The sequence below is a fragment of the Quercus lobata genome, chromosome 10 (genome assembly GCF_001633185.2).
Source record: "Quercus lobata isolate SW786 chromosome 10, ValleyOak3.0 Primary Assembly, whole genome shotgun sequence".
NCBI lineage: Eukaryota > Viridiplantae > Streptophyta > Magnoliopsida > Fagales > Fagaceae > Quercus > Quercus lobata.
The window spans coordinates 20,842,636-20,914,724 of record NC_044913.1 but is presented as its reverse complement, the minus strand read 5'-3'; the positions used below and the strand labels follow the sequence as shown (position 1 = coordinate 20,914,724).

At 35.5% G+C, this 72,089-nt stretch overlaps 4 protein-coding genes across 6 annotated transcripts; 3 read left to right on the top strand and 1 right to left on the bottom strand.

Moving 5' to 3' along the window:
- Window positions 1-33,086: 33,086 nt before the first annotated feature.
- LOC115963637 (rhamnogalacturonan I rhamnosyltransferase 1-like) lies at window positions 33,087-37,653 on the bottom strand. Of its 3 annotated transcripts, none has more exons than XM_031082726.1 (9): window positions 37,239-37,653; window positions 36,765-37,151; window positions 35,983-36,050; window positions 35,770-35,858; window positions 35,472-35,637; window positions 34,860-35,149; window positions 34,550-34,754; window positions 34,291-34,448; window positions 33,087-33,815 (listed from the first exon to the last, which is right to left on the bottom strand). In XM_031082726.1, the coding sequence occupies exons 2-9, from the start codon at window positions 37,111-37,113 to the stop codon at window positions 33,563-33,565; spliced, it is 1,578 nt and encodes a 525-aa protein (XP_030938586.1). In that variant the 5' UTR covers window positions 37,114-37,151; window positions 37,239-37,653; the 3' UTR covers window positions 33,087-33,562. The 3 variants fall into 3 exon arrangements, with proteins under 3 accessions (XP_030938586.1, XP_030938588.1, XP_030938589.1); XM_031082728.1 differs by having other exon boundaries at window positions 37,249-37,653; XM_031082729.1 differs by having other exon boundaries at window positions 37,347-37,653.
- Window positions 37,654-40,432: 2,779 nt separating this feature from the next.
- LOC115964487 lies at window positions 40,433-41,888 on the top strand. The gene is made up of 3 exons (XM_031083786.1): window positions 40,433-40,778; window positions 40,988-41,218; window positions 41,323-41,888. The coding sequence occupies exons 1-3, from the start codon at window positions 40,433-40,435 to the stop codon at window positions 41,886-41,888; spliced, it is 1,143 nt and encodes a 380-aa protein (XP_030939646.1).
- Window positions 41,889-43,018: 1,130 nt separating this feature from the next.
- LOC115964486 lies at window positions 43,019-43,489 on the top strand. Its single transcript, XM_031083785.1, has one exon. It carries the CDS (start codon window positions 43,019-43,021, stop codon window positions 43,487-43,489), a length of 471 nt encoding a protein of 156 aa, XP_030939645.1.
- Window positions 43,490-59,080: 15,591 nt separating this feature from the next.
- On the top strand, window positions 59,081-60,668 carry LOC115964485. The gene is made up of 2 exons (XM_031083784.1): window positions 59,081-59,366; window positions 60,424-60,668. The coding sequence occupies exons 1-2, from the start codon at window positions 59,081-59,083 to the stop codon at window positions 60,666-60,668; spliced, it is 531 nt and encodes a 176-aa protein (XP_030939644.1).
- The last annotated feature ends 11,421 nt before the right edge of the window (window positions 60,669-72,089 follow it).

Sequence of the window (72,089 nt, the reverse complement as noted above, 5' to 3'; positions counted from 1 at the left end):
GAAATAATAAAAAAAGGAATGGTAAAAGAGATGAAAGAAATGTTTGAACGACAGAATAGGGAAGATGTAGGAAAAGTGATAGACATAGTAAAACAAAGAAACATGACAATGAAAGAAACTATGATGATAGTTTGAAAGAATTGCATGAAAGACAAAATAGGAAAGATGTAGGGAAAGTAAAGGACATGCAAAAACTAAAAATAAATAGTAGTGAAGAATCCCTACGTAGGAAGATAGAAATAGAAGAAAAGATGAGATATGAAAGAGAAAAAGTCAAAGTCCACAAAGGTAGGCAAAATAATTATGGAAATAGTGATAGTGTAGTAAAAGCAAAAGAAGGAATAGTGAAAGAAGTACTCAATAGAAAAGACAGAAAGTGTAATAGTTTTAAAGAAGAAATTAATGAGAGACTTAAAATAATTGATAAAACTGAAAATAACAGTTTAATAGAATTGGCTAAAAAGATAGAAATTTTAAGTGTATCAATGGAGACTGACAGAAAAAGAGACATAATAGTTTTAAATACTACAGAGTTATCAGATAATGAGAAAACTGACAGACATGTTAATAGCACTATTTGTCATAAATGTAAAAAATATGGACATACTAAAAAACAATGTGACAGACATAATAGAATTATTAAACAAATTAGTAAATTAGAATTTGAGAAAGATATAATAAATGAAATGATGGAAATATTTAATGTTAGTCAAAAAGAAATAGATCAAGTTAAAAAAGAGTTAAAATCAACCAACCCACTTAAAATTAATAAGAGAAAAAGAAAACAAAAAGACATAATAATAAAACTGATAGAAAATCTACCAAATCATTATAAAGACAAGAAAGAATATTTATTAAAATTGAAAGACACTATAGAAATACCTATTGCTTGCATTAGGTGCAGGAAATATGGTCACCATGTTACGGATTGTAGAAAGGAAGAAAAAGCCAAGAAAGAAAAAGACAAGAAAGAAAAAGTAAAAATGAAATTAAAACAAGATGGTGTAGAGATAAAACCAATAGCTCTACTGACAGAAGAAGAAGAAATGGTAAAAAAGGAAATTAAAGAAATTAAAGAAATTAAAGAAGAAAATCTAACAGACATAAATGAACATAATATTGTAAAAGAATTTTCTAATTCCATGATAGACCCCTTTGATCCTCCTACAGACAAAGAAGTTATAGATATTAATGCTTCAAACAATAGTAATAAATTTGATAGACAGAATTTCTCAAGTTTAATTGACAGAGTAATTCTCCAAATATGGTATACAGAAATTACTAAACAGTTTTCTTTGACAGAAACTGCTTTGACAGATTCAGGTGTTGATATAAATTATATACAAGAAAGATTAATACCCTTAAAGTATTATGATAAATCATCTGAAAGATTAATTCAGGCCAATAGAGAAAAACTAATAATTAATTATAAAATACCTATTGTTGATATATGTCATGACAAAATATATTTTGAGACAGCTTTTGTTAAAGACTTCCCTTCTAAAATTATTTTAGGAATTTCTTTTATGACTTTAATTTATCCTTTTTTAGTGACAGATGAAGGAATTAAAACTAATATATGGGAAAAAGATATATTCTTTAAATTGATTTTACCACTTGTCTTGACAGAAATACACTCTTCCAAAAAAGTTACTATTTTAACAGACATCAACGATAGAGGAATCTATAGAACTGAAAGAAGTTTGTCACCTTTAGAGACAGAAATGCTACTTCTTAATCAATTGACAGAAAATGACAAAAAGAAAGATAAACGGGACAAAGAGACAGAGATATGTTTTTATTCTCCTTTCTTACGTAAAGTCCAATCTACAGAAGAATTCATAAAAGACAGAGATTTGAATATAGTCTTTTGTAATCAATATGCATGCACTAATAGTATATGGACTGACAGATGGCAACTTGAGACTATTGCCCCTACACCAAATATAGATGGTACAATTATTACTTCTTTTAATAATAATAGACTGATAGAAGTACTAAATGACAAATGTACACTCTTTATAGCATTTTTAAATATTCATATGACAGATATTTTAATAAAAGAATCTTTGACAGACTCTTCTTTATTAATCATTAAAGAAAATATTAATTGTGGTAATTTCTTGAATAATGACAGAATCAATTTCCTAACAGACAAAATTAATTATAATCCCCTGATAGATTTCCTTATTAATGAAAGACTTTACGAAGAAATTTTATTTCACATATTCTCACAAGATGAGATATATAGTAGTACATGTATGGATAGAATGGATAGAATCATATTAGATTTTAACCAATCTCTGAATCCCACTTACTTTGACAGACCCCATCATCACCACTCTAATATTATTGCTACTCAGAAAGAGCACAAAAGTGAACAAAGAAATGTTTGTTTTATAAATATTGTTTATTTTATAAATGCTTTTCTTGTTTTAAAATATTTCAAAAGAATTTCACAGAAAGACATTGACAGAAGAATTTCAAAAGAAGTTTTTATTTATTCCAAATATAATTCTTTTCCAAAAACCCAATTGCAGACTACCATGAGTAAAAGATTCTCTCAGAAAGACAAGGGCAAGGCACCAGCGGTGCAACCCAAAGGTACCCGAAAACCTTCAGTAAAAATTTCGGAAATGCATGAAGGCGTCTCGAAAGAGACAATATCCCTTCAGGATACACTGCTAACAGAGGCAATGTATTCATGTGGTGATAAAAGTGTAATTCTGCAAAAAGTGCCCGACAATGAATTTATGTTTCAAGACGGAGAATTTACAGACCTTCCTTTTCATATTAAACTACTTCTTGATAATTTACAGGCAGCCTTTACCCTCAGACAGAAACCCTTATTCCAAATGACCCTTCAGGCTTTGGAATTACATCTTGTTAACACTGGTGCAGTTATTGAAGCACTTAGTTGTCAACTCCCTGGCAAGGAGGATGGAGATTCAAGCTCCACAATGACAGAATCACAGTCTCTAAAAAGCTATCTTATGGAACAAGCTTTTCAAGGCTCCACCCTAAGATTCAGCAAAATACGAGACTTGCCATCATAGCTTTACTTCCTGAAATTCAACAGAAAATATTGACTCATAAAGCCCTAACAAGTTCTTATGACAGATGGATTCATCTTTTCACAGTATTAGTTTCTACAGCAATTATCAGGACAGAAGATATGACAGACGATACATGGCTATCTCATAAAGCTACATGGTATGAAAGTTTTGGAAACGCAGACAGAGTTTATGAAGGACTAGGAGACAGATACAATCCTTACCCGGGATTACTTATCAATACAGAGACAGAAGATCCAGTAATTTGTGATCCTTTCTGGCTATCTGAAATGCTAGAAGCTGGGTTTATCAGCAAATTAACCATAACTTCTGCAGATCAGATCAGTTTATTTCCTAATGTCATCCGAGAAGCAGCCATACAGATTGGAGGACTTAATTATATGAAATTACTAGTCTGGAGTACTCTTCCAGCCTGGAATAATAGCTATTATATGGAAGTTCAACCAGCTCACATTCTAGTTCTTATCCATGATTGGGGTTGTATCCCTGAACATAATTGGTATACAGGAGATACTTATTTATCACTTGATGATCCAGGTACTCTGGCTCAAGAATGGTCTAATTTTATGAGTAACAAGATTAATGATGTACAGAAAGAATTAGACAGAGAAGGCTTCCACTTATATGGCTACACCAACAGGATAGCTGTATATGGTCCAAGACCTTCAGCAAGAAAGCTTATTGGGCAAAGAAAGATTGTTAAGGATCCTAGACTAATGACAGCAAAGGATCGTGGTCCTATTTACCGTCTTATTTCATATTGTGCCCTATGTAATAGTTATGGAGTGTACCACGAGCATGATGAGGACAACTCTAATCTGCTAGATTATGATAACTACGCAGATACAGATTGATAGACAGAAGGCACAGACAGACAGAATTCTTTTCAGACAGACAACGGCGACAGATCACTATTCACCGACGATAGATCACTATTCACCAACGACAGATCACTATTCATTGGAGACAGATCACTATTCACCGACATCTATGAATAGCTTCCAGACAGATCCATTACAGTCCAGACAGATACAGACAGATCCAGAAAGATATTTTGAAAGATATTTTGACAGAATAGTATTCACATACAGACAAACTATTACTGTTCAAGATTCTACCGACAGATTAACTTGAGTTCACCTCATTTAACTCAGGTTACTTTTGAAGACTTACCATGGTTCACTTTATCTATAAATAGACAGACTCCGAAGGCAGAAGATAGGTCCAAAACTTAGGTCCAAAATTACAGGTCCAGTTCTAAGGTCCAAATTTTAAGTTTCCATTCCAAGGTCCAAGATAGTCCTCTCCCTCAGAAAGACTTTTAGCTTTCCTTTTCCCTTTCCTCGAAAGACTTTTGTATTCTCCCTTAGAAAGACTTTTGTACTTTACTTTCTTTTTGTAATCTTGTAACCTTCCCTCAGACAGACAATCTTGTAACCCTTTACAGACTTTACTTTGTAATCTTGTAACTCTTCAGACAGCTCTTATTTTCAAAGCTTGTAAGAAAGACAGTTTGTTTTCAAGTTTAATCAAAGACAGAAGTATTTTCAAGTAAGATTTTATTTGTTTCAGTTCTATATTCCATACCCTGTTTTAATCTATTTTTGACTATATCTATTTTGCTATTATCTTCTTTATCAACTATTTTATCATTGTTTATACTTCTATATTACTGCTGTGCTCACTCCCCTTTTATACTTTACTTTTTTTGTAATCTTGTAAACTTTCCTCCAGACAAACAATCTTATAACCCTTTACAGATTTTACTTTGTAATCTTGTAACTCTTCAGACAGCTCTTATTTTCAAAGCTTGTAAGAAAGACAGTTTGTTTTCAAGTATAATCAAAGACAGAAGTATTTTCAAGTAAGATTTTATTTGTTTCAGTTTTCATATTCCATACCCTGTTTTAATCTATTTTGACTATATCTATTTTGCTATTCTCTTCTTTATCAACTATTTTATCATTGTTTATGCTTCTATATTACTGCTGTGCTCTCTCCTGGGTAGTCAATGGTAGTCAATGGTATCAGAGCCATGGATGGTAGGTGTATGAGTTTTATTTCTTTGCAATTAAGAAGTTACTAGGAACTCATATTACTACATAGCCACTACTTGCTCCTTGTTAGCGTTGGTCAGCCTAGAGACTCGTTGGCAAACCATAGTTTCGCGTTGGTTAGCCCCTTTGTTGTAGCCGACGGACAGGCGTTGTTTGGATGGTCCCGCAATGGAGTTTCCCGAGGAGGTGGTCCCGATAGCAAGGATACCAGTGGTTAGTAATAGTTCCGCCAGTAATTATTAATTGCTTAGAAAGAGAATAAATACATTTATCAGCTCATCATCTGTTTGCTTGTTCACACTTAGGCTAGGCACACACTAATTTGAAACATGGACTATGATGATATAGTTTATGATGAAGGTTATAGCATGACAGATATAGATGATAATTGGTCAAATAGTGATATAGAATATGAAACAGATTCTGATTCCGACAGTAAAATGGATAATTATAACTATAATGGTAACACAAATAATTGGAGTAATTTCACAAATGATAAAATCAACCGACAGACTAATAACCACAATAATAGTTTTTTGGACAGAATTAATAGAAAATTGGAATCCTTGGAAAATATTGATAGATTTGCTATATATACTAAAGTTGAAAAGAAAAATGATAGCTTTTTGGACCTCTATGAAAGAATGAAAGCTTTAAATTCAAATTTTAAAAAAGAAGTAGAATTTGGACCCCATCAAAGATCATCTTTTACAGAAACTATGACAGATAATTGGTATTTAAATAATAGCTTAAAAGAAGTTGTCGATAAGAATCTACAGACATTAAAAGCAACTGACAGATTAGTTGATGAAAAAACTAAGGAAAGAGTAACACGTGTAGAAGATAAAATAAAAGATCTTACAAAAGATAGAAGTACTATAGAAAATGACAGACTAAAAGAAATTTCTAGTTCGGTACTAGACACAGATAGACAAAAGAGCCTAATAGAGACAGACAAGAAAGAATCTCTACATGAGAAGTTGATAGATAATGAGAAAGAAATAATAAAAAAAGGAATGGTAAAAGAGATGAAAGAAATGTTTGAAAGACAGAATAGTGAAGATGTAGAGAAAGTGATAGACATAGTAAAACAAAGAAACATGACAATGAAAGAGAGAAAAGATGATAGTTTAAAAGATGATAGTTTTAGAAATTATGATGATAGTTTGAAAGAATTACATGAAAGACAAAATAGTAAAGATGTAGAGAAAGACATGCCAAAAGAAAATAGTAGTAAGGAAACACTACGTAGGAAGATAGAAATAGAGGAAAAGATGAGACGTGAAAGACAAAAAGAAAAAGTCAACAATAGTAGGCAAAATAATTATGGTAATAGTGATAGTGTAGGGAAAGTAAAGATGGAAGTAAAAGACAAAAAGAGTAATAGTTTTAAAGAAGAAATTGATGAGAGACTTAAAATAATTGACAGAACTGAAAACCACAGTTTAATAGAATTGGCTAAAAAGATAGAACTTTTAAGTTTACCTTTAGAAACAAACAGATTAAGAGACATAACAGTTTTAAATACTACAGAGTTATCAGATAATGAGAAAACTGACAGACAGGTTAATAATACTATTTGTCATAAATGTAAAAAATATGGACATACTAAAAAACAATGTGACAGACATAATAGAATTATTAAACAAATTAGTAAATTAGAATTTGAGAAAGATATAATAAATGAATTAATGGAAATATTTAATGTTAGTCAAAAAGAAGTAGATCAAGTTAAGAAAGAGTTAAAATCAACCAACCCACTTAAAATTAATAAGAGAAAAAGAAAACAAAAAGACATAATAATAAAACTGATGGAAAATCTACCAAATCATTATAAAGACAAGAAAGAATATTTATTAAAATTGAAAGACACTATAGAAATACCTATTGCTTGCATTAGGTGCAGGAAATATGGTCACCATGCTACGGATTGTAGAAAGGAAGAAAAAGCCAAGAAAGAAAAAGACAAGAAAGAAAAGATAAAAATGAAATTAAAACAAGATGGTGTAGAAATAAAACCAATAGCTCTATTTATAGAAGAAGAAATGGAAATTAAAGAAATCAAAGAAGAAAATCTGACAGGCATAAATGAACATAATATTGTAAAAGAATTTTCTAATTCCATGATAGACCCCTTTGATCCTCCTACAGACAATATTAATGTTTCAAACAATAGTAATAAATTTAATAGACAGAATTTCTTAAGTGTAATTGACAGAGTAGTTCTCCAGAAATGGCATATAGAAATTACTAAACAGTTTTCTTTGACAGAAATTGCTTGGACAGATATAAATTGTATACAAGAAAAATTAATACCCTTAAAGTATTATGATAAATCATCTGAAAGATTAATTCAGGACATTAGAGAAAAACTGATAATTAATTATAAAATAACTAATGATCATATATGCTATGACAGAAAATATTTTGAGACAGCTTTTGTTTTAATTAAAGACTTTCCTTCTAAAATTATTTTAGGAACTCCTTTTATGAATTTAATGACAGATAAAGGAATTAAAACTAATGTGTTAGGAAAAGATATATTCTTTAAATTCATTGTACCACCTGTCCTGAAGGAAATACACTCTTCCAAAGAGGTTACTATTTTAACAGATATCAACGAAAGAGGAATCTATAGAACTGAAAGAAGTTTGTCATCTTTAAAGACAGAAATGCTACTTGTTAGTCAAGTGACAGAAAATGACAAAAAGAAAGATAAGCAAGACAAAGAGACAGAGATATGTTCTTATTCTTCTATTGCTTTCTTACATAAAGTCCAATCTACAGAAGAATTCACGAAAGATGGAAATATGAATATATGGACTAATAGTATATTGACTGACAGATGGCAATTTGAGACTATTGCCCCCACACAAAATATAGATGGTACAATTATTATTTCTTTTAATGACAGACATACTGATAGACTGATAGAAGTACTAAATGACAAATGTACACTCTTTATAGCATTTTTAAATATTCATATAACAGATATTTTAATAAAAGAATCTTTGACAGACTCTTCTTTATTAATCATTAAAGAAAATATTAATTGTGGTAATCTCTTGATTAATGACAAATTTAATCCCCCTATAGACAGAATTAATCCCCTGGTAGATTGTCCTATTAATGAAAGACTTTACGAAGAGGTGTATAGTAGTACATGCATAGAAAGAATCATACTAGATTTTAGAAATATCTTGAATATCATTTATCTTGACAGATCCCATCATATCTATTCTAATACTGTTGCTACTCAGCAAGAGCACAAAGGTGTACAAAGAAATGTTTGTTTTATAAACATTGTTTATTTTATAAATGCTTTTCTTATAAAATATTTCAAAAGAATTTCACAAAAAGACATTGACAGAAGAATTTCAAAAGAAGTTTTATTTTGTTCCAAATATAATCCTTTTCCAAACACCCAATTGCAGACTGCCATGAGTAAAAGATTTTCTCAGAAAGACAAGGGCAAGGCACCAGCGGTGCGACCCAGAGGTTTCCGAAAGCCCTCAGTCAAAATTTCGGATTTGCATGAAGGCGTCTCGATAGAAACAATATCCCTTCAGGATACGTTGCTAACAGAGGCAATGTATTCATGTGGTAATAAAAGTGTAATCTTGCAAAAAGTGCTCGACAGCAATCTTATGTTTCAAGACGGAGAATTTACAGACCTTCCTCTTCATATTAAACTACTTCTTGATAATTTACAGGCAGCATTCACCCTCAGACAGAAACCCTTATTCCAAATGACCCTTCAGGCTTTGGAATTACATCTTGTTAGCACCGGGGCATTTATTGAAGCACTCGGTTGTCAACTCCCTAGTAAGGAGGATGGAGATTAAAGCTCCACAAAGACAGAACTACAATCTCTAAAAAGCTATCTTATGGGAACAAGCTTTTCAAAGCTCCACCCTAAGATTCAGCAAAAAACGAGACTTGCTATTAGAACCTTACCCCCTGAAATCCAACAGAATATATTAACTCATAAAGCTATAACAAGTTCTTGTGACAGATGGATGTATCTTTTTAAATTATTAGTCTCTACAGCATTTATCAGAACAGAAGACATGACAGGTGATATATGGTTATCTCATAAGGCTAAATGGTATGATAGTTTTGGAAATTCAGACAGAGTTTATGAAAGAACAGGAGACAGATTTGATCCCTACCCGGGATTACTTATCAACACAGAGACAGAAGATCCAGTAATCTGTGATCCCTTATGGTTATCTGAAATGCTAGAAGCAGGGTTTATCAGAAAATTAACCATTACTTCGGCAAATCAGATTAGTTTATTTCCCAGAGTCATCCAAGAAGCAGCAGCATAGATTGGCGGACTTAATTATATGAAGATAGAAATCTGGAGTACTCTTCCAGTTTGGGACACTAGCTATTATATGGAAGCTCAGCCAGCACACATTTTAGTCCTTATCCATGATTGGTGTGGTATCCTTGAATATAATTGGTATACAGGTGATACTTACTTATCACTGGATGATCCAGGTGCTTTGACTCAAGAATGGTCTAATTTCATGAGTAATAAGATTTATGAAGAACAGAAAGAATTAGATAGAGGTTTTCATTTATATGGCTACACCGACAGGATAGCTGTGTATGGCCCAAGACCTTCAACAGGAAGGCTCATTGGGAAAAGAAGGATTGTGAAAGATCCCAGATTGATGACAGCCAAAGATCATGTTCCTGTTTTCGTTCCTATTTCATATTGTGCCCTATGTAACGATTATGGAGTGCTCCACGAGCATGAGCAGTATGAGGATAACTCTGATCTGCTAGACTATGATAACTACGCGGATACAGATTGACAGACAGATAGACAGAAGGCACAGACAGACAGAATACTCTTCCGACAGACAGCGGCAACAGATCACTATTCACCAGCGACAGATCACTATTCATCAACATGCATGAATAACTTCCAGACAGATCCATTACAGTTCAGACAGATCCAGAAAGATATTTTCAAAGATATTTTGACAGAATATTATTCACATGTAGACAGACTATTACTGTTCAAGATAGACTTTTACTGTTCAAGATTCTGCCGACAGATTAACTTGAGTTCACTTCACCTAACTCAGGTTACTTTTGAAGATTTACCATGGTTCACTTTATTTATAAATAGACAGACTTCGAAGACAGAAGACAGGTCCAAAACTTAGGTCCAGATTTTAGGTCCAGTTCTAAGGTCCAAATTTTAAGTTTCCATTCCAAGGTCCAAGATAGTCCTCTCCCTCAGAAAGACTTTATAGCTCTCCCTTTCCCCGAAAGACTTTTGTACTCTCCCTTTTATACTTTACTTTTTTTGTAATCTTGTAACTTTTCCTCCAGACAGACAATCTTGTAACCCTTTACAGATTTTACTTTGTAATCTTGTAACTCTTCAGACAGCTCTTATTTTCAAAACTTGTAAGAAAGACAGTTTGTTTTCAAGTATAATCAAAGACAGAAGTATTTTCAAGTAAGATTTTATTTGTTTCAGTTTTCATATTCCATACCCTGTTTTAATCTATTTTGACTATATCTATTTTGCTATTCTCTTCTTTATCAACTATTTTATCATTGTTTATGCTTCTATATTACTACTGTGCTCACTCCAACTTTAGAAACTGCTGCAAAATGAGAACAATCCAGATTTTGTGGTTGAGTTTCTATTTCCTTTGATAATTTTGAGAAGCTCTCAAACAATATAACCAGTGCTGTGAGTATTTGTTATCTATGTTTTGGAAAGAAAAAAAAGTTTGTTTAATGATTTATTTTTGTTTATGGGTAAAATGAAATACTTCACTAATAAGTAAAATGTTTTTTATATACTCTAACTTGATTTATCTTTGTGATTTGGTTGAAGTTTGCATACAAAATGCTATGTATATGCTCTAACTTGATTTCAATATTATAAAACTAGGAATTAGACAATGCTTTGACTTTTATTTGAGAATGGAAATTGATTTGACATAAATAGCTCTAATAATCTAATACAGGACACTTAGCTTTGGACGTAATTATTTGGCTTAGATTGTGAAAGGTAGTTGGATGAGTGGATTTAGATGGGTGTGTTTGGCAGATTGCCACTTGAAAATATAATTTATAAAAATCATAAACCAATTATTCTTTAATTTTATGCAGGCTTTGAGCAGCGGCTATTGCCATCCTAATAGGACCTGATGCTCCTATTACTTTTGAAAGCAGAGTTAGAGGGACTTATATGGCTCATGCCTATGATTTTTACAAGCCAAACCTTGCTAGTGAATATTTGGTAATTCTCTCCGTAATGAAGCTTTTGTTTTAGTTTCAATTGGTGATGTGAAGTCGGTGTTATAGGTCCCAAATTGTTTTGATCAAAAGATATGGCCAAACCAATAATTTGACAAGTTTGTTCTGATGTCCATTAGTTAGCCATATAGGTTGATTAAGTGTATTAAGTACTGTATAATCATAAGATCATCATTAATTAACAAGAAATCAAACAAGTAGACAGTAAACCAAAATGACTGTTAAGTAAGTATGTATTCCAGAAGCAAACACAACTAAAGGTCATGAATTGTCAAAAAATAAAGGTGCCTCGTAACCAAAACAATAATATTAGGATAAAGTTTAGTTACAAAATTGGTTGTAGTCTTAGGTTACAACCTTATTCAATAAAATAAACATTACTATATATTTTGAAAATCTAACCGTTGAATTGCATGTTCTTTACGTTCTTAATACACATATCAAATTTTGTATCAATCGAATATTATTTACAATATAATCTGTAAGTTTATATTTTATGCATAATTTTAAATTACAAAAATTTACAATTTAAACAATTTATTGATGACATAACTATTAATCTTTAATTTTCTAGAAATTTTGCAAGTATGAAGGATATAAAAAGAATATGTAATTCAATGGTTGATTTGTCAAAATTCACTTCCAATGAAAAAATTTTGAGTAAGGTTGTAGTTTTATGCCACAACCAATTTTGTAACTAAATTTTGTCCATAATATTATCTATAAAACCTACATATTTTCAAGTTGTTAGAATAATTTATTCCTAAAAAGTTGGTTTTCTTTCAAATATTCTAAGCTAAGAGCTACCAATCACTTTAATTTTTAGATGAAAGAGTTTTTGGCCTTAAAGTATTGAAATAGTGAACTAAGCTTCATAAGATATGGTCCCCATCCGTTGTGCTACCGCTTGTGGTTAATATCAATCACTTCAGTTTCACGTTGCATAGGTTATTGATTTATCAAACTTATATCTTAGATAACCATACACTTTTTAGTAAACTAATATGTTAGAATCATTGTTTAACATTTTCTACAAGAGATTTTATGAGTCCTTCCAATGGGTACTCACATTGTTTAGCATTGCACTCGTTTTCTCTAAAACAATTTTCTCTAGTAATGTCTCCATCACCCAATGATTCAGGTGTGTTTCTATTTTTTGCTACAGCACATTTAGCATTCTTATCATGGAATTCAAAAGACTTCCTAATTGAAATTAAAATTAATATATGGTATAATTAATTCCCATACAAAGAAACATACTATAGCTATTCAAACTAAAAATGCAAAGTAACCTCATCTGGGGCAACATAGGTGTCACTTCGTTTGGCAAATTTCTGGACATATTTGAGGCCATACATTTTCAAAGTCATATTGTCCTTTAGTGGTGTTAATACATCATCATATTGCTTGTCCAAAGCTTAAAGAATTGCCTTCTCAATATCTGCTATAGCCTAATATACAAATTCCAAAACACATATATGTAACCTCAAGTTTAGAGTTCAACAATTAAGGGGAAAATGCAAACGGATCTTTAGTTCTAAAACTTAAGACCTAGTGATGAAGAACCATATTTGGACATACCTTCTCCAACGGACATTTATATTCTGGCCAACGACAAATGATGACTTCGTAGTCATCCAATTTTTATCATACATATCTTCATCAAAAGGAGTTGTTGAGTGTCGGGTTCTGACACCTAACCTTCTTATCTGGAATCAATTTCTAGTTAATTGTCATGTAAATATCAGAGAATTTCCTTCAAAAATCATGTTTGGTGTTAGTGGCATCTACATGCTCTTCTAACTCGGTCGTGTAGGAAATATATTTTCCATAAATGGTAGTTTTTGAGCCAAAAAAAAAAAAAAAAAAGGTTGTACTTAATGCACAAAACTTCCCTTGAATTATGACAAAAAATAAGGAAACTCTAGTAAACATCAAATATTGTTCTACAAAGCTACCAATATAGACAACAGATTCTATGAACTTGAGTTCATCAAGTTACAAGGCTATGCTACATAAAAATTATACCTTTTCTAATTTGCACGTCTCAAGAAAAGCAAGACACTTATTTTGAATCTAGCACTGGAACATCTCTTTTTCATCAACCCCTTTTTCAGGACTGAACAATAAGATAGTGGTTAGAGATCACAAAGAGAAGCAAACATGGCAGTCAGTATGGAGAAAAAATAAGAGAAAATAATTAATTACTTGATGTTCGAGAGAGCAAAATCCCTTTGGAAGTTTGTTGTAGCAATAACAAGTACTGCAACATGAGCTGAAAGGCTTGGGGAGAGAAAATGCAACAAAGAAGGCACACAATCTCTCGCGGAGATCAACACTATAAACAGGTGAAGAAATACGTGGAAGGTTTATAAAACTCATAAAATTCAATATGGAATACTAATGAGAAGATTATTAATATATCAATTATGTTAGGTTTTAAATATTTAGTCTTAAATGTTTAGGTTCTAAATTTATTGTATATTGGCAAACCGAGAACAAAAACATGTCTAATTTAAGATCTTAGTGTCTTAGAAGTGTTTTAGACATTGTTCAAGATTATATAAGTCAAGATTCAAGAACGTACAAACTGCAAAAAAAAGAATTCAAAAATTGAAGAGCTCAATCGATTGAAGAGAAGTCTTGATGGATCAAACTGCGATTTTGCAGATTTTAAATCAAGCCCAACAGCTTATGAAACATCTAGGGTTTGAGTCCAACACTGCCAAATATGAAAGAGAAACTCTAATACACGTTTTTCAATCTTTAGAGTTACTTTTGTGAGATTTGTGAGGTTCTATAACCTTCTAACTCTACAAGCACCTACTGGAGATCAAATCCATATTGCTAGTGCCAGTGGAGTAAAGTTGCTATCAAGCCTTCAGCTATCAAGCGTACTAAAGATCAAAGCATGAACAGGTGGTTCATGTGAACAAGATCTAGATCAAAGAAGTCTATGGAGTCAGAACCCAATTTGATAACTATGTTGGATTTACTACAAATTGGTCTTGAATTGTAAATCTCAACTTGATATAGTGGATTGTTCTCTTGGGATGGTTTCCTCCAAATTTTCACTTTGAAACAAATTGTTTCATTAGTTTTTCTGGTCATCACATCTTGTGTTATTTACTTTTTCGCTGTATTTATTTCTTGTGATGATTGTTTAACGTAGATCTGCATAATTGACTTAAGTAACAACTTTACTATTAAATTAGGTTAAACAAACTGTGTTTTCCAGGGGTCTAAACATTAACAAATTACTTATCAAAAATACACTTTAAAGAAATAAGGCCTACATAATACACCATGAAAAGAACAAAATGGAAAATAATGCAACTGCTGAATGAAAATTGCACGCACAAGAAAGGATGTGACCATAATCATTTTTCTTTATCTTCTCCTAAATTTAATAAATTTTAGATTGGTGAATTCTACATAATACCCATTTTCATTTTACACACTATGCATCATATATATCAGATCTAGGGAAGAACCTAGGATTTAAAGCTAGGGGGGCCGAAGATAAGCGAAAAAAAAAATCAAAAAAATTCACAACTGCATCCATATATGTTGAATTTAAATCTTTTCTTTTGAAAAAAAAAAATCAAATATTGTAGTAATTTTCTCATGATCTACAAATAAAATAAAAATTATATTTATTATCTCACAAAGGACTAATCAAACATTGATAATTTTATTTTGATAAATTTGTGTCACATATATAAATATATATATATATATATATATTATTTATTTCATTTTGTTTCTTTATCTTTGTTTTTTTTTTTATCTTTGTCATTTTGTCTCTTTATCTTTGTCACCCATTGCCCCAAACACACCTGTACCCCCACTACTAATTTATAATGCATTATATGGTCCTTTATCTCCTTTTTCTTTATCTCTATTGCCTATTCCCAATATTGCCCCACTACCAACAAATAGTCAAAGTGTCAAACAATCAAATGCTTTATATATTATCACTTTATAAATCACAACTCACAGTTAAATACTTTAGCAAAAGCTTTATCTTTGTCACCCATTGCCCCAAACACACCTGTACCCCCACTACTAATTTATAATGCATTATATGGTCCTTTATCTCTATTGCCTATTCCCAATATTGCCCCACTACCAACAAATAGTCAAAGTGTCAAACAATCAAATGCTTTATATACTATCACTTTATAAATCACATCTCACTTTCTCAACTCAGACTCTCCCACTAATCAGTTGCCAAAAAAAAACAACTCTAAGACAGACAGAGACTCCCAAGCCCCAAACACAATCACATATTCAAATTCAATTCACAATCATCCTTTGCACAAAAAAAAAAAAAAAAAAAAAAAAAAAAAAAAACAACAACAACAACAACAACACAATCAGTCAATCACAGATTCACAACACAAACATTATATCAATGCTATGTTGGGTTTTGAAGTTTAAAGAGAAAAACTACTTGAAAGGGCAGATTGGAATTTTGGGATGGAGGTTAGAGGCTGCAGCTGTCGGAGACAGTTGGGTAGATCAAGCTGCTAGAGGCACTAAGGGCGATGGCAACGACGTGGGTCTGTGGCGGCTAAGGCTAGGCAGCGTGATGGTGGCCTGTGGCGACGTCGTGCGAGGCTAACGGTCTGTGTGGCGCCGTGGCTGACTCCAGTCAGTACTCAATACTCTCTCTCAATCTCTCCACTCCAATCACTCTCTCTCGGTCTCTAACTCTCTATCTCTCTTGACTTTCTCTCACTTTTTTTTTTTAATTTTATCTGAATCGGTTTCTAGGGTTAAAAGTGTTAGTGGGTTTTTTTTTAAAAGAATTGGGTTGGGCTTGGGGGGGCCGGTCAGGGTTGGGGTGGGGAGGCCCGGTAAGGGTTGGCTAGGCTTAAAGTATTATATATAACTAAATTTTCTTTTCTTTTTTTTGGCCCAAGGGGGGCCCAGGCCCCCTACTAGGTCCGTCCCTGATCAAATCATGAATATATATATATATATATATATATATATATATATTATAGTATCAATCAAGTAAGTCTCAGTAAAGTTTAAAAAATAAATAAAATGCCTTGATAAAGTTAATATTAATATGACACTATGTATGTACCTTGACCCTTCATTTTCATTTTGCACAATTTTGGAGCAGTAGCTCTCTAAGCTACTAGCTCTAGAGATTGAGACAGTTTTGGAGTTCATTCTTTTTCGGGTTGTAATAATATATATCGTAAACTGTAATTGTAAGGCAAAATCAATAGATTAATGAAGAAAGTAAATAAAACCAATAAAAAGTGTGTGTGTGTATGTGACTATTTGGATTAACGTTTTTCTCCTACGTTCAGCATTTGCATTTTATTAACGCTAGGACCCACGCTATAGTACAACACGTTAAACACCAAGACTTAAGAAGAAAAAACACTAGCTTTTTTCTTCAATGCACACCGAAATAGCAGAGGATCGCATATGAGCTCTTCGCCGCGTCAGACTGGGTTCTTTTTAAGGTTGTACAGGCACCGCCCTCCACCGACGAAACCGGCCAAAGCCGAACCGATCTGCCCACCTCAAACCTCCACCACAAGTGTTAGGCACGGTGGTTGGCAACAATTTTTAAGCACCGAAGTCGGCCGGTACAGTTGTCGGCGAAGGTTTTTGGATTCCGATGAACACCGAACCTCACCGATTTGCTTATATATATATACAAAACTTGAGATTTCTACCCCCTTCAAGTCAAATCTAAGATTTCCATCCCCACCCACAACACAAAACCCACCACCATTTCAGCTTTTTATCTTCAAGCACCTCTATTTTTGTTGCCACACAGGTCAGATCTTCAATGGGTCTATAATGGGTTTTGAATCTTTTGATATTTAGGATCCGTTTGAATTGAACTTATTATTGCTGAAACTAAAAACTAAAAACTGAAAGTATTGTAGCAAAATAATTTTTAAATGTGTGAATAGTATCGCGAGACCCATTTTTAATATTTTTTAGTGCGTGAACAGTGTTGAACAGTGCTGCTACAATGCTAGTTGTCCCCTAGAACGCGTGAAGTGAGGAAAAAAAAAAAGTGGAAAAACGCAGCTTTGGATTCAACGGAAAACGCTGAATCCAAAAGGCACCTTAGATTGATCTAAGTTTTGATTTGTGGTTTAAATCCTTGAGTTTTCTGGGTTTGATTTTTGTTTTAGATATCTCCTCCTCTTTGTGTGTGATAGACATATGGACACCGACCACCATGCCGACTGGAACCGCCATTGGTGTCGAATTGGGTTGTCTTCATCTGTGGATTTCTCTGGTGGGCGTGAGCTTCTCTTCTTGAAGACAAGCATTAGGGTGGGAAAGGAGTGGGAAAAAAAATGACCCTTAAGTAGCTGGCATTTAAAATTATTTGGTATAATGTTTTCAATTTTCAATAAAATAAAATATATCCAAATGGACCCTATATATAAAAGGGTCATAGAACGCACCCAAATGAGTCTTGCAATAAGCCACATCCTTCATTCAAAAAATACATAGCTTTTTCCTTGGAATGGGCGTTATCCTGAAACCATGAGCCAAGGCACAATCGAACACACGAGTCATAAGATTGCATGTCACAATTTCTCCATTTCCCACTGCAACACAGAAGAAAAGCCAGTGAAAATTAATAATTATTGGACTAATAATCAAATACTATTAACTGCCCTCATAACCATTGTACTTAAGACAAGACGGTTAAATAAAAAATCAAGAGATAATTTTAACTTACCTTTTATGAAATGTGGGATGGTGAGGGCCAGCAGTGCCAGTAACTGAAGACGCCGCATTGACCTTAAAATCCGCGGCCGGAGTCCTGTCATGCCTAACTACAAATTCAAGGAATATAGTAATGGAAAAATATATTAAAACGGTAATGATACCCCTCCTCCAAAATGTACCTGCTGTAAAATATTGAGTTATACTGACTTGTACTAGTAATTATGAGAATATTTTAAATGTTTCTAGGTACAATAAAAAAAAAATTAAAAAGTTAAAAAAATTAAAGAAATTAAAGAAAAAAATTAAAAATTTGTCATTTAAGTTAATTTACTTATGCTAATATTTAGGCCTATAGAATATGTTGATTTTTTTTTTTTTTTTTTTGGAAACCTAAAACATGTTTATTTTAAATTTTATGTTCATAAACATAAACATGAACAAATCAATGCTTACATATATAAACACAAACATATATGTGTGTATAAAAATACATAAATAATGATAATTCTAAAACTGTACACCCGTATATGAAATTAACTCTAGTCTCTAGATTACCAATAACTTCTAGTAAACTAAAGAGACAAATAAATTAAACAAAATGAATATGCATATAGAAACACACACACATATACATAGATGGTGCTGATGTTCTTGCTAACTATAGAATTTCATTGTCATATAATATTATGTATTTTGTTAACCCACGGCTTGTGGTGGAGGATGGTCTAGCCATGGACGTGAAGGGCTTTGTTTGTAATAGACTTATTACTCTTTAATCTAAAGCATTATTCACTATTACTAAAAATATATATTATCAAAAAAAAAAAAAAAAACTATTACCAAAGATATATATTTTTCAAGCATTAGCCGTGGACGTGGAAATTTGTGCATTTTCAAGCATGCCTATTTTACACGCATATGATGATCATATATTTGGGGAACTGATATTTGAATTTAAGCCAAATCATAGTGTCTTGAAAATTTATTTAGCGAAGAGTCTAGTTGATTTTCTTATCTCAATTGCATCCATATTTTGAATACCCTTTGCAAGCATTTGCACAGTGTCTAGTTTATAGACCTAGTCTACCACTAAACAAACCCTGCAAAATCAGATGAAAGCCTTTAAACACCTGTGCGAAAGGTTTGAACAAAAGTACTAGGATAGTGCACAATTGATAGAAGTAGATTTGTAGATGCTAATTCCCCCAGTTGGATAATCTGTGGCATACCACGTCAAGCTTCCCACATGCATGGGAGGTGATAATGTTGACGTTGAGGGTACACTACCTCCTAAGCAAAGCTATCAAGCCCATTTCAATTGAGATACAGCTGATCTAGGGGATAGTTTAGACTATTCAAATCATGTAAACTGTAAGATTTATAAACTCCTGTTGAATGAGTAACAATGAACATCAATATTGACACACCTAAAGAAGTTGAGACATATAACATGAGTGAAGTCAAGTGTGTGTTATCACAACCTAGAGAGGCGGCCAAAGAAACTCAAACCCAATAAGCCTAGAAGAGTTTGAAGAGGTATCAAACAAAGAATACATTCCCCCTGCAATACAGTTTACACCCAACAGTTTTGTCAATGGATCCATAGGCATGTATCTATCTGAAAATTGCTTACAAATCTATGAAGCCTATAGATCTTATTACAAATTCAACACATGTTAGGCTCGAGTGCTTTACTTTTAGACAGTTCAAAGTGTTAACTCAACCAGTTTTCTACAGCACATGGATTACCAAAAAACAAATATCAGTAGCTGGACTCTGACTTGCTAGAGTACTACCAAAAGCTATATTAGATGAGGTCGAGTCTCTCCCACCTCGAGAAAGTTGGTGCAGACGGCATATTGTTACTGATTTAAATTATGGGATTTGAATTTTATTTTGAGGTTTTAAGGGATTTGATTGATTTTTTATGAACACATATGATTGAAGAATAAAATTTGTCGTTGGAATTTTCCAATGTCTTGGTGTTGATTCTTATTTCCTAGTTATCTAGGTATCGATTCCTAGCTTTTTGGCTAGGTAGTTATTCCTAGCTAGGTCTATTCTTTTTTCTTTTTTTGGTTCTGTTTATTTTTCTCAATTTTCCTTTCAATCTTCTTGTGCTGTATCAGATCCATACCATTGCTGCAACCTAATAGTTTGAAACAAAGAAACAATCACAGACCTGCAGAGAGTTATGTTGGTCAATCACAAGGTGTAAATAGTATATCTGCTCCTGGGAAGTTTGATGAGAAAAATATGTCTCTGGAACCATTGATGGGAGTGCACAGAACCCAGTAAAATCTGACATAAGTACTGCTACTACCTTTAAACAGATGGATAACTACCCTGTAATCACCAATAAGTCAGTACCTCAACTTCCACTTAAACTGGCATCTGATGCAGAAAACATTTCGTCTCATCCTCAACCACAGTTATATCAGCTGAGATCATGTCCTACTGATGGCGACACAACTAGTGACAAGCCGAAAGAATAGAACATGACTGTTGAAGGTGGTACCATTAGCATATCAACTGTGTAATTTACACGATTACTTGGGTCTCTTGACTTTAAGGAAAACCACACGTTCTTAGACAAACTGTGAATTTACAGGATAACATCAAATGTACACACTATTGCGACACTTGGAACTGCCAGATTAGGCACTTTGGTGATGCAAAAGTTTTGACACTTTTTGTGGCATGATCTTTAAATGACCATTACCCTGCTAGGTTACATCTGGACTCCAATTATTTGATGTAATATATCATAGATAACATTTGCACCGGACCATATCCTTCTTAATGATGTCCCTAGGCTTGCTTGCCTTCAGCTCACTCAGCAGTTCTGCCATATTCGGGAAGAAGCAACTCGCACTGTTCACAATTGGCGCCTTGTTCTAAATTTGTATATATGTGTTATAGCTATAATAGCTTTGTTAAGATGGTTGGAGATGCTGATTCCCCATTTTGTACAAGCCCTCATCAGCTTTGACTACTCCTAGGCCACTTAAGCATGAGTTTTGAACTCATTTCCACGTCAAGTCAGGAGTTGGAATTTTTATTGTAAGTCTTTCATTTGCTTCTTTTTTATGGAAATCTTATTTTACCAGAATGTATCATTATTTTTGGCCTAATTCTTCTTTTGATAATTGGGAACCTCATGCATATAGATACGAATGGTTGAATGGAAGCATAGGAATAAACCTTTTAGCATATATACAATCTAAGAAAAGGTTGTACCCAGTACGTAAGACTAATTTCTGGAGAGACTAATTCCCAAACTTGAACTATGACTCATTGCTTGGGCAAAAAGTACTAGTCATTGCACCAAAATCCAACCTCTTGTTGATTGAAGATGTCATTATTTAAATGACACTCCTCCCCTTGTAAAAGCATTGTTGATTTTTTAAAAAAAAATTGCTTAAATTATGTGTTCTACGTTGTAGAAATAGCTTTCAGTTCATTCTCCATTAGTCAGTAGAAGGAAATTTTGCCCGCCCAGTAGTAATTTGTGAACATCATATTGAGAGCCCTACTTTGAAACAGTATATTGATTAAAATTTTCTAACATGAAGGGATATTGGGTACTGAACAGGATGTTAAATTATCTGACAGAAGCACTGCAGAGTTCAGGAGTGGATTTGTCACAAGCCACTAGTCTCAATACAAATTGAGCATGTAAAGTAGTCTAACGGTAGAGCGATTAGACCACCATCTGTTGTAAAAGGTATGTAAGTATATTAATATTTAGGATAAATTCCAAAAATCTAACATGAGGTTTGAAGAAATACCAAACACGTCCAAGAGTTATTGAAAATGACCAACTTGCTCCTTAAAACAGACGGCGTGTAACGCCGTTTGAGCACCATATATCAAACCAAATTTTCTTTCTCTTCTTCATGAATAACACCAGAAAATCACTCTCTCCTTCACGCCCAGAAAATCTCTCTCTTCTTTACACTAAAAAATCTCTCTCTCTCAAGTTCAAAGCCAAATTTTCAGACTCGGAAGCAACAACTCCTCCACCGGAATGGTTTCAAAGCCAATTTAACCACAAATCTCATGCCATACTCCGCCGTTAAAAGCTTTGTGGTTGGGTTGCGAATCATGATGAATTGTAGATGGCGATTGCTGGGTCACGATGAGTGGAGATGGTGGTTGCGAGGTCAGTCTGGTGGAGCAGCCGTTGTGGGTATGGGTTTTTTTTTTTTTTTTATTTGGGTTTTGTTTGGGTCTGAGGTGTGAATCATGTGATGTTTGGTTGGAACGGTTTGGGTTTAAGGAAGATGGGTGGGTAGTGATGGGTGGTGTCGTGCTGGACGGTGGTGCTGTGGTGGACAGTGGTTGGGTCACACAATGCTCAACAGTGGGTTTTTTTTTTAAATAATTTGGGGTTTTTTTGTGTTTGAGGTGTGAATCATGTGATGTTTGATGGTAGGAACGGTTTGGGTTTGAAATTGATGGGTGGGTAGTGATGGATGGTGTTGTGGTCGCCGGCGGTTGCTGGGTCACATGATGCTCACCAATGGGTTTGGGTTTTGTTTTGAATTTTATTTTATTTTTTGGATCTGTTTGAGGTGTGATGTAAATGGGTCTGTTTGATTGCCTTGTGTGATACTGGATCTAATTGGGTTGATCTTGGTTTGATGAAGGGAGGATTTTTGTTTTTGGAATGTAATGTAAATTTTTATTTTTCCTAATGAGAATGTATGGTTTTGATTTGAAAAATGGGTATTGGTTTAGTGATTTTTTTTTTGTAATCTTCCTCAAAATACATGTTTTGTGTATATCTTTTGAACTGGTTTGAGTTTCGGAGAGAGGCGTTTATGTTATGGCGCAAAGGAGAAAGTGAACAAACAGAGAACATGGAAAAAAAAATCATCTGGAGAGAGTGAACAAACAGCAGTACACGCCGTCTGTTTTAAGGAGCAAATTGGCCATTTTCAACAACTCTTGGATGTGTTTGGTATTTCCTCAAACCTCGGAATAGGTTTCTGGAATTTACCCTAATATTTAACACCACAATTGGTACTCGAAGTCTCTTTTCAACTAAAATTCTTATTAAAGTTCAGTGCACATATAACATATTTCATTTCCAAACACTCTTAAACTTTAGAGGGTAAAATCTAAATTTTAAAACATTAGGGTGTAAAATTAAAGCATCTCCAAACTTCAAGAGATAAATCTAAATTCTGAAATTTTAGGGTGTAAAATCCAAATACCCTAAAATTTTAGGGATGTAATTTACAATTTACCCTATAAAATAAACAATATTTATTCACATCACTCTTACTAAAACTACCAGTAGGCTAATTACCTTCACCCCCTCATTATATGAAATGAAAGAAAATTTTCACCTTAACTTACAACTAAGACAACGTTTATAGGTTGTCAAAGTTTTCATGAGTTTACATTAGCATGATTGCTAGAAATCTAAGAATGATCCATATCATATTGTTGTTCAAGAAGAAATACAAATTCATACTGATGATGTGTGAAATCGTCAGTTGAACTTCTCGTCAATACGGGTACACGATGGACAGGCAATAGCTTTAGTTAATTCTACAAAAAAAACAAAAAAAAAAAAAAAAAAAAAAAAAAAAAAAAACAAAAAAAAAAAAGATGAAATAAGGAATAGACCAGTGTGGTGCAAGCCAAAAGGCCTCCAATGATCTAATCAAAAGGAAAAGGCTCAATTTTTCGAAGAATCAATATTGGCTAGTGTAATTTAGTATTTGAGTGAGGTACCTTTCGTTTCTCCTCTCTCTTTTATAGGTCTTTGTCTTTATTAATGGGAATGAATGCCTCTCTTTATGATTTTGAATATGTTGACCATAAATGGTGGGATGTTAGAGATTTCAATTATCTTTTGCCCGTTCGTCTGTCGATTATGCTTGAATTTGTCTAGCATGTTAGTTGTTTCCCAAGTCATTATGAGAGACTCATTTAATGTCCATTGTAACCAACTATAGGATGGACAATTACAATTTTCTTCCTCTTCACATGCCAACAACCATTTACATATAAAATAACAATTTTATCCATATAATAAAGTCAGTATTTAGAGCCTTTTGGATTTTCCTACTATCCTAAATTACTTTCCTTACAATATATATATATATTTTTTTTTAATTTAATCTAGCTTTTGGTACTGTAAGGACACGATTCGTATTGAACCACAACAGGGTTGGATTCGCACGTAAAAAGGCCCGAACAATATCATTTGTAGAGCGTGGATTTGAAAGGCTAGGCCTTGGTCACCAGACGGTTGGTTTTTCGTGGTGTTCATACATGGTTAAGTTTTCTTCACCCCTGGAATCTTTCTCCTGGAGGTGGGCTGGGAGGCTCTAGTTTTTCGGCCATTTTTCCCAGCCCCTTTTTGGCGCACTAGCTTTTTCATTATATAGTCCCTCTTGATTGATCTTGTCCCTCCATTTGTCGGTCAGGCAGGTGCTTACCTCTGTACCTGTCCCATCAACTGTCTCTTCTTACTTTTTGTTTAGTCGTGTGGATCAAAGTTACACCGTCCAAACGTCTTTTCTCATTAACATGATCAGGATGTTGGCCGGTGCATTTAATGTGGAGGGGACACATCTTTATTGAACCTATTACGCACCGTACTTCCATGTGGGCCTTATTCCGCTCACATCCCCTTCAGGGAGCTGCTTGGGAGTAGCCTTCACCAAGACGTTGATCTTCTCGTTGAAATCCTGGAATGCCGAGGACAGGGTAGTCCTCAGCCATTCCCTTTGACACCCCGGCCATCGACCATTCATCCTCGGCACAAGACATCCTCGGCACGGGCCCTGGGCCCAAATAGAGTTTGGGCTAGATTGTAAACTTCCCGGGCCCACAAGTACTATACAAACATAAACATAGAGAACACGCCCTTAAAAAAGTCAACCTCCACGCTCCAAAATATTTTCACCTTTTTCACTTTTTTTACTTTTACTTCTTTTTTTAAAATTTTTTATTTAATTGGTTGAAATTGAAAGTTGTTTTTCTCAACTTTCAATTTCAGCCATTAATAATATTGCATCAAGTGCACCTAATTTCAATCCATAAATTTGATTCTTGTGAGTTTATTGGAAGAGTGGAAAGGAAGATTAACAGTTAGTTTGTACTATGATTTGATAGAAGAATTAATGAAAATTGAAGTTTATAAATGGTTTGTAATGGGGAGTTTGTGAAATGTGTGACTTTCTTATTTTAGTACTTCCTAGAAAAAAAAAAGGGTTTTTCTTATTTATTTATTTAGTTATAAATACAATAGGATTTAAGTTTTTTATGTCGGTTTCATGATAATGATGATTGTAAGAATTTATTATCATTTTAAAAGTCTTTTGGCCTTGCCGATTGGGACAAAAACACATATTTATCAGATCAAAATGTGATTTCGGGAATTTGGAAAGAAATATCAAAAAGCTGTTTATTTTTTGGGAAAATTTTAAATTAAAAAGAACTTTGCAAAAGTTCTCGAATGTGGGGTTTTCTCAATATTTACTGCCTTTGTTCTCTCTCTCTCTGAGTTGGAATTACAGAATATTTGTTCTAGATCTCCATGTGGGCACCCACTCTCTTTTTTTCTTTTTCTTTTTTTGGGCCCATATGAACTATATTTCTTTCACAAACATACTTTGGATCCTCTCCCCCTGATTTTCAATTTTTTTTTTTTTTTTTCTGTGGCTAATTTAGAAATATTTACTAGATACCCAGCCTTAACAGGCGGCTGGTTCCCCCTGATGTTCCTTGAGCATCAGAAACGACGAAAAAAAAATTGCCACATTAGATTTTACTTGATCTTTAGCCTTTAGGAGAATAACATATTCTAATTTTAAGATTTCAAAGTTACCCCACATAACCAATGAACTCTTTTGGTGGTACACTAACCACTAACCCCATAATATTTAAATCATGAATCACATTGGATCATGTGTTCCATCAAAAAAATGAAATACATTGGATCAAGTGAAAATTTTTGATATCATCTTCAACCATTATTTGCTCAACTACAGTATGTTCCTCATTTGATTAACTTGGGAGTCTCAGTCTTGTTACTAAACCCAAGAGGAAAAAAATCATAATCTTAAAGTAAACTAAGGTCTTAATTTTGACTTTTTTTCTTTCTCTCTCTTTTTTTGTTGCTAAAATTGATTTTGCTTAGTGTCACACTCACATCCATTTCTTTCTTTATGGTTCTTACTGGCCGTCGAGAACAAAGACTTGTCAAATGGGTTATAATCAAATACTATTTGCTTAGAACGCAAGGATTTATGTCTCTGTTTTGACATTTTTCACCTAATTCTTGTTTAAAGTGGCTTTTTCTTCTTCTTAAATTTTTAAAGTAGCTTTGCTTCCCTTTCTTTAATCTTTGAACGTGGCTAGCAAAAACACCTTTTCACCGATTGTGATGTAGTGAGAAAGCAATGTTTGATAATTATTAATCCTATTCTACTACTAAATTTAGTGTTAGTAAGTAGTAAATATTCTGAGTATCACAGTCCTCCCTACTTAATCCTACGTGGTTCTTGGATCATTCAAGATGAACAATCTAACATAGTAAACGAGAAAATATCATTTAAAAATAGAAAAAAAAAATATTGGGATCTCCACGAGTTTTTAAAAGGGCTGTATGAACTCACCATTTATTAATGTTTCACCAACTTTAAAACATTGGTATTATCGAACCAGGCAACATCTAGAGACTCGTTGCTTTGGATCCTTTCTTGTCCAAATGAAAGCCAAGTAATACTTTTCAAAGTGAAAACGGTCCTTCATGTTTTTTCCTGTCATCTATCCATTACTTATACCACCAAAAATTTGGATTATGTCAAAGTATTCTATTCCTTTTTCAACTTTAGTTAATAATCAATTTTAGTCTCTCGGGTTTAAAAGATCATTTGCTCTTAATATTAAATCGATCGGTCTTAATTCCTAACAAATCATCAATGATGTGTCAATTTTTTGCTTAGTCATGTCATTATTTCATTAGAGATATTTAAAATATATTGACGGAAAGGCCAAAAACAATTGCTATGAAACTTACATAAACTTAACAAATTTAAGGATTTAAAATAGTTATATTCCTTCAAGTTTCTTAATATATATATATATATATATATATAAACTTAGTTTTGCCTTCAAGTGGTTATGGTTATATTTTGAAAAAAAAAAAAAAAAAAAACTTGTTTTGCAACTCCTTTTATGAGAAAGTCTAAAAACACAATTTTGCTACTCTTCTAATGTGATCGCCAATAATTAGTAAGTCAATGTAAAAGTGATTGTCCATCACTCATAATTGAAGTATATATTTATCTTCTCTTTGTTTATCTTATATCCATATGCCTTTGATATTTTTAGAGTAATTTTCCAAAAAACTTTGGTATTCAACTCTAGTGGCTTGACAGAATTAATAGATTGTCATTAACAAAGAAAAGATGGGTAATGCTAAAATTTTAATTATAGTTATTCTTTTTGCTTTCGTAGTAATAATAATAATAATAATAATAATATTATTATTATTATTATTGATAGCACTAATCTTTCTAAATGTTTTTATTGATTCTCAAAAATAAAGAAAACAAAGCTTAAATGTTTTTAGGCCTTATCATTTTTTTTTTACGTATAGGAAAAATTTTAATGGTTGTTCAGCTTCATTTAAAAAGAAAGGGGGAAAGATAAATATTGCTGCCAGTAAAATAAATAAATAAACCAAGATAAAGCTTGTATAACGTAAAAGCAAAAATATAACTAATCCCCAAATAAAAAACAAAACAAAACTCTCCGAGGGGTTGATAAGTTGATAAGCATGAATGAACAAATACCGTGAGTATATCTAATTAATATTACAAATCTATTACGGTTAATTAAAATTTTTTTTTTTAAATGTACTTCTCTTTTCTTTTCTTTTTCGATAGAACCACCAGTTTTATTATATATCCTTATGTCAAATACCACACTCCTACAGTCCTACCTAACTTTTCATTACTTTTCACATTTAAAGAAATTTCAATTCTATGACTACACCATAGGTTGTGATGCGAGGAATCTATCAGTGCTCACAATGATGGCCATGGATTGAAGGTACAGATGAAGTTGGCCTCGGAAAAATACTAGCTATTCTGGTTTGTGCAAATTTTTTTATTAATCTTTTCATATACTAAAATAAATCTATACAACAATTGTGTAAAATATATGATGTAGTCTAAAATCAAAGTGGCTTTATTTTTTGAACTATCATTGTGGTTCCAACAATTAAAGTGGGTGGAAGTTAAGGGTACAATTCAACATTCAGAAGAAACAAAAATCTCTTTCAAAATGTTATGAAAAATAGCCGACATGTTTTTTTTTATTGGAATAGCCGACATGTTTGTTAAGTGATAAAAGATTTTAACTTCACATATCCTTTTGTTTTAAATATACAATGCCAAGTAATAGTGAGTTTTAATCTCTACCTTTTATTTAATTAGCGGGTAATATGATAGTCTCTAATTAAAACAAAAAGAGATTCTAGTTTAAAAAAGTACTTGAGGTAAGCCAAACCCACATATATACACACACACACACACACACACACACACACACACATTGATAATTGGGGTGGAGAATTTGAATCTTATATGTCTTCGTTGTCAAGTTGAAATATAAGGCTTTTAGCAAAAAAAAAAAAAAAATCTTTTTAAATTATAAATAATTATGAAGTTGATGCATAACTTAAAATAATAGATAGGATCATTCTAAAAGGAAGGTAAAATGTCACATCCCAACACTCTCAATTCACATTATACTATTGACCAATTTATTGTATACATTTTTTTTTTAAAGGGGAAAACTTAGGTACAGTACTTAGGTATTGACCAATTCACATTATACTTCTGCCATGTGGATTTTAGCTCATAAGATAGAAGTATATTTTTTAATTAAGTAGCCACATGACTGAATATTAAGAGGAACACCTAAGGTATTTGTAGTGGGCCTTTTTGTAATACTGGACTGGGTTGTCTCCTGTTGCACTAAGCTCAAGTTTTCTAGATAAGGGAGTTGGGACTGATCCAATTGCAACCCACCTTGGTCTAGCTTGTGCATAAACTACGCCCCATTTGTCAGACTTTGATCACATGCCCATGGCAGGCAAAGCCGCTATGAGGAAGTTATAGCAGGCAGATATAATAAAGATAACATAAGAAATTCTAGACAAAATGGACAGAAGGGAGTGACAAAAACACCTCATACTCAAAAGTAAAGAAATAAATGGGGAATAATAATAATATGCTTGTTTGAATCAAAGAGGGAAAAATCAATCTATCATGCCGAGTAATGTTACGGAGCTGACACCAAGAAGGGAAACCACTTCCTCAATGTGAATAATCTCCCCAGGGAAAGAAATTAATTACTTTAAAGGAATGGGCCTGGATGGTTTATGTCCAATGAGGATTCGTTGTCTTTGATAGAGAGCAAGGCTTTAAAGGGAGAGAGGAGACAACCTACTCTCCATTTTTCCTTTGTTTTCCTCTCTTCCTTTCTCAGTGCTCACTCCTATGTTATAATTTTTTCCTAGAGATTACTATTACCCTGATTGTGATCCTCCCCCCCCCCCTCTCTCTCGCTGTGCACGATAAGGGTCCTTTATATAATGTCTGCCGTGACCGGATTTTACCATTTTAGCCTTTAACAACCTTTGTCTAGTCTGGGTGTCTTTGCCGACCACTTACTGATTTGCCAGTCGCTCAGCCACCACCACTTACCTATGCTAACCGTGTCACCAGATAAAGAAGACTATTTTGTTTGTTTGCTTACCATGGCACTCTTATCTGCTACGATGTGGATGCTCTCTCTCTTCCTATCCCTCATGGCATGCACCTAGTGGTCTCATCTCATCCTTGCTTCTTTTGGGTGGTATGTCATCCTAGCAGGACATTTCTCCCAAAAGAGCTTGAACAAGAACCCCAAAATAGGTTTTCCCCTCTCCCCACCGCTAGACCATGCCCTCTTACCTCTGACTTATGACCTCACCACCTCCTGTATTGGTTGGGTACATGCTGGTGATGTTTGGGCCTTGTGCGTGCTTCACTTCCATATATATCCAAAATCTACCTGCTGCTCATGCATCTGCCGTAGTCTGGAGGCTTGTATGCACATTCTACCGCCCATCCTTGGCTTCTTATGGCGTGAGCCATTTTCTGGCCTCTCATTCTTTAGGGCCTGCTCCCTTCAGGGGCTAGGCTTTTGCTTAATTGTGGGCTTTTCCTTCTTCAGCCCATTCTCTTGCTCTTTTCTGCAGTCTTTACATTTCCTGTCGTACTGCTCTGTCATTTCTGTTGTGGGTTATTTGACCCAAGCCTGTTGGGCCTCTTTGGACTTGTTGGTTATTCTTCTCTCAATGACTCAGTATAGTCATTTGAGCTTTTTGGTTACGTTGCTTGGGGGTCCTATGTCCCATTTTCCTTTTGGGCATCCTTAGCCCATTTACTTTCCTTGAGCATCCTCAGCCCTTTCTAGTCTTGTATTCTCATGGGTTTTTACTAACTCCTTTAGGATTTCTTAACCCAATTACTTTATCATTTATCCTTGAGGCTCATGGATTTTCCATCAACCCCTTACTTTCTTTACTTTCATTACTTCGGGCCTACTGTGGCCCATTCTCACTTTTCTACATCACATACTACCCATGGGTTTGCTACTTCTCTCTTTCTGGGCTCCTTTAGGCCCATCTGCTTTCTCAAGGCCCATTTGTTTATTTCATGAGCCTGCGATCCATTATTCCTGCCGCTTGAGCTTAATGGTTTTTCTATCCACTTACTAACTCTTTTCTGCCCAAGTTGCTAGGCTTTTTCTTTCTATTGGGCTTCCTAAAATGATCATCAACAGTATTGTATTTAAATTTTGTCCATTTTAAAATATTTGGTTGAATTTGCAATCATATCAAACTTATTTTTCCCTCTCTCTCTTGACCAATTTATTGTATACATTTTAAAATATATATATATATATATATATATATATATATATTAGGTTGAATTTGCAATCATATCAAACTTATTTGCCCTCTCTCTCTCTCTCTCTCTTTGAAAACAAAAGAATTGGTCATTTTTACCTACCTTATATATCACTGTTACATGTATGTATTTCCCTTCTTTACTTTTGTTTCTGTTTTTTAGTTTTTAGTTGCCTTTTCTTAAAAAAAATTGTTTTGTTTAATATCCAAAAATGGAATTCTGTATATAGTTGGGATAATATATTATTATATATTAGCATGGCTTAGAAAAATATATTAGAAAAATTTGTGGCATACAAGGCGTTTGAAGCGGCTAATTCTTGCATTTGAAGATAATTCTGAAATTATACATTCACCTTTCTTCTTCTTCTTCTGCTTTTTTCTTTTATGGAATAATATTTTATTAAGTTATTGTTTCTCAAATAAATTATATATTTTATAAGTTCTTGATAAAAACTGTACAATGCACAGGCATTCAACTAGGATTATTTGTAATCAATCTTCTAGGCACAAATGCACTATGATTTTTCGAGATGATATGTTGCAATATTGTTTTTTAAGCCTACTTTGTCAGATTTTCAGAAACTAATTTGTAAATTACTTTAAGAAATGAATACACCCATACTAACTCCACACGCACTACCAGACAGATTCTAAAGGGTGTTTGACACCTAAAATATACTAAATTTTTGGGACAAAAAACTTTTATTAAGGAAACTCCACTGTATTTTCCAATGATTACACGTTATTAGTAAAGCATCAAATGAATCAATTTACTTCATTCAATGCCTCTCTCGGAGGAGAAAGCATTGTCGGTCTTTTTTCCTATAATCCTTCATTAAAGCATCTTTATCATCATCATCAATCACCGTAATAAAGCTCCAAGTATCTTAGAATAAAAACTTTGCTACTAAATTAACCCAGGTGGGACATTTTCATTTTCATTTTCAATAGGTGTTGTCGTTGACACAAATGGAAGCTAATGCATATCCCAACACGAACTTACTGTGCCTTGAGCCTTAGGGAAAAACATAGAAAGCTAAGTAGGAAAACCAAATGCCAAAGTTGCCAGCTGAGCTAATCATGTAAAGGACCACACCCAATCATTTCACATCCACAACGAATCTCCTTGTGTATTTCCATTCTATTTTGTCCCTCTTTAAAATATAGAAAGTTCTACATTCCCCTTCTCTTTCATTAAACTAGTAATAAAAATCATACATAGTTGTTTGATTAAATAATTTAGTTCATATGGTCTGCAAACGTGCATAATACAAACAAATATATATATCCACAAAATTTCTTTTTTTGGTGTACTATCCACAAAATTTCCACATTATATATTAGCACTTATAGATTGCTTCTTCCGGTTCAAAAAGGATTAAAAACTGTAGCCACCAGATGATTCAATACCTACCATGAATGACAGCAAAGGAATAATTAATAATCCAAAAATTTCCGAGTGGTCCTGATGATCATGTTTGACTGGCTGTTTTGGTTGCCTTGTCATTATCAGACGTAATTTTCATGATGCCTAGCTTCTCTAAAGAGAAAATCACACTTCCTCTACAACCCAACAAAGTTTAATGAAAGTGGATGAATACAACAACCCAACTACTTAAAGCCACTCAAATATAACGATAAGAGCCTATTCATCTATATATATTTAACTAAGAGGTGTTGAACATTTCCCGAGCATATAAAATTAATGTAGTAACTTGTAAGAAGTACGTAAACACCGCAGCCTTTGATTCCATGGAATAGGACCACCATGCAATAGGATATATATATATATATATATATATATATATATTTATACATATGTATGTATTTAACTAGAGGTGTTGAACATTTCCCGAGCATATAAAATTAATGTAGTAACTTGTAAGAAGTACATAAACACCGCAGCCTATGATTCCATGGAATAGGACCACCATGCAATAGGAGAGTGGCAATAATCTGTGTAAACTGATAAAAATAAAATGTTATATATGCTGAGAGGAAATCAGAAGACCATGGCTGATCCGTACGAAACAAAAAAATGCAAAATGGAAGGATAAGGGATTAACCTTCCATGAATCTACATCTTTGCGTAAACCAAATCTATATTTGCATCCCCCCGGTGTACAATGCAGATCAATCTGCTCTCACCCTGTAAATGACAAGGTAGCTTCTATACATGAATTGGATGATTATTGGCATATGTAAAAGACAATATTGTTTCCCCGGCTGCTTCCATAGATCCTCTCAGGCCTTCTTGTAGTTTTACCACTCCCAATAATCTTCACCATCTCCTCTTCAAAACAAAATCCTTCATTATCACTGTACTTCTGTAGAAACCTATCTACAGATCCATGGCTGAAAGGCTAGCACTGTAGGAGAACACTGATGAATGTCGCAATCTCCTAACATATAGATCACGTACTACTCAATGACAATGATTCGTCTAATGGCTGCAAACACTCTTGTGGGTTGGCATAAAAATAATCCTCTTCTTTAGGCCTGTCTGGGATCACCAACCTTTTCACTGGGTTTCCCATGCGTTCTGCATGAGAATCCTTCACTGCTGATGAGAACTCATCCCAACTCAGTGATCCACTATTGTACTGGTCTATCAAACTGACCAGCAGTCTTCTATCCAACAGAATCGTCTTCTTGAACCCAAGAAATCTGAAGCATTGAAAAAACAGATGTTTCAGATGAGAGGAAATGTATAGACAACATTAAAACAAATTAGGCCATGGCATACTGACAGTGATATCTCAAAGTATATATCAAAAAGTAGAGGCCATGACATAATGACACCACATCAAAAGCGTTTTTCTATTGATGTAACAATCTTGCAACTAAATTATCAATCAAGTAACAATCAACAACCTCCGATCAAATAAATAAGTGCAAGATTGGAAATCTTTTCACAGTCAAACAAGTATCCTACTTTCAGGGTCATACACAAAATATATAGTCTCTGAGAAAGCAAAAATTGTGATGTCAAAACCAGTGGTGGTTGGAATTCAATATTCAGTTATGGAGAGAGAGAAGAGGGGGGGGGGGGGGGGTTGTAAATAACCCTAAATTGGTTAAGCAATTACAGTATAACATTTCATACAAACAAAAGAGAACTGAATTCTCAGCAGAACAATACCTCCGATGGCCTTCAACAACTTTGGCCATGTTTCCATCATATGTGGGAACAAAAATATCGCTCTCCAGTGACACCAGATAATCTAATGCAGCCATCTGCGATGAGTGATTCTGGAAAAACCTAAGGTCAGATGGTTCCAACAGGGTCTCCTTCCTGACCTGTATTAACAACCCAAGGCTAATTAAAGACAAGAACACAAACAACGACCGAGTACCAAAAATTCCAGGAATCCACCTCAGCTTTCATTGCAACTACTCACCAATTTTGGGTAAGCCTTTGCAAGACTTGCCATTCTCCTTTCTCCACCATATATCTCACCAGCTGCTATATAAATCTGGATACTAGGATCAATGTCCAGCGCCCTCAGTGTAAGAGCAGTTTCCTCAGGTGTCAAAGGGCACAAACCATCTTTCCTCTTCAAGTCAGAATTTATTATTTTTTCTTTCCACCATGGATAAGCATACCTGAAAAATGTATATTAAATATGAGATGGACTAACAATAAAACTTAATTTTCAAGTCAGAATGTGTGACGCCAATAGCTTGTTTTAAGAAATATGAATGGCTCACCTCATTTTAGTCAACTCCTCCACCTCCTCATTGTTGCAACCTTGAGTGCACCCAGAAAATGCCAACATGTCCATTTCATATCTAAGATGAAGTACTAGGAAAGGGCCATTTTGCCTTAAGAGATTGATAACCCTTCTACCCAACTCCTCTATCTGAGAAGTAAATCTCAGAGCACTAAAATTTACTCTGCAGCGCAGTTTCTGAAGCTCCAAAGGTTGACCATTATTGGCAAGTCGAGCATCAGTTCTATTCAGATGTACAACTTTGTGCTTCCATATCAGAGGAAGAATCTATACAACACATACACAAACAATAACAATTACTTTGCAAATAGGAGTCTCAACAAATGAAAACGATCATTACTGGACAACTATGATAATATAAATTAAAGAATCGTTGCTAAGGATTGGAATAAATTCTAGATTCAAATCATACCAAGCAAAAAAAAAAAAGAGGATATCTAGAGCTTCATGAGAAAAAGAAAATCAAGTTAAATGATCGGAAATCCAAGCCTGCTATGGAAGGGGCTTTTCAAGGATGTGGTGAGTGGTGCAACTTGCAATGTTCTGGTTTTTGTTTTTATTGTTTTCTTGACTAAAAATACAAACTAACCTGATTATGATAGTAAGATATGTCAGACCAACTGATTGGGGGCATGGAATAAACTTTCCCTAGTTCCATTTTCCTCTTGAGCCGAGGAGGCAATTCTTTCAATATTCGAACCTCATCTCTCAGGGACGTAATGAAATGATCCACATCAAATATGTCTTGGAACTCACTGCAAAATTAATCCACAAACATGCACTTGCAATATAAGAAATAAAATCCAGCTGGAGAAAAGTTATAGATCCTTTTAGAACTTGGAAACTTCATTAGCTTCAGATACGACAAGAGAGAAATGTTTACACACCTGGGATCAGCCCAAAAGGAGGCTTTATCCAACTCAGGTACTATTAGGGTGACGTTTAAATATCTTGCAATAGCAACCATGTCACAAATCTGTAAACATAGAAAATATAAGACTGATCACTATATGTACACCTTTCCATTTCACATATTAGGAACCCATATCACCCAAAATAAGGTTATATGCAAATGAAGGTGTGCTTCACTAACAACTCACCGCTGCTCTCATTTGATTGAGTCCTCCATTGCATGAGACCATCAGATAACCATTGTTCTTATAAACCCCTATATGATAAACGATAAATTTCAGCTCGAATGTTATATTCACCAATTAAAGAAAAAACTATATATCATAAAGAACTAAAGAGGACCTAAGAAAATCGACGCATGCCAAGGACTGAAATGAACACATATGTAAACACTCCTGTAGTTCCGACAATGTTATTAGCTAACTTAGAAGTCACCCCAATGACACTTAGTAGGAACACAACCAGAGATACAACAACAAAAACCTTAGTCCCAAAATTTTTGGGGTCAATCATGGATCCTCAACAGATTAGTGAGAGTCGGCCACATGTATTCTTTTTCTCCATTCTATTCTATCCGAAGTCATAGTCTCGTTACTTCCTTAACTGAAGTGTCCTTTTTTTTAACTCATGAATTCAATTTTTTTCCCAATATTCAAAATACCCAGAAAACGATAGAGACAAAAGCTTTTGAAAACTCCCCATGTCTTTCTCTACCTTAAATTTCGAAAATTTCCAGACAATCCACCATTTTATTACATTAGTCTTATCCAAAAAATTAAAACCGTCGATTAAACAAACAAAAGCCATTGTAATCAAACAACCTCCACCAATCATTTTCAATATCGAAAAAAATAATAATAATAAAACTCAAACCCATATACTAATTCCAAATAAGACTATGTCTTTTACTTCAATTAATTCAAAATACACACTAAATTCAATCAAACACAAAAGCAAAGAAAGAACTCACTTTTGGGTGGAAGAACTCGCGGCGGAACAGACGGAACAGTAACGGCGTTGTTAACGGCGGAGGAGACGGAGGAAGAAGAAGAAGAAGAAGAAGAGTCCTGTAAAAAACAAGAGGGCCAACCCTTCAAAACCCTAGGACCCCACAAATCCCCTAACGCCGTCAACTGAACAATACAAGTCCAGAGCAAAACCGACGTCGTAGCGCGTATCATCCATAGCTTCATTCTCGACCTCGACATCGACACCGACATTGAACTCCTCAGCTTCTCAACCCCTCCCATTGCCTTCAACCCCATCTCTCTCTTATTGTTGTTCTCAAATTCACAGCTTTTCCTCTCTATCCTACACATCTCGCTTCACTTTCCCCCATGCAATCAAAATTCAAACCCTAAATTTTTCACAAAACAAAAATGAATTTTGTATAATATATAAAAATAAATAAAAAATAAATAAATCTAACTATAAAGCAGCTCACCCAAACTGACCAGAATTATCACCAACACCATTGTTTTATAGATTCTTTTCACCGATTTCTAGAACCCTAAAAAGGAATGCTATAATTCTCCACGTGCATTATACTCACAAGGCTTATCGATCTTCATCACCGATTTTTTTCCCAATTCGAGAAGAAGAAGCAGCCAATTGAAAAGGAAAAATAAGTAGCGAATAAGATCTTCGTATTTATAGGCAGATTATGGTACCGAAACGGCAATGGGAGATTGTGAATTTGAAGATCTTCAAAGATCCGGTGTATTCGCCGGCGAGATTTTTGGCCCGATTCGCCGGAGCGAGTACACCAGCGCGAGTATAAATATATAGGGGGAGGTTAGAGAGAGAAAGAGAGGGAGAGAGAGATACAGACAGAGAAGGATGAAGGAGTCGATGAATTATAAATTTATATAATTTGTGGGGAAATTCAACAACGCGGTGTCAAAGCGTGAACTCACGCGACTCCAACGTAAAGAGAAGGACTTTTTTCTTTTCTTTTTTTTCTTTATAAGCTTTTTTTTTTTTCTTTTTTTCGTTTTTTGGGCTTGAATGCAAAAATAAATATAACTATATGATTTGGCTGATTCTGAGTGGTTGTTTATATGATTGAGACAGATAGCTATTGATTCTGAGTGGTTGTCTATGTGACAGGTAGTTAATCACATTCTATTACTAAAATAGTTGTGAAAATAAGTATGAGATTCGTTGTGATCTTAAAATAACTCACAAAAATACCATTCTATTTGCATTAGTGGTAAGAACACCTGGTTTCAATTCTTCCTTATAACACGGCGATGTTTTTATATTTGTCAAATTTTCTACTAATACCATTACCTTTTCTAGATGAAAAAATTGTTCTTCCAAATTTTCTTGAAAGACTAATTATACCATTTGCTTTTATTGATTATAAAAAGGTCATGTAATTTTCAGTGGCCACGTTAAGAAGACTTACCAACTAATTCGTGTCACTAATTACATGATATTCATGTTCTTTCCATAAAAGCTAATAAAAGTTAATTCCAAAAATTCAATTTGGCCTCGGAGAGTTATAAGTGATAATTGAAACTTTGAAGTGTATTTGTAATTAACCCAAACTTAGAAGTGTTTTTGCAATTTTGCCTCCCTTCTCTCTCTCTCTCTCTCTCTCTCTCTCTCTCTCTAAAAGCTGTGACCGTACACCGCTGGATCACCTTTGGCTTTGAGGACTAACCGTGGTTAGGTTAAGGTGGTGGTGGGCTTGACTAGGGTTAGGTTAAGAGTTGAGAGATGACGGGTTGGTTTTAAGGTGTCTCGGCCAATAAATGCCAGCCAGCTAGGTGGGGGATACGGTGGTCCCTTGGGAATTTATGTGTCTTGTCACGTGTCAACGATCTGGCCGTTGATGTTCGACACGTGGTTGATTAATCTAATGGGTTTTTTTGGGGGGGGGGGTGGGTCTTGTGCCGCGTAGGCTGGTTTATTTCGGGATTGTTTTTGATACGCCGACAATATTTCGCGATATTTTCCGCTTATTTCGCCGCTAATGGACCTTTTTTTTTTTTTTTTTTGATCCAACCTGCTTTTCAGATTATCAGATTGGTAAATACATACAGCACGATTCAATAATCAATTTAGGGATTCTCTTTACTTAAATATCAAAACAATATCATGATATTTCGGCTTTAATGCTTCTATTATTATAAATTTTATATATTATTATTATTACTATATATATATATATATATATTAATCTTAATGTGTATTATTATACATTAATCTGTTTGAATTATCATGAGTAAAAAAATAATAATTTGTATGTATTATCTTGGATGTATTCGAGAATGGATTCATTGGTATGAAATCCCATGATCAATAAAGTATCTAACACAATATTAATCTATATTCAATTTAACACTATCAGTTTATGACTAAAGGCTGAAACACTATTTCTTTATATATATTTTTAAGAAATAAAAATTGTATTAAAAAGTTTTTATACTTACAAAATCATATATTGTTTTTTTTTCCAAAATAGTATGAATATATATAGAGAAAGTTATTCTATGTATATTTATTTATTATTTACTTTAATGGTTAAGTGGTATTGTGATTAAACGCAAGAATTATAATGCACTCTAACAAAGTTAATAATGTTCTCTTATAAATTTAAAGATCAATTTACTTGCATAAAAGGTAACATTTATTTCCTTCTTCCTCTCCACATGCGTTTTGATATTGCATTTATTGCAAAATGTGGTACAACAAGAAGAGCTCATTTTAGTCCTCCTTATAGAGACTAAACTAAATAAAGAGAAAGTTAGAGATCAGTGTAATTTTAAATTTAGCTAGGTGGTCCCTTGTGTGAGGAAGAGTGAGAGTTTAGCTCTTTTTTGAAAGGAAGGTATTACTGTAGAAGTGCTTGCAACTGATCAATCACACATTGACACTTTGGTTAAGGGTGGAGTTTCGACAGATTGGTGGCACCTCATTGGTTTCTACAGGGCTCCAGAAACATCAAAATGGGATGAGTCGTGGGCATTGCTTAAGGTGATTCGAGACAAGTCTACATTACCGTGGTTGGTCATTGGTGACTTCAATGAGATTATAAGGGATTATGAGAAAGAGGGAAGGAGCACACGGTTGAGGCGGCAGATGAAAAATTTCACAGACACTTTGAACTGGTGCAGGTTATGTGACCTGGGTTTTGTCGGACCAAGTTTCACATGGCTCTACCAGAGAGCTGATGGGGGTCAAATCAAAGAGAGGCTTGATAGAGCCTTGGCCTTGCATGCATGAGGAATATAATTTCAAGAAGCCAAACTCTTTCACCTTACATGCTTGGCGTTGGACCACTCTCCACTTTCGCTGCACTTTTTCATGAAACCACAAAAACGGATCAGGCAGAAGATTTTTAGATTCGAGTCCATGTGGCTAAAGGACTCGAAGTACGAAGAAATAGTAAAGAATGCTTGGGCAAAGGGGAACATGTCTAATGCTAGTTTCTCAATATCCCGGTGTCTGGAGTTCTGTTGAAAATGATTGGAAGTCCGAAATAAGGAGTTCGGTCATGTTGGTTTGAAGATTGTTGAGCTGTAAAAAAGACTGGAGTGGCTAGAGCTTCAACCGGCTTTTCCTACTACCATCAATGCACTGAAAGAGACATGAGTAGACTTGAATTGCTGGCTAGACAGAGAGGCTGCCATGTGGTACCAGCAGTCCCGTTTGAATTGGTTTCAGGCAGGGGATCTGAATACAAGGTTTTTCCATGCTAGAGCATCATCTTGCTACAAGAAGAATATAATTGCAGGCTTAACGGATCCAAATGGTATTTGGCATGAGGAAGAACACAAAATAGAGGAGATTCTAATACGCCACTACAAGGATCTTTTCTACTCTACTCGGCCCTCTAAATTCATTGAGCTTTTAGCAGCCATTCAACCAAAAGCATCCGAACCTATGAATCAGATGCTAAACAGGACCTTTCAAGGCAGTGAAATGTATTCAGCTCTTAAACAAATGTACCCAATGAAGTCGCTGGGCCCGGATAGTATGCCCCTCTTTTCTTCCAACATTTCTAGCCTTCCATTAGGTATTTGGTCACTAAAACAATACAAGATTTCTTAAGCTTTGGCTGTGCTCCTTCCATGTTTAATGATACGCATGTTGTTTTGATTCCAAAAAATAAACATCCCAAATATATTAATGATTACCGCCCAATTAGTTTATGTAATGTGATCTTTAAACTTGCTTCTAAAGTGATTGCTAACAAGCTCAAAAAAGTTCTGCCTTTTATCATTAGTGATACCCAAAGTGCATTTTTGCATGGAAGGTTGATTACTGATAATATCCTTATGGCTTTTGAGGCTATGCACCATATCAGTCAGAAAAAGGAAGGGAAAAAGGGGGAAATGGCCTTGAAATTAGACATTAGCAAGGCTTATAACTGTGTTGAATGGGCTTGCCTTGACAAAGTTATGGAGAAGCTAGGTTTTGATTTGAGATGGAGAAGTTTGATTATGAGATGTGTGACAACGGTCTCTTATTCATTCAGAATTAATGGGAAGATTTATGGATCCGTTTAACCTTCTAAGGGGATCCCTTGTCACCTTCTTTGTTCCTCATTGTGGCAAAAGGTCTATCTTCTTTGATTAAAAAATCAGTGGAGGAGGGAGTATTGGAGGGTATTGCTATTTGTCGTGGGGGGCCAAAACTTTCACACTTGTTCTTTGCTGATGATAGCCTTATCTTTTGCAAAGCTACCGTTTCAGATTGTGATTCCTTACCACGTATCTTCCAAGTGTATGAGAAGGCATTTGGTCAGCAACTTAATCATGCAAAAACTTCTTTGTTTTTTAGCACTAATACTTCCAGGGAGGTTCAGGAGGAAATAAAGGTTAGGTTCGGAGCACAGGTTATTGAACAACATAAAAAGTACTTGGAGTTGCCTTCACTTATGGGGAGGAATAAAAAAACAAGTTTTAGTGACATTAAAGATAAGCTCTCTAAGAAACTAGCTGGCTGGAAAGGAAAACTTCTTTCAAAAGCAGCCAAGGAGGCATTAATAAAAGCGGTGGCCCAAGTCATCCCCACTTACACCAAGAGTTGCTACAAGATCTCAGATTCTCTTTGTGATAATCTCACTAGTATGATTAGGTAGTTTTGGTGGGGTCAACGAAGGGAGGAAAAGAAAATGGCGTTTTTGAGTTGGGAGAATTTGTGTGAACTAAAGGAGTGTGGTGGGAAGGGTTTCAGGCAACTAAAATACTTTAATTTGGCCTTGTTAGCTAAACAAGGTTGGCAGCTCCAAACTTCCCATAATTCTCTACTCTACCGGGTCCTCAAGTCCAAATATTTTCCCACTTATGACTTTCTACACGCTGCCCTTGGAAATAGCCCCTCATACACTTGGCAAAGCATCTTATCAACTCAATCCATTGTTAAGCAAGGTGTACGGTGGAGGGTTGGAAACGGAACGAAAATTAAAATATGGAGGGATAAATGGCTGCCTCAGGTTTCCAGCTATGAAGTTATTTCCCCTAGACTATTCTTGAACCAGGATACTAAGGTGAGTGAGCTTATTCATACTAAGAGGAAGTGTTGGAAATAAGAAGTCATACATCAGATTTTCCTACTTGTGGATGTGGAAGTTATTTTGGGCATTCCGTTAAGCATTAGAATGCCTGGTGATCTTCTCATTTGGGCGGAAACAAACAATGGATGTTTTAATGTCCGTAGCACCTATAAGGTGGCCATGAATCTCCATCAAACTGCACACACTACATCAACCTTATCAAATAGCTCTCACCGTGTGTTTTGGAGAAAACTTTGGCGACTACCAACCCTTCACAAGGTTCGCCACTTTGCATGGAGGGCCTATCATAACATCCTCCCCACAAAGGATAATCTGTAACTACATAGGGTGCTCTCAGAAAACCTATGTGAAGAGTGTGGTAATGCCACCAAGTCCTCTAGTCATCTATTTTGGTCCTGCCCAAGAGCTCAGCTGGTCTGGGGATGCTCGAAGCTACCTAGCTCACTTAGGTCGAGTCTGTTTCATTTCTTTTTTTATCTATTATGGTTCCTTTTGATGAATGAGTCTTTTGACAAAGAGAAGGTTGCTATGTTAGTCACTATAGCTTGGTCTATATGGAGTAATCAGAATGAAGTCCGACATGGGGATACAAGGAAGATGCCAAAAGCTCTGGTCCAGTGGGCAACGCACTACCTGACCGAATACTCGACTGCGACAGAAACCACAACAGTCACCCCCGAGGTCACTAATGTTACATGGACTCCACCACCTCCTCCCTGTTTAAGATCAATGTGGATGGTGCCTTATCCAAACTTAATAGCTTAGTGGGAATAGGCGTAGTGATACGAGATGACGCAGGCCAAGTTGTAGCTGCGCTATGCAAACGAATTCACACACTGCTGGGTCCACTAGAAGTGGAGGCAAAAGCTTTTGAAGCTGGTCTTCAGTTAGCTAGGGACATCGGTCTTCAAGACATCATCTTAGAAGGGGATTCATTGGTGATTGTTCGTGCTTTCTGTGGTCTATCCTATCCTCCCTCATCAATAGCTTCGCTGATTCTGGGAATGCAACTATTCAGCTCTGAATTTCATACGGTTAATGTTTCACATGTAAAGAGGCAAGGGAACAAACCTGCCCACATTTTAGCAAAATATGCACTTAGCATTGATGACTCTATTGTATGGATTGAGGAGATTCCTTGTTGTATTGAACAAGCTCTCATCTAGGATTATGTTATTGCTACTATTACTTGAATAAAAGTTTCATCTTTTTTATCAAAAATAAATAAATAAAAGAAAATTTTTGGGCTCCAACCACCAATAGAAAAATAACATGTGTCATATTATGTGTAATGCATGTAACTCACTTGGTTAGTTAGGTTAAGTTATTTTTCTATATCAGCTAAAAAAAGTTATTTTTCTATGGGTGGTTGGAGCCAAACTCTTATCAAAATAAAAATATTTAAATGATATATTAAAGATATGAACCCATATGAAAAATATTTAAATGATATAATCATTAGGACTACTTCAATGCCAAATTACTCTTTAAAAAAGCAAAAAAACAAAATAAGCAAACTTCAATCTTAAATTTATTAGCCAAAAACCAAGAGCATTGTAACTCAATTATATCAATTAATGACTGTAGGGGTGATAGGCCCAGGGATGCACACATATTGGGCCGGGGGCCCAATTCGAGGACAGGAATAGTCTAAGGATAGGTAAACACCTTTCTAAGAGTTTGTGTTGGTAAATGAAGAAGTTAGTTTTGGTCATAAGAGCTCATGAGGGTGGTCGGAGGATGAATGTCTCCTCGGCTAACCAAAGCCGAGGTTCGAAGGGGTGGTCTGCCGTCCAAGGGAACATTTTAGGAAATTCTCTTGATACAGATAAGTATTATAGAAACATAGGATAGGGGGAGTCCTAAAATATCTAAGGAGAAAGCTGCTACCACCGTATTGAATACTCTGCAGCTAACTTTTTTGTTTCATTAATGTGGAGATGATCCCTGAACAGTATTACATTGGCTATCCCATTGCACAAAGGGCATGAGAGGGTGTCCAATGGGACGAGCACTCAAGTAGTGGTTTGGATGGTCAAAATCATCTAAAGAGAACTATATAATGGAAGAGACCCTCCATTGAGAAGGGATCAAGAGATCATGAGAGAAACACTGCAGCAATCAGGAACTAAACTTGTAATCAAACTTGTGAGAAATATATAAGAACTGATCTCCTTGGACTGTGCCGAGGATAATTTTCTTTAGTTTAAATCAATCTATCTTCCTGTTCTTGTCATTTGAACCCATTTTATTTGTTGTCCAATTCATTTTGGCCCAGTTTTCCAATCCACTCTCTACAAATTCATTGTTTTAGGCATTTTGGGCCTAAGTCCATTCACTTTTTGGGCTAGGGACTCAAATCTGGTCCTTACAATGACTTTTTTTTTTTTTTTATAATAAAAATAGATAACATTAACATGTCGCTTTTACCAAGAAACTTAGGTTTTAAATCTCCACCCCCATTTGATATAACAATTTACTAAAAAAAATTCATTACCAAAAATATTTTCTATGTCAAGATAACTTAGAAAGAGTGCTAAGATTCTTGTAGCTCAACTTAGTGATACCTTCTAGTATGTTCAAATGAGACATTTAGGGTTCATACCCCAACTATTGATTTATTTTCAAAAAAAAAAAAAAAAAAAAAAAAAAAACTAACTTAGAAAGTGAGAAAGTATATTAAAACCATAAGTCCTATATTAAAATAAAAGGTCTCACGGAAGTTGATGAGATACACCCATCTTTTTACCTATAATAATTTTAAAGCATTTAAATAAATCTATAAATGCATGATATTCTTGAATCAGTAAAGCAACTTTTATTATATTTATACATTAAATAGTATAACATGAAGAAGTAAATATATAAAAAATTCATATTATTAAAAATAATTGCTAAATTTATAATTTTACTCAATTATCTATCATATAAAAAAAAAAATCTTAACTTTGTTAAATGATCTCAATTGCCACGAATGTTTGCAATTATGAATATGCAATTTTATAATTATGCTCTATAAACAAAATGATAATTATGCATGGTAATTGTAGGGTCACAATTTGGAGCCCAAGCCCAGGAGGTACGGGGTCTTGGTCCAAGGAGCCTAGAAATAATGAATTTATAGAAAGTGGACCGTAAAACTAGGTATTAGCGAGTTGGACAATGGGCAGTATTGGGCTATGCAACGATTAAACACAAATAAAACATGTTGACATCCATAGATTTTCAGTTCGAGAAGGTAAAATGAATATATATTGATCACCGTTTGAGTATTATGGCAGTTTAGATTGCTACAGTATTCTCTTCTTCTTTTTCTCCGTCCCCTTCCTCATGGGGACTCCCCATATTATATAGTCTTCTTGAAACCATCGTGGTCCTACATTTGTCGATCATCTGGATCCCTACTTGAGTACTTGTCCCATCAGACACCCGCCTTTAGCCTTCTGTGAGTTGTGGTGGCCAAGGCAGCACTGTTCATAGGTCCTCTCCACATTAATGCGGGCAGAAAAGTAGCTGCAATGTATTTAATGCGGTAACAACAGCTTTTCTTAGGATATTTTGCATTTCCTTCTTCCCCGCGAGTTTGTGATTCATATCTCTATTGCTAATGCTTATTGGGGGGGGGGGGTCTCTCTGATTGCCAGAGTGCATGTTTAAGCTATATTCATCACGTCCGAGGAGGCATTCCTCCTCGGATCGTCCTCCAAATGCCCTTTGCCTATGAGAGCTAAGTTGAAAATTCCTTTAGCAACCGTTTCCTCTCCTCGGACTTTGCTAATTGTCTTGGGTGGGGCCCAAAGCCCACTACATGATTTGGAGTCTTTGCCCCTACAGTAATTATTAATACTAGCCTCATCACACGTGCTTCACGCATGCGATGAGTCTTTTTTTTTTTTTTTTTTTTTTGTTAGTGGTCCTATTTTGTGGAAAAAAAATAGTGTTTTTTATTTTATTTTATTATATATATATATATAATTTTTATTTTCTATTTTAATTTATAAGTGAATAAATCAATTTAAAAATTAATAGGAAAGTGGTCCTATTTTTTAGGCAATATTTTAGTGGGAGTTAGTGTTGCATTTTTACTGGATTGTCTTTTAGTTTTGTTTCTACTTAAACATAGGAGTGTAGGGGCATTTTTGAACTGAAAAATGAGGAATTCAAACAGGAGAAGACCCTTAAATAATAGTATAGATAAATTTATTATGATTGTATTTATATATGGAACTATATATTTTATCTTTTTTTTTAAAAAAAAAATTATAATATTTTAATGGAAGATATATATATATATATATATATAACCCAATTAGCATTAATGGGTTGTCACCATATCATAGTTTTCTTATTATATTATTCCCATTATGGTATATTAATTCAAGAATTTTCAATTCTCAACCAAAAAAAAAATAAAATTCTCAAAAAAAAAGTAAAGATTTTTTTTTTTCTTTCAAAGCAATGAATTAGACCATTGTTGGTATGATATCTGTAAGGGTTGAAGAAATAATTAAGAGTAATGCTATAGTTATAAACTATTTTACAACATTTTTACAAAATGTTGATATGGCTAACCTCTTATTAGTTTTCATCTAGACCCACCATTAATATCACTTTTTTATTTACTAATAATCATTCATCACATCAACAGTTTGTAAAAAATTTTGTAAAATAGTTTGTATCTCTAGTATTATTCAATAATTAATATAATTAATAGCTTTCCTTTTCTTTTTTAGTAATTTCACATATTCCACATCTCAAACTACCAAACCGAAGGTAATTGTGTTAGTTAATTTATTCAATAAAGTCTAATAGTCATACTGATAATCTAAAAACCCTTGGGACAATTAAAAAAAAAAAAAAATCATATTGTGAGTAGAAATATAAACACTTCTATTTTGAAGACCAGTTTTTGAATAATAAAATTGATCAAAGAGAAAAACAATTTGGTTACTCCAAAGACACACAAAAGTTTTCTTTTTTAAAAAGAAAAAAAGAAAAAAGAATACTCAAAGGTCTCATATTAAAATTTGGATCATTAAACATTTTTTTTATACATAATTTAATAGTTAAAAAAATAGAGTAGGAGAATTTAAACCATAAAAGACTTAATGCTATTGAATTACAAGGTTCTTGGCATTTAAAATGTTATCTTTTAACCCAAAAACCACATTGTTTATTTGTTATAAAATCAATCCCTTCTAAAAAGGAAAATTAAGGGACCTTTTCTTTTTTAATAATACTACGGATACATCTAATCTTGCAATTTACTAAATTAGTCAATTTTGAATAGTGAAAAAAGACAGTTCCATACAAAAAGTGGTGGGTAGAAGTATATATCACTAATAGTCGACAATTTTAGTATATTGTGAAATTGAGTCTGTTAGTATTTTTTTTTTTTTTTTTTTTTTTTTTTTTTTTTAAGGAAAGCTAAAGGTCTGATGGTACATAATATGATAATTTTCATTTATTTGAAAACAAGATAAAACTAACAAACTGTTACTCTTTTGATCCAATAATTTTGTCGTGTCCCAATTACTTATTTGGGTGTTTGTCCCTTTTTTTTTTTTTTAAATGTAATGCATTTGTCCTCAATTTTTATTTTGGTTTAAGAAATGTATTTTATCCTCATTGAATCACTTCCATTTTGTAAACTATTTTATTAGGGTTCGGATTAGGTCCAATGCTTCTAGTGCATTAGATCCGGTCAGATGGTGACACGTGTCACAATACCAATAAGTTCAGTAACACTGGATACTGGACCCAAACCCATTTTATTAAACCTACCCCATAAAGCTTCATATCAAGAATATCATTAATAAAAACTAAGGTTATATATATCATCTATGTGTGAATAAGTAAATTACACATTTCAAAACTAATTGAATTTTTCAACGATATAATTTTAGTTGGATTGAAGAAGTAAGCTCAACCCACTAAAATGATTATATTTTTTTTCACAATAATACACAAACAAGAATATAATAATACTTCAACAATTGCAACATAAAAACCTACATTTTAGTAGAGTAGCTTATTATTAACACAGCAAATCAACGTGTCTCCATCTCCTCTATGAGAAAATCTTTGCGTTCGTTGAGAATTGAGATTCCAAAGGTTTCCGTCAAAAGGGACGGTATTTTGGCGATAACTGCACGGACAACTGGCTCTCTGCTTTTGTACACTAGATATCGAATATATCGACATCTTTAGCCGTGCGAGTCTCCGTCACGTTGTCGGTTGCGCCGTTATAACGGAGGCCCAAAACGTTGTTACTGTCAGAACGGTCAAGTTAAACGAAGATACGATGCTTGAAGGGCTTGTGATGTTTCTGTCGGGCCAGGTGTCAGAATCTCACGCTCCACATCGAAAAACATCGGGTCCCACGTTAAAAGAGTTTTGGATTTGGGGAATGTACGCTCCGTGAAGGTGAAGGTGTGGATTTTACACGCGCCGATTGGTGATCTTGGAGCTCGAGTCGAGGCTCGAGTGGGAAAACCCTGTAGAGGAATATGTGTCCGTATCAGATTGGGACCCACTGGGGAAGTGACTGGCACGGCATCACCGTCAATCAGTGGTGCGTGTGACGTACTCGCTGAAGATGGGTGTGGTGGATCTATGATTGTTGTTGGGACTGTGCGTGTGAGTTTGGAAATGCCTATGATGATGGTGGTATGTAGCACCAGATCTAGTTCTTGGAGATTGAAGAATACCTTACTAGTCCAAGGTCACCACCAATGCTTTGGTTGGTCAGTTTCATTGTTTCAACTAGGATACTTAGTAAAAGTTAAACCCTTCGCCATAAAAAAAAATAAAAAAATAAAAAAAGAGTTAGCATCAAGTTGCACATGATAAATTTTTCTTGGAGATAATTTTAAGTTATAGCATCTGCTCCAGATAATAACTCTTTATCATCATACTAAGACACTAATCGGTTTTTGGTATAGATAAAAATTGAACAACAGATGTCTTATTCAACCATAAGAGACTTTACCAGTTGAGCTAACTGGAACCCCTACACCTGGTATAACTTTAAGCAATATTATACCACTCGATATTTTTTAATTGAATACAAATTTTTGACAAATTCATCGTTAAATTACGTTATTTTCGTATATTCTCAATGCTTGCAAAATTTCAAGGTGATGAAATATTAATAACCATATCATCAATCAATTATTTAAATTCAAATTTTTGTAGTTTAAAAATAATGTATTAAAGATAAGTTTATAGATCGAATGGTAAATAACATCCAATTGACATAAACATTGACATGAGTGTTAAGAATATATAGAACACGTAATTCATCGGTGAGATTTTCAAAATATGAATTTTATAACAAGTTATTGGATAGTGTAACATTGTTTAGAATTATATTAAGTGTAACTTGAACTCAACTTAAATAAAAGTTTTACCTTTTTTTGAATCTGAGTTCATGCAAAATTTTATGTTTATTTTAGTATAAAAATTTATTTAATCTATTTTACATGATCACTTCAGATTATCTATTTTATACTACACTTTATTAAAATATTATTTTTGTGTTTGGAGAGATGAGTTGAAGAGAGAAAGAGAGAGAGGAAGATAGAGAAAGATGAGAGAAAAAAGAATAAAATATAAAATACAAATCAACAGTAAACAATGGATATTTAGTATTTACACCATTTAAAATTAACTAATGTAAATAATTTCCTAGTTTAAGCGTGTAAATTTGAGTCAATTTTCTATTATATACGCATTGGCGCAAATGCTTAAAAAGAATTGTTTATATTCGTTATATATGAGATGGGTTTTATGTAAATAAATGATTCCGCATGAGTCACGAGTCATGAGTCATGAGTCATGACAATACAGTGCTGAAGTGTAAAGTGTAAACCAAAAGAAGAGAGTCTATACGGGGCTAATGTTTACCAAAAAAAAAATGAAGTGTAAAGTGTAAACCAAAAGAAGAGAGTCTATATGGGGCTAATGTTTACCAAAAAAAAATGAAAGGTTTCTTCGGCTCTTCCTTATCATTGCCAAAAGTAGAGAAAATGTGATTGTTTGTATGAGTGTGCAGATTCTAGAGCACAAAATTGTGATTTGATGAGTTTTAAAACTTTAAAAGGTTAAATTACAAACTACTCCCTGACGTTTGGGGTTTGGATTTTACACCTTAAAATTTTAGAATATAAATTTTAACTCCTAAAGTTTGAGATGCTTGAATTTTATTTTTATATCATGATGTTTCAAAATTTGGATTTTACCCTCTAAAGTTTGGAGGTGTTTGGATTTTACACTCCTAAATTCTGAAATTTTAAGGTGTAAAATTCAAATATTCCTAAACTTTAGAGTGTAAAATCCAAATATCTCTAAATTTATGGGGTAAAATCCAAATTCTGAAATGTCAGGATGTAAAATCCAAACATTCACAAACTTTAGGGAGTAAAATTCGAATTATGAAATTTCAAGATATAAAATCCAAACACCCTCAAAATTTTAAGAGTATAATTTACAATTTATCCAACTTTAAAGATTAAAACTTCCAAAGACTTTACCATTAAGGTAGGTAGAATATCTACCATTTGATTTTAAAACTCTCACGCATCAAATATACACAAACACACAGCACAATCAGTGGCTAAAACTTCGAATGTTAAATTATTTGTACTAGTTGAATTTGTAAGTAAAACTGATTCCATTGTCGTTAATTGGATCTTCTAAGAGAAAAAGTGTGCTCTTTTGACTGGTTACTCAGTGGAGAGGGTTTCAATCCAACACTTACTCCATTGCCTTTCTCAACACTCTCTCTCTTTCATGATGTTTTCCTTGACGGGTTATGATTATTAATTAAAGACTTGGAGTTTCTAATTTGATTCCTAACCACACAAGCAATAAACAGGTGTTAGCAGTTAGGTATAAGATCATATAATTAAGCAATAGTGAGATTTGTGGCTATGTATCCACTTTTTGTTTACTTTGGTTTGTATAAGTTAGGACCTGTGAGTTAGCAGTCTCTACGGGTTGAAGTAGGTAAAGCATCAATAATTTGATATGAAACATGCCCATTTTAATTTAAAATAAGAATAGTAATATAGATATGAAATTTAAAAATTGACGTTGATTGATAGTGAATTGACTGAATTGAATTCATGTAACTAATATCTAATACGAAATTTTCTTCTAATTTTTTTTTTTAAAAGATTAAATTTAATTTCGAGCCATTGGGGAACAATAAGATAGTCTAATTACGTATGTTCAATATTATATCTATGACATTATTTCTTCTTCTGCTGCTTCTAATTCTATATCATCATTCCTTCTTCACTTTTCATTCTCACTGTGAAACTTAATGATTTCAATATGTTTTTAGTTCCTTACAAAGGACAGCGTCTACAAGGTAAGCCTTGTAACAGAACAATTTATTCATCACATCAGCTTCTTGACCAATATTTTTGGGGCGAATATCTATTTCTATTTCCACCTACAACATAGGAAGCCTCTTTTCTTTTTCCATTTTCCTAAACAATGATCTGAAACAAAATGCTTTTAAATGGGGTCCATGATGATGATAGTACAGCTACTTTTGATTTGGTACTTAATCTACTATGATAGTTTCAAATTTTGTTTTAGGAAAAAAAAAAAAAAAAAACCATTGATTTTGGGCTTTTGACAATTGGCGTCCTCGAAAATGACTGATTTAATAAATACTGATTGCATCCTTTACATTTTTTTATTTATTTATAGGAAATTAGAATGGTTTGTTTATTTGTTTTTCGTTTTTCGTTTTTTTTACTCACCCACCTGCAACTACAATGCCTTTTAGGATGTATGGGAAATACAGTGTAGAAGATTTTTAACATTTTATAAAAAGTGGGCATAGGGGATTTTGATTTGGAATATAATCCCCATCTTGCGAGGTATTCAAATTTTGGTATTGGAAATTCGTCCCTTTATTACTCTACAGCCCACATAATTGTTTGTGTGCGCTTAGAGGTTTGGCATTTGTGGGTGCGTTATGGTGGGTAGTAGTTAGGGTTGTCCAAGGACTAGCCTAACCTGACTTACTCATCCCAATTGATTAAACCCGAGTCGACCTACGATCGATCTAACGTTTGCGATGATCACCAACGATTGTCCCCCATCAAACTCAAAACGACTGGTTGAGTGACGAGGCTAATCTTTCTATCCAAAACTCAATTTGACCGACATAGGAAGCAAAATCCAATGAGATCTACCAGATCAAGCAAGATCTCTGCCAAATCCGATAAAATCTCCACCAAATCTACCAAGATCTCATCGGATCATCATTGTTTTCTGCCTTTGCCATTTCTTGCCTCTCTGGTGTCGACCGATTCACTCATCACATGTAGGAGGCCCAATCTGCCACTCCTTTCCAATCGATGGTGGGTTGAATTTTCCTCCACCCAATCGGATCAGGTCATGTGCAAGTTGAGCACCCAACTCGAATCAACCCATAAATACCCCTAGTAGCGGTGGTGTGTTCAGAGATTTTAGGGGAGAGTGTACTACATGAAAAGAAATAAAGTTTGGGAAAAATATAGAAAGAGATAAAATGAATAAAAAGAAGAACAATAAACAAATAATTTTCTTCATGTTTGTGACATTTAATTGTTGAGAAGTTCACGACATTTTCACAACAAATCATAAATGGTAAGTTGTTACTGGTTCTAATTTGAACCCACCCATTAACAACAGCTAATAACAACCTGCCATTTAAGATTTATTATAAAAATGTTATAGACATAACATTTCTCTTAATTGTTATGTCACTAAGGATGACATTGAAAATAAATATAACGGATCAAAATTAAAAATTTTAAACCTTAAGGATAAAATCAAAATCAAAATTACCTTAAACTTAGAAAATATAATTAGTCTTTTTTGCTTTGTTAATGTTTGAACCATGGTCAAAAGGAGACCGAGATTTTTTTTATGGTAAAAATAAATCTCTCTGTAATAAATATCATCCTTACAAAAAAAAAAATGGCAATATGTTTCTCAAAAAAAGAAAGAAAAAAAGTTGGAGATTCAATTATAAATACCATCCTTCCATAAGGAAAAAAAAAATGGCAATACGCGCGCTCAAAATTCCCATCCTCAATAAACTTCCCCCTGAGGGTATTCATTGGGGCCATGACCCTTAGGTTGCGAAATCTTAAAACATGGAATGAACTTATAACTGCTTATTGGAAAAGGATGCGATAATAAAGAGTTAAGCATTAGCATTGAGGTGTAAAACTTTCAAAATGGTTATTTTAGCAACACACACTCAAATTGAGCTTTACCCAGATGTGTATTGCTAAAACTTTTTAGGAATTGTGAATAGTAAGTTTGTATTTGTAGCAACTACTGTAGGAAGTTTGTATTTATTTTTATTCTCTCTTTTCCGTAGTTGTCAAAATCTCGATCTAGATCCTACGATCCGGATATTTCAAGAATCTTTATGATTATTCAGGATTGGTAGGATTGTACAATTTTGATGATCCCAAATGATCTTAGTCTCTTATAATCTTCTTTAACTTGACAGAAAGTTCAGTTGGACCCAAATAAAAAATAAAATCCCAATAGACCAATTTTTTCTACTTTAATGTAGAGAGTGTCAATTGGACCCAAATAAAAAATATCCCAATAGAGTATCACGTTTTGATATTTTTGGTTTCTTTAAATAATGCTTACAAATGGATGTAGTGATGTATGGTAATTATATCAATGAATATGTAATTTATGTGATAATTTAACATACCAATGTGTATTTTTTGTTTTTTTCTCAAATAATGTAGGATCTTAAGAGCATTCTTATCAGCTCTCTCATAAAAAAATGCCATTTTGACACACTAAAAACCTACTTTATCGTTTTAGCACATCATTTTACAACATATCATTTATTAGATGTTCTAACTATAATTCTATACATTAAAATAATATTTACTACACATTAAAATAATATTTACTACACATTAAAATAATATATTAAAATAATAGAGAGAGACATCTGATAGGAAGAGAGAAAAAAAACAAATTAAATAAGCCAAATAGTATTTTGGCATGGCTGTCCGTACCGTCTCATATTTGAGACGGTACTGTAGTAATGTCTCAAATTTTTTGAAATTTGGAAGAGCTGATGAGGGATAGTTTTTGGTGTTTGGTGTGCCAAATGCCAATATTTGGCATTTGGCACACCTGATAAGAGTGCTCTAACGATCCACGATCCAATCTTATAATTCACGATTTCACTAATCTCTCACGATCCTACCTAGGATCTCGATTTTGACAACCTTGCTCTTTTTTTTTCTTTCTGACTCTCTTATTCACTCTCTCGAAATGAGATGTTGGATGTATTGTTAAATGAGTTAGAAAAATAAATAAAATAACTTTTTAGATACTCTAAAATTATATAAGCAAAGTGAAGTAAATACGATGCTTGAAGAGTGAGTGAACTCCATCTTCACAGTAAAGGCTCTAGTTTGCTCTAGAAGCCTTGAAACTTTAGAAGAGACACTATAAATCTAGCTGACTTTGCAAGACGGCTTTTGGCAAAATCAGCTCATGCGGCAGCACAAATCAGGTATCAAAGAATTAACCCACACTAGAGTAGACCATCCCAATTGATCTCGATGTGGTCACCACTTATAATTCAGCTCTAACTTCTATGCTTTTTTTTGTAGAGCACCTCTCTGGATCTTGGGAAAAGAAGTCGGCGTGGTATTTGTTGATGCAAGTTCATTAAAACAAAAGAAAAATAATGACATAATTATGTACCAGCTAGGTAGTCGACAAACTGACAAGATGTCACTGTTTCTATGTATATATTTGAAATTGGCTCAAGCTATAAGAATAAAAGTTACTCTTCAATATAAAGTTATAAACCCTTCTTTTTAAATTTTTTTTTTGGTTAAATATCATTCATAAAGTATTTATGTGTACCTACGGATCAAGTCAATCATTCGACCCAATCCTACGTATAAATATCTTTTTCAATTTCTCAGTCAAGTTTGGTCATATTTTAGACTATGACTGCTTGACAACGGCTAGTGGTCGATTTGTGGTGATGGCGGTTGGATTGATTGGCATGGATGCAATGTCTGTATTTTTTACGGATTTGTGTTGGCATTGGTGATGATTGAGTCGTGAAGCTTGGATCGAACAAGAATGGGTGTTGATTGTGTGATTGATTTCTATCAATATGAGAGAGAGAGAGAGAGAGAAGATATGATGGGTTAAGATAGAGACGTGTCAAAAGTTGGGAGTCGAACATACAATAAATAATGACTCAAAATTAATAGGTTTTATAATTAAATTTATGAAAAATTACATTTTACCTATTTGTGATTTAATCGAAATTTAAGATAGGATGTATCAACACTTTTCATAAGCAATTAAGCGTTCATGGATAGTAATTAATTATGAACATTGTTGGAAATCTTTACTGAAGATAAAGGAAATTGTGTATATGTAAATGTGTGAACTTGACTCAATATTATTTTTTATTAGACATTACTTGGATTTTTTTTTTCAATCTTTTAATATTGGAACAAAGACAGAAGGCACATGCATGTTGCATGCAGACATAAACATAAGGTGAAACCACGTACATGTCATAAATAGACAGAATGACTTGGATGAAATTAATATTGTCAGAAAATTCAATTTCTACCTATAAGTACAGGTCATAAATAAAACTTAAATTATCAACAACAAAAAAAAAAAAGTCATAAATAAACTCAGTTTGATTTCTTTCTCCCTTCCCACTCTAAAGAAAAATATAAAAGAGAATTACCTTGTTCAGAAATAGGTAGAATTGAAGGTCACTTAGTTTTTTTAAGCTTTCTATATATCTAACAGAACATGGCTCCAAAATTTAACAAATTTAGGGTAAGAAGCTTCCCAAAAATTATAAAGTTTAGCTCCAAATCAATTTGTAGAAATTTTCTTCAACTTATTACGTCATTTGTGAGACTATCGATGTATATTAATTAAATAAGTCACATGACTCAATTAAAATTAATATAACTAAAAACTACACATAGAGAGTTTCTTCAATCACTTGATAATGGGTTGAAGATGATAATTTCAGACCAGTTTAAACCTAAACTTTTTTCTAATCCAAATCCCCATGTCTCATTATTATAACTATCGAATTATTAAAAAGAAATATTAATGATATTTCAAGAGCTTTGTGTTTCATTAACATTAGCATGTAATCCATGTAAACACATGGATACATTTAAAATTAAACACAAATTTTATTATAAAAATATAAATAATTAGTCAAATTATTAAAAAAAAAAATAGCATGTACATGCATTAATGCATAAGTATGGATATATTCAAAATTAAACACAATTTTTATCATAAAAATATAAATAATTAGTCAAATTATTTTTTTTTAAAGTAAACATTATTAGTCACATGATAAGGATAAAATTATAAATGTACCCACTAATATAGAGGCATAGAGCAATGTTCCAGACAAATCCGTCGGCCTTGTTTCCACTAATATATATTTGAAGTCTATGGCTCCAAGCTGACGGTGTCAACTTGGAGCGAAGATAAAAGGCTAACGACATTAAGTTGAAGGGTATACACAAGACTGACGGATCTGACATAACTTGGCTTCCACGCATAGGTATATAAGGAAATATCTTGTGTCCCACATTTAGAAAGACTCTTACAAGCAAAAGGGTTCCATAAAATACAATCATGAGGATTCCTATAAGGAAAAGACTTCTAAACCAAGGAAAAGATGTCAACCCTCTACTACTATAAAAGCCCTAATACCCTCATTAACCAAGGTACGCATAATTTACCCACTCTGGCACTCTAGAGTTGTGAGACATTCTAACTTGACCTTCGAAGGGTACTTAGCCGACACCACACCAGTGCTCTCTGTGAGGTATTCTCTTTTTGTGTTATGTAGATGTTGTTTTGAGCACGTGTGGACCGTGTAGCTTATTGTTGATTTTTCGGCATCATTAGTTGGCACCGTCTGTGGGAAACGCGCACTTTAGCCTATCGCTTCCCGGACAAAAAGTTGCATAGTACTTACTCGCTCGAAGGCAACTACCAACAACGTTCAAAGAGACGAGCCGCGACCCACTGCCCTGGAGAGGCAGGTCCAAACCCTCACGACAGCAGTGGAATGTCTCACCAAACAGAATCAGGACCTTGAAAAACAACTATAGCAAAAGAACGCCACTATGGATACCCAAGAGGAAGACCAAGAAGGTACCAGTGCTAAGAGGAGAAACTGAGAGGGGCTGGAAGGTAGTAACGCCCCAAGTAGATCGGAGCGACTAGACATGAGCCGTCCTTCCATTACAAACACGGCTCCCCCCCACATTGTCGTAGAGATGCAGATGATGAAAGAATGGATGGACCTTATAATGAATGCCCTCAAAGGACGAGTGTCTAGCGACCACGATGATCTGGTCCACTGAACTAGGGATGGCAATCCAAGCCCGACCTGCAGGTACCTGACCTTAATGGCTCGGGTTTTACCCGGTCCGATTAAAGATAGGGTCGGGTATGGGTTTAAAACAAAAAATCTGAAGTGGGTCCGGGTCGGGCTTAGGTTTTGATGAAACCCGGCCTGAACCCGACCTGGTTACATATAAAATTACTTACCTACCCTTATATATATATATATATATATATATATAGTTATAAACAACCTTAACCCATTTCAATTTTCATCTCATTCTCCCATTCTCATCTTTGAGCCGCCACCCACCCTCTCTCAAGTCTCCAGTCACTCTCACAGCCGCAGCCACAGCCACACGACCACAGCCTCAGTGCCGTTGGCCTCAACTCCTCAAGCCGTCACTCTCACCAACCTGCACAGCCACATTCACGGCCTCACTGCCTCAACGTCGCCCCCCCTCAATCACTCCCACTCTCCCTCCTCCCGACGCCTTCAATACATTCTTATCTCTTTTTTTTTGCCATTCCTATTTGGGTTCAGTAGGGTTTGGGACCTTTGGGATTGTTAGGGTTTGGGTTCTTTTTTTATTTTTATTTTTTTTAAGAATCTGGTTTGGGTTTGTGATTTCTGTGTTTGTGTTTGTGATTTTGAAAGGGAAAATAAAAATTTTGAAATTTTTGTTTTTGTGTTTGTGTTTGGGGTTGTAGTGGCTACTTTGGTTCGATGTTTTTGTTTTTGGGTTTCTAATCTAGGTTGATGAACATGATCTTGGGTTTTTTTTTTTGGGTTTTTGATTTAGATTGATGAACATGATCTTGGCGTCTTGGGTTTTTTTTTTTTTTTTTTTGGGTTTCTGATCTAGATTGATGAACATGATCTTGGGTTTTTTTTTTTTTTTTTTTGTGGGTTTCTAATCTAGGTTTTGGAGGTTTAGGGCTTCAGGCAACCCTTTTTTTATTTATTTATTTATTATTTATTTATTTTTATTGGGCCATTGATTGGGCATTGAAGTGGCATGGGTTGGGTGGGGCCCGTGGGGCTCGACGAGGCAGGTTTGGGGCGTAGAAAAAAACTCGTTTATTAAACGGGGTGGGTTCAGGTTTCTTGGGCAAACCCGTGGGTTGGGTTTGGGCCTAAAGAAACCTAGCCCTAACCCGACCCATTGCCATTCCTACACTGAACCGGTTCACCTTTCACCATATCTGTCAACTTCTTCCCCCTACCGCAGAAGTTTTGCATGCTGCAGATAGAAAGCTACGATGAAGCCAAGGACCCCCTCGATCACCTAGAGACTTTCAAGACCTTGATGCACCTTCAAGGAGTAACAGACGAGATCATGTGTAGGGCCTTCCCTACAACGCTAAAGGGTCCTGTGAGAATTTGGTTCAGCTGGCTAACGTCTAACTCCATCAGCACTTTCAAGAAGCTTAGCACCCAGTTCACTTCACACTTTATTGGGGGGCATAGGTATAAAAAGTCTACTGCGTGCTTGATGAGTATCAGGCAGCGAGAGGACGAGACGCTGAGATCTTACATAGCCCACTTTAACAAGGAAGCGCTCTCGATCGATGAAGCTGATGACAAAATACTTGTGGCAACCTTCACAAATGGGTTGTGGAAAGGTAAGTTTTTGTTTTCTTTATACAAGAACGACCTGAAGACCATGTCGAATGTACTTTACAGGGCTACCAAGCACATGAATGTCGAGGATGCGCTGATGGCTCAAGAAGAAAAGCCTAAGAAGAGAGAGAGGCAGGAAGACACGCGACAGGACAGAGGGTGGAAGATGGCAAGGCCTAGAGAGTGAAGGAATGACAAGCGCTCTAAGCCCCTTGCAGGGAGGTTCACGAGCTTCACCTCGCTAACCGCCCCAATCGACCAAGTCCTAATGCAAATCAAGGACGAAGGAGCTTTAACTTCCCCGGAAAGCTGAAGGGGGATCCATACAAACAGCCTAGAGACAGATACTACCGTTTCCACCGTAATCATGGTCATGACACGGCCGACTGCTATGACTTAAAACAACAGATCAAAACCCTTATCAGGCATGGGAAGTTACAGAAGTTCGTTAGCAGGGAGAGAACAGATCTGCCTCCTCAAGAGCAAGCCCCCCGACAGGACAACAAGCGTCCCAAACCACCCCTAGGAGACATAAGGATGATTGTGGGAGGCACGGCAACCACCGACTCGTCCAAAAAGGCCCGAAAGACTTACGTCAGAATGTTCAGCTGACGGGCGTCATCCCGAAGATGCCACGGGTCAATAACCTAATTATTGGTTTCTCGGAAGAAGATGCTCGATGTCTTCACCACCCTCATGACGACGCGCTCATCATTAGCATATGAGTAGGAGACTATAACACATATTGGGTCTTGGTTGACAACGGAAGTTCTGTAGACATTCTCTACTACCCAGCGTTCCAACAGATGCGGATCGACAAAGAACGTCTAGTTCCAACCAATGCTCCATTCGTTGGGTTTGGAGGAACAAAAGTATATCCCTTTGGCACAGTCACATTGCCTGTAACAATTGGGGACTATCTTCAGCAAATCACTAGGGATGTTACATTCCTCGTTGTTGATTGCTCCTCCATCTACAATACCATTATAGGATGACCAATCCTTAACTCATGGAAGGCCATAACTTCAACCTACCACCTGATGATTAAATTCCCCACAGAGTACGGAGTAAGGGAATTGCGAGGAGATCAGGTAGCTGTACGCGAATGCTATATTGCGATGTTAGAGATGGACGACTATCTACAAACCATGAGCATAGAGGAACAGCGGACGAGGGTGGAACCCGTAGAGAGGCTCGAGGAGATACCCCTCGATAGCACCAGATTAGACAAAACCACGAAGATCGGCACTCTCGCCAACCCAACAGTTCGCCAAGCGCTTGTAGCCTTCCTCAAGGAGAATTAGGACGTATTTGCCTGGAGTCATGAAGACATGCCAGGAATCAACCCATTGGTCATGGTACACAGGCTAAATGTGTCGCCTTCTTTTCCGCCCGTCCGACAGAAGAAGCGAGTATTCGCCCAAGAACAATACCGAGCAATAGCAGAAGAAGTCGGCAAGTTACAAGAGGCGGGATTCATCAGGGAAGTATACTATCCCGATTGGTTAGCAATCGTGTTGATGGTTAAGAAAGCCAACGGGAAATGGAGGATGTGCGTAGACTTTACGGATCTGAACAAAGTATGCCCCAAAGATAGCTACCCTCTCCCTCAAGTCGATGTACTGGTAGACTCTACAGCTCAGCACCAGCTACTGAGCTTCATGGATGCCTTTTCAAGGTACAATTAGATTCGGATGGATGAAGCGGATCAGAAGAAGACTTCATTTGTTACCAGACAAGGTCTTTTTTGTTATAAAGTAATGCCATTCAGTCTTAAGAACACGGGTGCGACGAATCAAAGGCTCATGAACAAGATGTTTGCAAACTAAATCGAAAAAAATATTTAGGTCTACATCGACGACATGTTAGTAAAAAGCCGAAAAGAAGAGGATCATTTAAAGGATCTTGAGGAAACCTTCGGCATCCTCCGCTCCCACAACATGAAGCTTAATCCGAGTAAGTGTGCATTTGGAGTGATGGCTGGAAAATTCCTAGGCTTTATGGTGTCTCAAAGAGGCATTGAGGCTAACCCAGACAAGATCAAAGCCATAGTAGAGATGGCCCCCCCGAAGGGTATGAAAAAAGTACAGAGTTTAAACGGTAAAGTAGCCACCCTAAACAGGTTCGTGTGAAGAGCGATAGATAAATGTTTACCCTTCTTCCGCACGCTGAAGAAATCTTTTGAATGGACTGCCGAGTGTCAGCAAGCATTGGAGGAGTTAAAGGCCTATCTCTCTTCTCCACCGCTGTTAAGTCCTTCACAATCGGGGGAAGAGCTCTTCCTGTATTTGGTTGTCTCCCCGGTAGCCGTCAGCGTAGCCTTAGTCAGAGAAGAAGACAAGGTTTAAAAGCCTGTATACAACGCCAGTCGGGTATTTCATGCTGCAGAGGAAAGGTATCCACCCATGGAAAAGCTCGCCTTCGCTTTAGTTACGGCAGCCCGCAAACTCAAGCCGTACTTCCAAGTCCACACGATAATCGTCCTAACCGACAAACCCTTACGACGGGCAATGAGCAACCCCGAAGCTGCTGGTCGGTTGGTACTATGGGCGATAGAGTTGAGTGAGTTTGACATTCAGTACCGCCCGCGCACCGCCATCAAAGGGCAGTTCGTCACTGATTTCATAGCAGAGTTCACCAACGGGGAAGACAAGAGGGCAGATGAATGTCCACAGTAGAGTATACATACAGATAGGTCGTCAAATAGGTAGGCTGGGGGTGTAGGTGTTGTACTTCTCTCTCCTGAAGGAGACCTCATCGAATGTATGGTTCACCTCGACTTCCCTACTACCAACAATGAAGTGGAGTATGAAGCTTTAGTGGCAGGGCTTGATCTTGACAAAGTAGCAGGAGCCGCAAGAGTGGTTCTTTACTGTGACTCTTAGGTCGTCACTAACCAAGTAAACGAGGATTATGAGTGCAGAGGCAAAAGAATGAAGAGATATTTGGATCAAGTAAAGAGAAGGGTAGACGAGCTGAAGACCAAGATTATCCAGATCCCCAGAGGAGAGAACGAGCAAGCCGACTGCCTTGCCAAAGCCGCTTCAATTGAACATATGACTACCCTTGATAACGTACTCTCTTTTGTTTAGCTTTCTCCACTAATAGATATCATCGATGTCTAGGAGATAGGTTCCGAAAGCAATTGGACCACGCCATTAATCTCTTACTTGAAAAATGGCGTCTTACCAGATGGAAGGGAGGCCGCAAGAAAGCTGAAGGTCCAAGCAGTTCATCTTGATGAAAGACGTTTTATATAAGAGAGGCTTCTCCTGCCTATACCTAAGGTGTTTAGGTCCTGAAGAAGCAGACTACGTCATGAGAGAAGTCCACCAAGAGATTTGCGGAAACCACTTAGGGTCACGATCCTTGGCACACAAGCTGATTCGAGCAGGGCACTACTAGCCTACCATGCAAAAAGATGCTCAGACTTATGTCAAAGCCTGCAACAAATGCCAAAAATTCAGCAACATCATCCAACAGCCGTCCGAAGAGTTAACCTCTATGACAACCCCATGGCCGTTTGCTTAGTGGGGGTTAGACATCATAGGGTCATTCCCAATAGCGGTGCGACAGCTGAAGTTCCTGATAGTAGGCATAGAATACTTCACGAAATGGGTGGAAGCTGAAGACTTAGCCACCATTATGGAGAAGAATGTAAGAAACTTCTTCTGGAGGTCCATCATATGCAGGTTTAGGATCCCTAGAGTCTTAGTCTCAGACGACGGGAAACAATTCGACAACAACTCTTTTTGGGATTTTTGCTTGCAGTTAGGGATCAGAAATCACTACTCCTCCCCCGCCCACCCTCAAGCAAACGGACAGGTTGAAGTCACGAACTGATACTTGCTCAAAATTATCAAGACTCGGCTCGAAGGGGCAAAGGGTATATGGCCTGAAGAGTTGCCAAGCATACTATGGGCGTATAGGACAACGGCAAGGATGCCCACAGGAGAAACACCATTTTGGCTAACGTATGAAAGCGAAGTAGTTATTCCAGCTGAGGTCGAACTCATAAGCTACAGGGTAGACAACCATGATGAAAGAAAAAACAACGAGACTATGCGTCTACAGCTTGATCTAGTTGACGAAGTCAGGGCGACAGCAGAACAAATGCTCACACTGTACCAGGACCACATAGTTAAGCACTACAACTCCCAAGTCCGACACAGAGACTTTTAGGTCGGAGATCTTGTTTTAAGGAAGGTCATGGGCGCTGTTAGAAACCCTACCCAAGGAAAGCTCGACCCCAATTTAGAAGGACCCTACCGAGTCACGTCATGGCAAAGGAAGGGCACCTACCACTTGGAGATGATGGATGGACGGAAGCTACACCACTCATGGAACGTCGAGTACTTGCGGAAGTACTACCAGTAAAGAGAATAGCATGAAGAGCAGCACCTCCTTATTTTTAGTATACCTTAGTTAAATTTAGCTACACTCCTCAGTTTTTCTATTTTACTTTAGGTTTTGCTACAATAGCTCTTTTTTAAGCCCAAAGGGCAAGTTTTCTTCTTTTTAAGAACTACTTTTTCTACGAATGCATGGTTTATCATAATAAGAGGAGTTTCATTTAGATATGACTTAATGTGTTTTTTCTACAATATATTATCAAGTCTATAAAATGGACAAGTTTGCAACTAAGTCTATAAAGTGGACGAGTTTACTACCAAGTCCATAAGTGGACGAGTTCACTACTAAGTTCCCAAAGTGGATGAGCACATTATCAAGTCCACAAAGTGGATGAATTTATTATTAAGTCCATAGAATGGGCAAGTTATTACTAAGTCCACACAAAGTGGATGAATTTATCATTAAGTCCACAAATTGGACAAGCTTATTATCAAGTCCACAAAGTGGACGAATTTATTATTAAGTCCACAAAATGGACAAGATTATTACTAAGTCCACACAAAGTGGACGAATTTATCATCAAGTCCACAAAGTGGACGAATTTATTATTAAGTCCACAAAATGGACAAGTTTATTACTAAGTCCACACAAAGTGTACAAATTTATCATCAAGTCCACAAAGTGGACGAATTTATTATTAAGTCCACAAAATGGACAAGTTTATTACTAAGTCCACACAAAGTGGACGAATTTATCATCAAGTCCACAAGGTGGACGAGCTTATTACTAAGTCCACGAAGTGGACGAATTTATCATTAAGGTCCATAAAGTGGACGAGCCTATTACCAAGTCCACAAAGTAGACAAGTTTATCACTAAGTCCACAAAGTGGATGAACTTAGTAAATCCATAAAGTAGACGAGTCCAAAAAAGTGGACTAATCCACAAAGCAGACAAGTCCAAAAAGTGGACGAGTCCAAAAACTGGGCGAGTCGTCCACAAAGTGGACGGGTTTAAACCCATAAAGCACGGATTCATCTCACATATGGACAGATTCATAAAAGTAAGAAGACGAACATACAACAATGAAATGTACTGAAAGAAATGGATATAAACACCATAAATAAAATAAAGTTCTTACAAGCAAAGCCCAAGAAAAAACAAAAAAGGCAGTATCCAGAATTTAGACTACAGTTACAGTAAAGAAAAATGCTAAGTTTGTGAAGCAGGGGGGTCTTTTGGGGCCTCATCACCCTGAAGAAGGACTGGGGCATCCTGAGCTAAAAGGTTGTTAGCTGTTGGAGGGTTGGCCGATGGAGTCAAAGGAACGACGGAAGGATTCGAGGCAAGCTGAGCAAGGACGAAGCCGTTATCTTGAGTGTCTTAATCCGACTCAGTAGAGTCGTCGGTCTCTTCTAGAATAGTGTCGCCTATTGGAGTTGTTGGCAAGGGGGCATCCATTGGGACATTCGCCAAATTCAGGTCAAGGTAATTGGATTTAACCTGTTTAAGTCAACCCTCAAACCCCACACCATAAAATTCAGCGCAAGAATCAATGAATGCCTGTGAATCCTTGAACCCCTTTACAGCGTTAGCCTTGGCCGTCTCCACTTGGCCCAACAAAGTTGCCAACTCTTTCTCCCCCGTCTCCTTAGCTTTTTGGTCCTTTCTTTGCTGACGACCCTCCTCCTCTAGCTTTCCCTTCAACTCCTTCACCTCTTGGTTAAGGGTACAAAGGGCGCTCTTGTATTGTTCTTGCCCGTCAATCATATTCTTGATACGCTTTTGCTGACGGGCAATCACCCCTTCATTGGCAACACCCTTGACCTGTAAAGCCTTCATACGAACTAGGGCCTACAAAACAGAGCAATCGTCAGCTGATTCGCACGAAAATGAATAAGTAAAAGAAAGAATGAAAGATACTTACCCGAGCAAGGTCATAGAGGCATGAATCCCCTAGTTCACCCATCGCCTAACCAACACAAGGATCTGCATCTTTGTCTTTGATAATGGACTCAAGCATCTCGGCAACATAATCCTTATAGGTAAGAAGGCGACGCTTAGAATCTTGAGTGACGGGGTTAGGCGTCGTCATCAACCCCTTAACAGCCTCGTGCTTTGGTGGCGATGGCTTTTTAGGAAGCTTCTCTCTCGGAGGTACATAAGCCTTTTTCGATGGACACTCGTCCTTCCCGTTAGCCTTCCTCTTGGCTGCCCCCTTACCAATGGCCTTAGAGGCTGACGAGGACTCCCCCACCTTAGTTTTTTCTTCTTCTTTCTTACGAGCAGCAGCTGCCCTCACCCTCTGTTTGGCTGCTTCCATTTCTACAAAAGCAAAAGACGAGTATGCACAAGTGACGACCTAAAGGAAAACGCATACAAAGATGACGGGAAATTAAGGGATACTTACGTCGATGAGAATAGGCGTTTAACTGATGAGCAATCGACGTCGGCTCCGGACCTCCATAGTAAAGGTGTAAAGTGTTGAGTGTAATGAGATCCCAACACTTTCTCTGCTCCAATGAGATCTCAGTTACCCGATGGATGAAACCTTCCTACTCCTCTGTAATATAAGGATGAAGAGTAGATGGGGTTAACCTGAATCTTTGATAAAAGCCCAAGTGTTGTCAAAATAACCATGGGGCATCGTCTTTCGTTCTTCCTGACGACACACCCAGTTCGTCCCTTTTACAAAAAAGTATCTACCCTTCCAATTCCTATTGGAGCCGGGCATATCAGATACCAACTTCAGCCCCTTTTTCCTTACCGCGAAGTGGTATATCCCCTGAGACGAGACTATATGTTGAGGTCAATAACACCAAAAGAACTCGTCAATTGTTAACTGATGGTTCCCACCACTTAAATGATCCCACAAAATCTCAACCCCAATGAATATCCTCCAAGCATTGGGGGCGATTTGGTGACGGACAAGCCTAAAAAATTAGCCAGTTGACGGTGAAGCGTTGTCAGCAGCAGCCTCAACGTTGCTACAAACATGGCATCATACATGCCAACGTTCGCAATCTTCCCTAAGTAGCACTTCTCAAACTTTCCAGGGAGACAGATTGGGATGTCGTCCGGTATCTGGTAATGATCTCGTAGGGTTTTAAAGACTTTGTCCGACATCGTTGGCAAAAAGCCATTAACGGTCCATATCTTGGGGAGAATGAAAGGAAAATCATCTCTAGGGGCTTCCAAGGTGCTATCTAAAGCCTCCTCGTCACTATTATCCTCGTCACCATCATTATTGTCCCCATCACTCTCTCTCCCTTCCCCCTCATCTTCCTCATTGCTCATCACTCCCTCATCTTCCTCACTACTCATCACTCTCTCGTCTTCCCCTCTATACTCTCCAATTCCTCGTCAGAAGGTTGGGCTGACATTTCGGCATCATCATCACATATTAAGATTTTTGCTTGAATTTAATATTACTTATGATCATTTTTTTTTCTAATTTTTAATAAGATAAAACATATGGTGATTTTTGTTGAGTATATGTGATTTTTTTTTTTTTAAATTTTATACTTCATTAATATTAGATTCTTAGTATTTTGCACTCATTAACACACTTGGTACAAAGATTAAAAAACTTAAGTGGAAACATGGTACAAACTAGAGTGGATAATTATAATGTGGTCTCCACATAAATTTAGACATATGGCGTAAAATTCGATTTTAATTTCAAATTTTGATTGAACTTTTTCTAAGTTATATATATATATTAGTCGCAATCCCGCATGATGTGCGGGAATATCTAATTATTTTGTAATGAAATATAATATATAATTTATTTTCTAAAATATTCATAAAATTATATAATTATGACTAATCATTTGTAACAAAACATTTTTCTCATAAGAGAATTTTATTTTAGATTTATTAATGATTAATTAAGAAACTTTTCTTTATATAACCGTTAACCAAACCAATATAGGGTTTGGTAAACAAAGGGCAAGGATTTTTTTAATCTCGAAAATAAACAATGTTATACTAATTTATTAATATTTTTTAAGGAATGGCTTTTGTGTTCTCTATAAATAAAAAATTATATATGTTTTTTGCTTTCTTTTAATATTAAAATTTTCATCTATTCATATTAAGAGCCAATTTGCTAGTGATAGAATATAGTGTGGATTAAGTATTTCCAATCATGATAGTTAGAAAAGAATGAGAAAAAGTAGTTTTTTCACCGTTCAAAATTTCAACCTGTAGCATTCAATTTTAATGTTATCCTTAATCCCAAATCAGTCTATCTCTCTTGAAGTATACAAACTATGATCATGATCTCTCTTCTTGAATACAATGATTATCTCAATACATTCATAAAAATATATCGAATCAAAACATATCCATATGAAAATGCTTTGCAAACAAACAAAATGCCATATTAATGGTTGCTTAACAATGATTAATTTGACCAATTAGAAAAAAAAAATATATATATATATATATATATATTTGTTGTTGATAATCTATAAAGATTATTTTCTCTATAGAAATTGCAAAATTTTCCACCCAAAAAGATTATCAAATAAACAACTATTAGCAAAATCTCATAATTAAGTTTCTATATGCATCGTTATATAATAATAATAATAATAATACAATTACAAAAGCGAAAATATGTTACACATCCAATTATTTTCGTTTGACTAACCTTTGATATTATCTGAATTAGTGACACTATAGAATACTTCCAATAAAACTATTAAAAGTATTTTCACTACAAAAACTACAATTTTGCCTACCCAAAAGGATAAAAATATAAATAAACGAAACTTAATAAAGTCTCATAGTTTAACATCTAAATGGATCACAGAAAAAAAAAAATCAAATTCTAACTTACAAAACAACTAATTATTAACCTAAATCAATTCAAGCCAATAGGATAAAGAAAAAAAATGTGATCGGGAATTAGAATAACAAAGTACCTAAATATGCATAAAAGTCGATACAAATTTGCCAAAAGGAGAAACAAATGAGATGTGGCAATTAAATCAACAATAACAAAAATAACCATTAATGGAAAAAAAGGTAGTGGAAACAATAAAAAAAATTCACCAAATAAGATACAAAATTGGGGGGAGAGAGAGAGAGAGAGTATTGACCTTTTTTTCCATGAACAACTTTGAAGGAATATGGGAGAGAGGTGGAAATGAAGTTAAAAGAAATTTATAAGAAAATTAGATGGAAGAGTTAGGATAAAAGTATATAAAAGGTTGAAAAAAGTAAAACGATAGAGTTTTAAAAGTTATAAGGAGAAATTTAAAAACATATAAAGGAAATCAAATAAAAAATTTAAGATGACAATGATTGGAGGAGATGAAAAATTAAACTAAAAAGACAATTGTTGAAAAAGATGAAAGGTTGAACAAAGTAAAACTTGCAAAAACTAAAAAAATAAGAAAGGATGCTACTGACGTGGCACAAAGAGAGCTTTGCATATATGTGTGTGTGTGTTGGATTCAAGTTATACCTGGTGCAACTCTAAGCAATGTTACACTACTCAATATTTTTTAATTGGATACGAATTTTGACAAATCCACCGTTAGATTCCATTATCATTGTATATTCTTCATGCTTGCAAAATTTTAAGGTGATTAAAGATTAATATCTATATCATCAATCAATTGTTTAAATTCAAGTTTTTGTAGTTTAAAATAATGTATAAAAGTTGAGTTTATGGCTCGAATGGGAAATAAAATCCAATTGACAATAAAATTGACATGAATGTTAGGAACATATAAAACATGTAGTTCAACGATGAGATTTTCAAAAAATGAATTTTATAACAAGTTATTGAGTGGTGTAACATTACTTAGAGTTACACCAAGTGTAACTTGAACCTAATACATACATATATATATATATATATATATATATATTGAGAATCAGCATTGTAAAAGTTATTGCAAAGTTTCCATTATTATATAATAGCATAGATATATATGTACAAACATTGAATGTGGTTTTATATTATTCATTGATTTTATTGTTTAGGTATAAATATCTAAATTAATGTAGGTGGATATGTAAATGCAAAATTATATATAAAATTAAAACTATCAAAGTTGAATGTGTAAAATTAATATATATATTGTCAACAAAATTTAGGAATAAAAAATAAATAAGAAAAAGAATGATTATGTAACCAATGACATAAAGGATGAGCTGGTGCAATATGAGTGTAGTAACAATAAATGCTACATTTTAACTTTTAGATATATATATATATATATATATGTACGGCACCAAGACCTTAGGCCCATACAGACCCCGGGCCCTGCCCCAATTGTACAGTGCGGTGATCCCAGGCCCATACAGGCCCTGGGCCTTGTCCCGTACTGGTTTTGGCCACAGGCCCAGCCGAAAGGTCCAGTCGTCCTACGCCATTCCCGGGGATTCATAAATAACAAACAGGTGTAGGGTATTAAGTTCCAAGGTGGGCTCGGTCAAACGTTTCCGGTCATGTACATGAGTCATTCCCGGGAAAATGTGGTATGCACGGGAGACGGTGCTGCCGAGCATTATCGGTCCAGATGGAATCAAGTTCCAAGATCATAAATGCAGCACCGCCCTCTCACCTAAACATCCACTTAAATCAAATGATATTGGACCTTCAATGGCACAAACGGTGGCTGTAATCATGATCTTCCCACTAACCTTGGCTATAAATAGAAGAAAGATGGGAGAAGAATGGGATTTTTTTTTGGGAGAGAAAAGAGTGAAAGAGTGAACATCAAACTGGGCGTTGCTTTGAGTCTCTGCCGAGAACGACCCATAGTAGGAAATCTTCAAGCCCACTACAAATAGATTGTGAGCCCATAATAATCCAAGGCCCATAGGCCTCGTACTTGGTTCTCACAATTGGCGCCCACCGTGGGGCCCTCCTACAAAGCCGTAGTTCGACTGGGACTCAAACGACGAGGATGTCTGAGGAGCGTGCACCAAGCGGCTCCATGGGATCTTCTCGGGGGTCAACATGGAGGGAGAGAAGGCAAAAAAGGCGGGAAGATAGGGAGCACTCAAGAAGGGAGGAAGGGTCCGGACAAGGACAAGGATCGGCTCAGACACACTGGACGGTTTCGGACGTCTCGGCGCATCGGCGGCATGACGAAAGGGACCGAGAGCTGGAACGGTTACGCAGACTGGTAATGGACCTAGAGCTGGAAGCAAGGGTTCGGCGAGATGAAAGGAATCGCAACTCCCAGCAAAGGAGAAACCAAGGTGAGGCCTCCAGCCGGTCTAATACGCATCGGTCCCGAGACCGGTCGCGCTCCCAAGAGTCGCACCGGCAATCACGGGAACCACGCAATCGACGGAACCGCTCACGGTCGCACGGTTATGATCACCAAGGATCAGAATCACCGGAAGAACGTCTACACCACAATGCCTCCATGGACGCAATGAGCCGGGCTCTACGGATGGCTGCCCGGTCACCGTTTTCCGATGAAATTGAACGGGCCCCTATGCCGAGCAGATTCACACGACCACCATTCAATTCGTATGAGGGAAGGACAGACCCTGTGGAGCATGTTAGCCATTACATCCACATGATGTCTTTGCATGCGCACAACGATGCATTAATGTGTAAGGTTTTTCCCTCTAGTCTCGGTTCCACGGCACTAAGATGGTTCAATGGTTTGCGGAAGGGCTCCATACACAGCTTTGCCGAGCTGATTCAGGAATTCGGCAGCAGGTTCGTGACATGTAGCCGGGTGCAACAGCCGGTTGACGCACTACTTTCCATGAAGATGAGGATTGGGGAAACCCTTCGGAGTTATGCCAGCCGATACTGGGAACTCTATAACGAGATTGGTGGAGGAAATGAGAAAATTGCGGCAAGCACCTTCAGAATGGGGCTCCCTGAGGATTCTGAATTACGGGAGTCACTGACGAGAAGACCCCCCGAGGACATGAGGCAACTGATGAGACGCATAGAGGAGTACAAACGCCTGGAAGATGACCGGTTGCAAAGCAGGGGGAAAGCTCCGTTAGTGGGGAGATCTCGGCAAAACGTTTTGCCGGCAAAACCGAAACGAGACTTCAGAATGCAGGGACCAGAGGGGCAGATCGACGGGGTCAATGTGGTGTTTAAAGAGCCAGTTCACAAGATCCTGGAACGGATCAAAGACGAGCCATTCTTCAGGTGGCCGAACAAAATGGGGGGCGACCCATCTCGGAGGAACCAAAACTTATACTGCACCTATCACAGAGACAAGGGGCACACGACTGAACAGTGCCGGGTATTAAAAGATCATCTCGGACAGCTAGCAAGGGCCGGGTACTTAAAAGAGTTTGTAACAGATTCCGTTAACCGAGAAACCGGGCAGGGATCCCAACAGAAAAGGAATCCCCTTCCACCACCCCTGG

Coding starts and splice junctions, on each gene's coding strand:
- LOC115964487 (XM_031083786.1), top strand. CDS start 40,433: ATGTGGTACCAGCAGTCCCGTTTGAATTGGTTTCAGGCAGGGGATCTG. Junction 40,779..40,987: donor GAAGTCGCTGGGCCCGGATA/GTATGCCCCTCT, acceptor TTGCTTCTAAAG/TGATTGCTAACAAGCTCAAA. Junction 41,219..41,322: donor CAAAGTTATGGAGAAGCTAG/GTTTTGATTTGA, acceptor TAACCTTCTAAG/GGGATCCCTTGTCACCTTCT.
- LOC115963637 (XM_031082726.1), bottom strand. CDS start 37,113: ATGTGTAGGATAGAGAGGAAAAGCTGTGAATTTGAGAACAACAATAAG. Junction 36,051..36,764: donor GCGAGTTCTTCCACCCAAAA/GTGAGTTCTTTC, acceptor TTTATCATATAG/GGGTTTATAAGAACAATGGT. Junction 33,816..34,290: donor GTTGTTGAAGGCCATCGGAG/GTATTGTTCTGC, acceptor TCAATGCTTCAG/ATTTCTTGGGTTCAAGAAGA.
- LOC115964486 (XM_031083785.1), top strand. CDS start 43,019: ATGGACTCCACCACCTCCTCCCTGTTTAAGATCAATGTGGATGGTGCC.
- LOC115964485 (XM_031083784.1), top strand. CDS start 59,081: ATGTGTAGGGCCTTCCCTACAACGCTAAAGGGTCCTGTGAGAATTTGG. Junction 59,367..60,423: donor CACAAATGGGTTGTGGAAAG/GTAAGTTTTTGT, acceptor AATTCCCCACAG/AGTACGGAGTAAGGGAATTG.